Here is a 63,491-nt window from a genome sequence, read left to right on the forward strand (position 1 = left end):
ATGTTTTTTCTAGTCCGACAAGCCGTGGAGCAACTCCAACACTACCCTAAACTTCATTTGGCAAATCTTGGATTTTGCCAAGTGTAAAGCTCAAATGCTAAGTGAAAAAAGAGGCTTCTCCAACAGTTAGCTATTTTTTTTGGCAAATTTGGACTATCTTGTGATTCCTAAAAAAATCAGAGGGACTTTTATGCAAAAGTTGCAATCTATTTAAGGCATGCGTGCACGCTGAATGTGTGGGTCCCACCGCGTAGGCAGGATGCCAAGCGCTCCCAACGCTCCTAAATTTGAGCCAGTTGGCCCTCTTTTTGCCAAGCATCCTATTTTGCCAAGTGCATATAGGGTAGTGTTGGAGGAGCTTTTTCTATGTTTTGCCAAAAATTAGAATTTGCCAAGTGCATATAGGGTAGTGTTGGAGTTGCTCTTAATATGCACTAAAAGATTATATTATTTTTTGAGCATTTTAACAACCTAAAATGAAAAGAAAAATCAAAACTAGAAAGTTATAGATCTAGTCATGCATACAATTTTCATATAAAGATAATTTTACTAAACATCTGATGCATACAATTTTCATATAAAGATGATTTTATTAAAGATCATAGACTAACTAGGCTCAAAAGATCCGTCTCGCAAATTACAGGTGGATTGTGTAATTAGTTTTTATTTTCATCTATATTTAATATTTTATACGTGAGTCTAAAGATTTGATGTGACAGAATATCTAAAAATTTTATAATTTTTTTGGAAAAAAGGCCCTGATGTAAAGGGTTTTTCTGAGTCTTGTCACGTCCATATCCAGATGTCATGGGGCCATCAGGGATTCTGCCTTTTTTGAGGTGGATGCGACATACGCACCAGTGTACCACGAGACAGCAAAATGCGGCCAGCTTTGTCGTTTCAACCAAATATAGTAATGATCTGCCGTGCCAGCAAAAACGATTTAAGGTCTCGTTTGAATCCGCGAGAAAGCAACTCTTGGTCTACCAACACACGAGAATGAGACGTACTCGCCTTCGCCTTGTTTAGTTACCGTCCGAAATTTTTTCACGACACTGTAGCACTTTCGTTTGTTTGTAGTAATTATTGTCCAATCATGGACTAACTAGGTTCAAAAGATTCGTCTCGTAAATTTCGACCAAACTGTGTAATTAGTTTTTATTTTCATTTATATTTAATACTCCATGCATGCGTCTCAAGATTCGATGTGACGGGAAATCTTGAAAAATTTTTGGATTTTGGGTGGAAGTAAGGCCTTGTTTAGTTCCAACAGTTTTTGGAAAATTAATATTGTAGCACTTTCGTTTGTATTTGGCAAATATTGTCCAATCATGGACTAACTAGACTCAAAAGATTCGTCTCGTTCGACCAAACTGTGCAATTAGTTTTTATTTTCGCCTATATTTAATACACTATACATACGTCTAAAGATTCGATGTGACGGGGAATCTGAAAAATTTTATAATTTTTTTTGGAACTAAACAAGGCCCGCCAAAAGGTTTACCTCTTCTCTTCTAAATTATAAGACTTTTTAGCTTTCTTAAATATATAATTTTTATTCATTATATCTAGATATGTATATACTAAAAGTTATGTATCTAAAAAAACTAGAATGTTGTATAATTTAGAACATATGTGTTCATGTCAAATTGGGAGGTCTAGCATATCCAAGGTTAAATCCAAGATCACCATGACCAAGCAATAGATCGGTGAGGCTGATTTAAAGCCCCGTTCTTCGCCGATAGAACTCGAGAGCACCTTTTGGGAAGACCTGTCGAGGAGACGCACGTCGAGATTGTCCTAGCATTTGTAAGGTCATCTAGAACGCCACCAAATCATGTCGAGAGATACCCTAAACAACAGGTGATTGAAAAAGTAGAATAAAAGGGGTAATAGATGTAAAAAAGATCGATTAGATTTGGATACTTCAATTAGTCATGATTATCTAATCTAACATATATATAGAGAGGGGGTAGTCTTATCCTAAGAAACCTTTTTAGGATGTTCTCATGAGCTCGGAGCAGTTTAGATAGGAATTCAAAAGACTATATTCAGTGTGGGAGGAACCTCAGCACCCATGCATTACTACAAAAACGATTTGTAGCAACGTCCTCCTACTTTGTAGGGGCGGTTCTATATTGAGCCGCCTCTACAAATGGTGGGCAACCTGCAAATGCGTTTTAGGGGCGGCTGGCCTGATTTATAAAGGCGACTTAATATCTAGTCGCCCCTACAAATCCGAGTTATATAAATGGATGTCAAATATTTAAAATTAAGTATTGAAATATGAATTTTTAAATGATCTTGGATGGAGAATGGCCAAAATAAAAGTTTTAGACTTCAAAAAGTTATGAAACTTTGTTGTTTACAACTTTTTCATTTGAAATCATTTACTACTTGAAAATACTATTTGAAAATAAATTTTGAAATTGTTGAATTTCTTTTTTTAATCTTCGGCTAAAACTTGTAACTAGTTTTTCTCTCTCATACTAACTTCAAATTTGATGTTTCTTTAAAATCATACTCTATTAATTTATTGTATTATTACAACTATTATTACGTTCATCTATTGGTGTTTTATCTATTTGAATTTTGAATTTGAAAAACAAATGACAACTTCAAATGCGATTTTGAAACATTAAATGACTTTCATCTTGAAAATTCATAAACATAAAAGTTATAGAACTCATGAAGATCTATAACTTTTATTTTGGTCATTTGTTCATCTACGATTTTGATAGTAAGATTATTCACAAATCATACATATGTAATTTATAGTTATGAAACTACAAGAGAGATATGTAAGATTTGCGAATAATGTTAGTATCACAATCTCAGATGAATAAATAGCTAAAATAAAAGTTATATCTTAAAAATTTATGAATTTTGCAGTTGACAACTTTTTAAATTTAGAATCATCTTGTCAATGAAAACTATGTTTGAATTTCTTAAATTTGAAATTTAAATTTTGAAAATGACCATGGACGGAGAAACTACCAAAACAAAAGTTAAAGATCTAAAAAAGTAAACTTTTGTAGTTGACAACTTTTTTATTTAAAATCGTCTTGTCATGAAAAACTACATTTGAATTTTCAAAAATTTAAATTTAAATTTTTAAACGATCTCGGATAGACAAACAACAAATACAAAAAGTTATAGGTCTCAAAAAATTATGAAACTTTATAGTTGACAACTTTTTCATTTGAGTCATTTGTCATGAAAAACTATATTGGAATTTATCAAATTTGAAATTCAAATTTTGTAAATGACCTCGGATGTTGAAACTACCAAAATGAAAGTTGTAGATCTCAAAAAGTTAAAAACTTTGTAGTTGGCAACTTTTTTATTTGAAAATTTTTAGGACCTCAAACAATCAATTTGTGCTCGGATTAGTATAATATATGAGGAACCAAAATCCAATATAGACATATGTGAGTATTGGGTAGAGTGGCTAGAGGAGTGAACATAATGTGTGATTTTAGGCAAAAAATGAGTGACTTATGGCTGACCGGTGGGGCCTCCTCAGATTGAAAAAAGTTTTGCTAATTTTTGCCTGAATTCACGAATTTTCAGAAAAACAATTTGTAGAGGCAGCTCAACATCAAGCCGCCCCAACAAATAGTGAGCCATCCCTAAAAAACTGATTTGTAGAGATGGCTGGCCAACCGCCCCTACAAATCGTGCATTTGTAGCCACCCTTCATTAGGGGCGGCTAGCAAAACCGTCCTTACAAAGGTTCACTAGCCGCACTAAAAACCATGTTATAGTAGCGATGCCAATAGGCTTTGTGAGCTACGAATACGACCAATAATATGAGCTAGTTCCTATGTTTGCACAACGATACATATATGTAATTTATTGCTAGGTAAACCATGGGTTGATAGAAATAATTTGATGCATAATAAGTCAACAAATACTCAGTGCAAATACAGCCATAACAAAGTTACTCTTAAGCCTATGATTGTTGCTGAAATTTTAGAAGCTGATCGCATAATGGTAGATAGAAGAAAGAATTGACCTTTAGAAGCTGATCGCATAATGGTAGATAGAAGAAAGAATTGACCTTTTAGAAAAGAATGAGTTGCATGTGATACAATACCTTCATCTAAATCTGATTTTTTACCAAAAAAAATAAATTTGCTTTGACTCTTGTTAGAACTAATAATTTGCAACATGTAGACAATATAGAGGATAATATGGTATATTTATTGATATATCTTATTCTGTTGATGGTTCAAAAAAATTGTTGTAGTTGCGTTGATGTATTTATATTATCCCACTTAGATCAAAGAAGCAACAAAATGGTGTATGGAGATCTTATTTGTGCTTTATGATGGATGGATCCATGTATTAAATAGTTTTGCGGATAGACAAATAGACAACCCACTATACAAGTTGTCTATTTAGTTCTCTCTGTCTGATATGGCAAGGCTTATTATATACAATACTGATCTGTAGGTTCTATTAGCCCCTAAGTTTTTTGCCTCTTAGTTTGGGACAATGTGTAGTTACTCCCTCAGTTCCAAACTATAATAAATCGTTCTAGCTTTTCTATACATAGTTTTTGCTACATATCTTAATGTACAATGTCTATATACACATTAAAAGCTATGTAAAAAAAGTCAGAACGATTTACATCTTAGAATAGAGTGAATACTTAATGAAAATGACCTAGTAATTAATATTACATAGCATAGAATTGGTTGGGGGAAAATGATGTGATATGATGGGGATCAACTGCTCCTAGCACATGGTCCTATATCTATATGTATATATAAGAGCTAATCCTCATACCTCATGGGCTCATCACTTGGTGTAGCAAGTAGTGCTAGTTTGTTTGCAGAACATTTTAATTTCCTCTGGAATAATGGATTCCGACGCGATCCCTCTTATCGGTAAGTTGTTAATAATCTTGCATATGGGCTGGGTTGTGTTTTTCGTATTTCTCTTTCTTGCTTTTCATTGGTATAAGCTGTTAACCTTCTCCCATTGCTTGCTACTCCATATGTCCCTTACATATGGGTCGGGTTATATTCTTTATATTTATCTTTCTAGCTTGCTTTTCTTTTTTATATAAATACTAGTAAATATGTTCAATTCGTGTATTATAATGGGGACACACACATATCTGCATACCCTATTGAGCACCTTGCGTTTGTCTAAGATGATTTTTTTAGAACTACACAATACAACGCACGCACACTCACCCTAATAAACACACATAGGCAAAACCCTACTTCTATGAGCACCTCATATGGACTGAGCCAGTATATTACAAGATTGACCACAGATATCTTGTTGTCAAAGGGGTCGACGTCGCCTACCACTGGAAGCATAGCGCCGATAAATCATGCAATAAATATAGGAAAATGCGAGCACTTGTGCCAAGTTGAGGACTTGAACCTGGATAGACAGGTTCCACTATAAGGAACTCAACCAGCTGATCTATGACTAGTTTGCTGTCTAAGTTGATTGGCTTGCTTAAAATCCAGGTTCCGTCGATTTTATTAGATTTAATTTAACTTGGCCCACCTTTATTGTAACTAAATCCTAAAGCACATATTAATTAAAAGCTAGTTGAAAATACTCAGCCTAAATGGGTGGTTATTGCCTATATCTGTTATAAGGTCAAATAAAAAGATAGAAGGTTAGCCACACGTGTATACATATTGCGACACACATGAGCTTGGACTCACCTATCTAGGCCTAGTGGGATGCTAGTGAGGTCTTGCAACTCGAAACTAAATGAGAGCAAGAACGATCGAATCGAAGTGAGTAACGTAAAAAAAAGTGGTGAGAGTGACGGTCAATTAATGGACCAATGGACGATGGAGAAAGAAATTTTCATGCTTTAATATTAAGTAATATAATATTTTTCTTTTTGAAATTATAAGTCATTCTTTTTTTAGATACATTGCTCTTAATATGTATCTAGACATAATATATATATCCTCATATATAGTAAAAAATAAATGCTATACACTGCAAGAATGAAAACTTAGATGTACAAAGTTTTATTTATTTATTTTCAAAATTAACGTCACAGCAAGAATGAAAATAGGTTGGGCTGTTGTGGATGTATCGCAGACGGCGGTGCCGCTTCTGCCATAACCGTGTGCACAAGCTCGTGCCGAGAGCCGACATCTTTGCCGAGAGCTGTCGAGTAGACTCTCGGCAAAGAGCTTCCTTTGCCGAGGGCCACGTCACGCGCTCGGCAAAGCTCTCTTTGCCGAGAGCCGAATGCAGGCTTTCGGCAAAGAGGCTCTTTGCCGAGAGCAGTTCACTCGGCAAAGGCGGGCTCTCGCAAAGTCCCTGTCCACCAAACGCCGACTGCCGGCGTCCCCTTTGCCGAGAGCCTTCCGTTTGACTCTCGGCAAAGGAAGGCTCTTTGCCGAGCGCTAGCTGGAAAGGCCCTCGGCAAAGCAATCTTTGCCGAGTGTCTTGGCTGGCTCTCGGCAAAGTATTTTTATTTTTTTTGTTTTTTGTGCTGAGTTTTTTTTGGTGCTTTGTGTCACTATTGCAAACTATATTTTAAAGTTTGGAACAAATTTGAGTTTTTGTAGTATATTTAACTGATTTATTTTATTTTTTTTATGTTTTGGGATAACTCAAATGTGAACTACAGGTACATGAAATAACGTAACCCAGTGCTTTAAAAAATGATATTCATGGTATTAGGTGTATTTTGAGTCCGTATCCAAGACCTCACATGAAATCTCGACCATCTCGCTGAGGTAACATGTCGAGTTACGTGCGCGAAAAGAGGATTAAAATTATATAAAATTCATACGAAGTCCGAAAATCGTGAAACTTGGTGATGCGTCGTGTCATCGCATGTGGAAGCTATGGTTAAAATTTGAGAAGATTTGGAGCAAGATGCAACGTCGGATGTCTAAAATCCAGACATCTCCACATGTGATCACGGCGTGGCCCTCGGCAAAGACTGTCTTTGCCGATTAAGACTATGCCGAGCGGTCTTTGCCGAGCGGGCTCTCGGCAAAGGCTTTGCCGAGAGCTTAGTGACCCTTTGCCGAGCGCTCGGGCTCTCGGCAAAGTACCAGAATCCTGTAGTGTGAGTAAATAGGCGGGTGAACTGCAGTAAATCCACTGAGCGTGGGAAAATTTCAGTTTCAATTAGGGAACTATGTCTTGTTTAGATGCGAAAAGATTTTGGATTTCGCTACTGTAGCATTTTCGTTTGTTTGTGACAAATATTATCCGATCAAAAGATTCGTCTCGTGATTTACAGGTAAACTGTGTAATTAGTTTTTATTTTTGTCTATATTTAATGTTTCATACATGTGCCGAAAGATTCGATGTGACGGGAAATCTTGAAAACTTTTTGGTTTTCGGGGTGAACTAAACAAGTCCTAAGTGATATAATCCTGTGAGATTAGTAAGTAGTTCTCATGGGAGTTTTCTTCTAACTTTAAAGAGGTGGGCCATATTTCTCCAAGTAATTTTTCTTTGCTTCTTGAGAGGAGATGCACCTGACTCTCACTTTAATGAGATTGGATACATATGACACACGTCTTGTTTGCTAAAATACATATATATTTACAATGTTATTTTTCCCGCTGTTAGATATCGCCCCACTTGTCGAGAGGATTGATGATCCAAATATGGCCAATGACAAGGATTTACTACAAGTTGTCCAAATGTTGGATGGTGCTTGCAAGAACGCTGGGTTCTTTTATGTGGTACGTGCTAATGAACTTTGGTTATATTGAAGCAGGACAACCTGCTTGAGACCTTTTAAGTAAATTGCCTTAGATGCACATGTTTAGTTTAACTTGCAACGCTTTGATATCTGGATGGAGGATAGAAACAATCAAAATTCCGTGATAGGAGATTTGAATGGAGAATAGAAACAATTATAGAAGCTTTGTGATGTCAAGAAATATTTTAAGCTCTTAACCAAATAATTTCAACTGAATTAGTCACGATATCCTTTTTTGTTTCCTAAACCTGGTTTGTACTTTTGGTTAATCTAATAAAAAAACTTTCTGTAGGGGCCTCGACCCCTCCAGTTTCCTCAAAAAAAATTACTCACGATATATTTTTGAACTCATGCTGTTAGAAATAAAAATAAGAACATATATCCACGGTAATGCAAAGGAACATGCTAAAACAATTTTTGTGACCCAATGTACTGCACTAATGTTTATATTGAATGAATTATGATGCTTAGTTCAGCAAATACAGTTGATTATATTTATTTGTTATGAATGGACTAAAAAGACATATATTTAAAGTCAAGTTATATATGCTCCTTGCTAACTAGGAGTTTATCAAAATCTAAGCAAGGTGGCTAAATTCTATTTACAACTTTGTTAACAGAAAGGCCATGGGATCTGTGATTTGTTGATGAGGGAAGTTAGGGACGTGGCAAAGCAAATCTTTCAGCTTCCTTATGAGGAAAAAATGAAGATTAAGATGACGCCTGATAGTGGATATAGGTGTGTGGCGGCTAAAAGATGCCTATTATGTCCTTATAAGATTTATTTGATGGGGACTTTATAATGGTTCATCTTTTGTAGAGGATATCAAAGACTAGGTCAGCATATCACCTCAGGAAAACGCGATATGCACGAAGCAATTAATGTGAGTTATCAAATAATGTGTTTTGTTTTTTTAAAGTTATACAATTATGATCTAATAAACTAATCAAGATCACAACAATGGCAGTACTTGGCTCCAGTTATACCTGGTAAATATGGTGATCTTGGTAAAATACTTGAAGGATCTAACGTGTGGTATGTTCCAAACTCCAACTCTCCTATTTGATATTTGACACAAATACATATCTAGAAGTGCCATATGCTTTTGCATCAATATAGAAAATGGTTAGTTTAAAACAATTTTGATATGAAAGGGTATTACAATAGGTTAATACTCCCTTTGTTTCAATTATAGTTCACTCTAACTTTATCCTAAAGTTAAACTTATTTAACTTGAGCAAGCTTGTAGAAATTTGTATTAACATATGCAATACCATAGTTATGTGAGTAAACATAGGACACTATCTTTTTATCAATAATTTGTAATCGAAAGTTCTAGCCGATTTCAAATGAAGAATATTTCAACTACAAGTTTTAGATTTTATTGATATATAAAATTTTGATACAGGGTGTCTGTCCATCTGAGATAGCTTAAAATTATAAAAAATCTTAAATCTGAGAATTTTGAAACTAATTATGTAAAGTTGTAGATTGCACTAACAGCTACAACTTTGGTATAGATCATATCAGCATCCGATGTCGCTTGAAATTTCTAAATTTTAAATTTCAAAATCTTAGAACGTAAAATGAATATTTAGGAATCTAAAGGACTTTAAACAGAGAACTTGTTAACTACAAAGTTATAGATCATATTGAGTACTACAACTTTGTGCGGATAATGCAACATCCACGGTAGTTTGAAAATTATAACACTGAAATTTCACAATCTAAGAGTTTGAAACATTTTTTAAAAACTATAAACAAGTTTCAAATAAAAAATTTATCAGTACAAAGTTGTAGATCGCACTCTATAATTATGGTATAAAGTTTGACTTCATCTAAGTTCATATGAATAAGTTATAATTTTTTACATTTATTTTTAAAGGTGGATATTTCAAGAAGTCCTGCTCTATTAATCAATTAACAGAGACAACCGTATTAAGATGTACAACTTTGTTAATAGTAAATTGACAGAGACAGTCACGTTATAGGATATCTGCCTCTGTAAATGATTAACAGAGATGGCTTCACAAAATGCCCGCCTCTATTAAATTAGGGAGCCTATCTCCTAAAATACGTTATGTGGTAGTGAGGCCTAGAACTCAAGATGTTAACTCAAGGAAATAGAACATTTGGATCATGTAACCTTTGTGTGTTAATTACTACGTTATGGTAGTGAGGCCTAGAACTCAAGATGTTAACTCAAGGAAATAGAACATTGTATCATGTAACGTTTGTGTGTTAATTACTTCAACCCATGCATGGTCAGGTGCAATGAAAACATGAATTTGCTTATTTCTAGCAAACAATCTATAATCAATTAGCTTTCTTGCAGGCCTGAATATCTCTCGAATTCTAAGTTAATTCTGGAAAACTATAGCAGCCTCCTTAAAGGTTCACATTTTGAGACTGTACTCAAATCGCTCTCTTGTTCTCATCAGTAGACACATTAGACACTACTACTGGTGTTTATCACGCTCTTTCTCAATACAGATCTTTCGAGGAAGATCATGCGGGGTATAGCATTAGCATTGGGAGGGCCAGTTGATGCATTCGAAGGGACAGTAGCAGGAGACCCTTATTGTCCAATGAGGTTGATTAGCTATCCTGTCTCAACCGATGTTCCAGAAGAGAAACGCACTGAAACTGGAATGTAAGAAAAAACATGTTGGCCGTTTTCTCTTACTTTTATATGTCCCAAAATTTGTGCTTTCTAGGTGGACATCTCACAGTGTTTTTTTGGTGCTTTCATGCATCCGAATACAAATTCATCAGGGGAGCTCACACTGATTACGGTCAGTACATCTTTCTAAATGTTGAGTTTTTTGTTCTGTTGCTTACTTTGAAAATTATTGGAGATCATGCATTCCCTTAACTTGATTAGATTGAAAACAACAGGGCTTCTGGCACTAGTTAACCAGGCTGATGATATATGTGCCCTTGAGGTACTTGTTTCCTTTCGCCCTTGTATAACCTTTTATTTGTAGTACAATGTATTATCAATTAATTGTTCCTCCCTTTGGCTCTCTTGTAGATTTGTTGACCTGAATCTTTGTATAACAAGTATATACTATGCTATATACTTTTGTAAAGCCCACTGTCCTTACCTTTGTTCCTGAGAAAAGTTGAGATAAAGCCGGTCTGCATAAAGTCTTTGATAATGCAATTTCAGGTTCAAAACCACTCTGGCAAGTGGATACATGCCATGCCTATTCCTGGAACCTTTGTTTGCAACATTGGTGACATGCTCGAGGTTTTTTTTTGCCAATTAATTTACTTTCCTACCTTCTTTGGTCGCCGATTATTTTCTGAACATACAAATGACTAGTAGGTTGCATAATTAGTTACTGATCATTATGTGTTCCATTTAGGTCTACTCGAATGGGATTTATAAGCCCAAGCTTCATAGAGTCATCAACAATTCCCTTGGTTGCCGTGTATCTGCCGTGTTTTTTTACGAGGTAATACATGTACTCCTGTATTAATATCCCCTCACTCTGTCATTCTGTCTGAAAGCTGTAACCAATTGTGCAGACAAATTTCGATGCTGCCATAGAGCCTGCGGAGTTCTGCAAGGAGAAAACTGGTGGCACTGCCAAATACGAGAAGGTCGTGTATGGGGAACGTTTGGTTCGGAAGGCTAGATGCATGTGCTGAAAGCCTGAAATAAACTATCCATGTACTGAAATAAATCGCTAATTAAACTGAAATAAAGGAATTACTAAATATAAACATATATAAATAATATGAAGAACTATCGGCTACGATATGTTATGTAACGTTATGTTATGTGTAATTACTTGAAATTCAAAATAATCTATTTTTAATTACTGTAAACACATGATTGATATGTGTCCATGTATGAGTGATGAATGATTGTAAAGAGGTGATCGAAGCTTTGGTTAAGTGCCCATGAGACTATGGCGTGAGTTGTGGGTGCAACATATCTCTCTTGTCTTTGTCATGTGTGCAGGTGTTGAGCATGAGGTAATCGACAGTAATGGAGAGGGTCAAGCGGGATTCCGTGCACGATGGACCAGAAGCGGTGAAGGATAAATGTGAAGGCTTGGACTAAGAGACCAAAGGCCAGCGCGGATGGACCATGGACGGCTAGCACTTGGACACTTTGACAAGCGAGTGTACATGCAAGGATGATGGTGATGAAGATGGTGTTGATAAAGTCAATATGGTGATCGGACCAAGTCAAGGTAGACCTACGAGCCTTGCCGAGGACAAGCGCAGGACACACGTTGAGGTGCGAGCAAGGCAGGGGTCGAGAAGGAGGTCGATGTGGCGGAGGCGAGGTGGACAGTGGTGCCTAGGGCATCGTCCGACGGGGCAGAGGGGAGCTAGATGATAAAGAGAAAGAGGTGAATGGAATATTTGATGGGGCGGCCGTTCCCTGCGTTTCCACTAAGCCTGGCTAAAGGGCTCTGCTTGCTCATCATCAAAGGACAGAGCAGCACCACCGCGACGGAGCACCACAGAGTGGCATATATAATCATTAACATATATAATGTTGAGTACACATATGTCGTATTTGTGGTGGCTCTTTGACTTTAAATGATTATAAATCTGGCTATCACTTGACTAATACCCTTGCACAAGTATTAAAACATGATACTGTAATAAGAAGGGAACAAGATATAACTTGGTAGTTGCACATTCCAGTACAAATGAATATTTTGATTCCACGACAATAGTAATCTCCAACAAATTAAGCCTGGGTAGAACATTATTCCGAAATAACATATTTAGAACGGTAGAACATAGAAAAGGGCACTCAAATGCCTTGTTCACTTAACAGTCGAACTAAATAAAGCAAATACTATGATCATCATGGTTGGTCCATTGGTTTATGAGAGCAAGCCTACTCAAAGTTGCTGGCTGCTGTTGTCAAAAAAGAAAAGTTGCTGGCTGCTGTTGTCAAAAAAGAAAAGTTGCTGGCTGCAGGCCGGGTAGTTCACTTCACTTGTCTTCATCAGCAGCAGCACGTGGCGGCATAGGCTCCAGCGTGGGTGCTCCTCTGCCCAGCTCTGTGACGTCTGGCACGGATGGCATGCCCAACTGCAGCATGAGATTTGGAGACGGTGGTGGCGGTGGCGCGGCACTGCTGTCTCTTCCTGCACCGTCGGGACCATAGGTGCCGGCGATGTCGGTGGTGCTGGGGGTGCTACAGCCTGCTGGTTAACATTCACATGGTACAGACGTAAGTACACGGACATGGGCTCCACATAATCAGCAAGTCCGAGGTTCGCTAAGCTGACGGTGGTGATAGTAAAGCGCCCGTCTCATCGGCATTCCTGCCTGGCTGCCCGTGTGAGGACCATAGAGAATTGCACGACGATGCACTGGTCTAAGGTCTCTTCGGCGCCACTGGTGACTATACGCCTTATGGTGGCTTTCGGGATGGTGTACTCTTCAAGTGGTTTTGATCCTGCACATATTAAAAAATTATTACGTGCCTCAGATCATATTAACTAAGTATATGAAGAGCTCCATCAAAATTGTACCCAATTTTTTTATTGAAACAGCACAACCTCCGTGAAAACCTGTGCAAACCATGACAAAAAAGTCATCTAAATTCACCAAAAAAATCACACATGTAGATGATATGATGATACACAACCCTGTAAAATATTTTATCCAAACTCGAATTCATTTGTGAGATATAAAAATAACAAATTTCTAGCAAATTTTGTGGACACCTTTCTGGCTTGAAATTTGTTATTTTTATATCTCACAAACAAAGTTGAGTTTGGACAAGATATTTTACAATGTTGTGTATTATCAAATCATCTACATGTGTGTTTTTTTTTATAAATTTAGACAACTTTTTTACCATGGTTTGCACAGGTTTTCACGGAGGTTGTGGTTTGCACTAGATATGTTCCCTATATGTTTTAGAATAATTTTATATCCAATAAAATTCTTAAAACCTAAGTTCTTACTGCTCGGTGATCCTTTGCATGCTTACATGAGCTGTCACACCAAAACCTTGGTCTTGGCATGCCATGGTGTGACTATAGGAGACCGTCACACCTGCACCATTCAGACTTTTCTAATATACTGAGGAAAAACAAGGCACTTTAAAAAAAAAAACTGGACTAATATATACATCACTTGGACAAAGGACAGATTGGCGACGTGCAAACGACCCTCTTTGTAGCTTGGTGCATCAAGTAAATTTGGTAAACAATAAGGCTACAGACATTGGGCAGCCCATCGGACGCTGATTATGGTGCTATATACTAATTAAAGAAGAGGCAAGAACTTGATTTTGGCATGAGCCAAAGGTTTGAGAGAAATCATCCCTGGAGACCAAATTGCTGTACCATTGTAGTGGTCTTTTGACCTCACTATTTTACAACCTCCTACTGTATTAATTTAGAACTCGGCTAACATGCATTTGGCTTGAAGCCTGCAATGAGGCCATGTACATTAAAATTAAGAAAGAGACAAGAACTTGATATATGTTGGGCATGAGCCAAAGGATGAAGAGAAATAATCCTTGAGACTAACACTGTAATGGTGTGACTTATTTGCAACCTCCTCATTGATGAAATATTTTGTTTGCACATTGATATGTGAATATTGTAGGTCTAGCTTTGTTAAGATGTAGCAGTATTATTATGTCACACGGTTACTTTTGCCACAACTGATCTTCCTTGTTTGTAGTGCATGTAGGTGCTAATTAAATTTTATTCTCTATGGAAACTGTTATTGTAAACAATGCATTAGGATGGTTGAGTCTAAGTTACAACTCTCTCCTCTAGAAATCGCTAATACAAACTGTACTTCAGAAGTGCATTAATCGATGTGTACAAAGTCCTTCTCCCATCTCTTCATGACTCGCGTTGCACCTGAATAGAGTAAGTAGGGTTCATATGGTAAAATCTCAGTAATGAAACTCGTTGTAACATGTCAACCATACTACAATATATTCAACTACGATGGTGAGCCTAAAATAAGAGAGAACCAATTAAATCTTAAAAATGTTATAGTGATAGCCTACGACGCCGTGGTGGAGGGCTAGAGGCGGTGCCGTGTCGCATTGTCGCGGCGTCGATGGTCAAGAGCCATAGCACCAGGCTGATGCTGGATGAGGAGTGATGTGACATGCGTCGTGAGCTCTGGAAAACTGCAGAAACAAATAATCATTAACAGATATATGAACTGTGTATGCCTGGTGGCTCTTTGACTAACAATTTGTAAATAATGAGGAACAACAATAATGATCACTTGACTATATTACACAAGTATTAAAACTTGATACCCGTACTGTAACGATGAGGAACAAGATACAACTTGCTAGACAATATTCCAGTACAAGAGTAAATTTTGATTGAACAACAATATATAGCAATCTCCTGCAAAGCATGGCTGAAATATTATTCTGAAACACCATATTTAGAACCATAGAACATAAAAAGGGCACTCCAAATGCCTCGTTCACTTAATAGTCGAATTAATTAAAGCAAATACTACTTAGAGCAAGCCTACTCAAAGTTCACACTTCACTCGTCTTCATCGTCGTCGTCAACAGCAGGTGGAGGCATCAGCCAGCAAGGTGCCTGCCGCCACCAATGCTGCTCCAGGCCACAACGCATACATGTCAGTACGAGGTGCTAGCTCCATGAAATCTGGCACGGATGGCAGGCCCAACTGCAGCGTGAGATCCGGTGACGGTACGGTGGTGGTGGTGGCACTGCCGACACTTCCTGCACGGTCAGGGCCACAGGTGCCGGTGGTGTTGGCGGTGCTACAGCTTGGTGGTTAACATTCTCACGGTACAGACATATAATTCTCGGACAAGCGCTGCATGTAATCAGCAAGTTTGAGGATAACAAAGCGGTCGTCGGCAGTGACAGTGAGGCGCTGGTCTTGCCGGCACTCCTACATGGCCACCCATGTGAGGACGTAGATAATTGCACTATGCACTGGTCCATGGTCTCCTTGGCACTGTTGGTGACCCTTGGCTGCTTGGATCTTGTGGCAGTACTTGGCACAAGATACGTGTTATGGTGCCTTTGGGGATGGTGTACTCTTCAAGTGGTTTTGATCCTACAGATATTAAAAAATCATTAGGCGCCACATGTCAAGTAAACGAAGAGCTCCACTGAAATTGTACCAAAAAATATTTATTGAAACAGATGTAATATCAACAATCTGGCTATGTGTTTTCTGATCAATTGTCAAAAAATGACTAACGGCCTAATAAGTTTCGACTCGCTATTTTGTCGGTACTTCTTGCGGACTTCTTAAATCCTTTTTAGAAAGGAAAAGACATCTTAGTCTAACTGGTTCATTTGTCGGTAGCACTTTATGTAGCCCAACCTAGCTACCGACAATGAACTATTTACATACAAAATCTTGATCACACTGCTAGCGACAATACCCCTTATCCTCCTAACAAATATCATTAGTGTAGTAAAACTCACCTTTAGGATCATCATGGTACAGGCGTAGGTACTCGGTCATGAGTTGCACATAGTCGACCAATCCGAGGCTAGAAGAGCCAACGATCAGGTTGGCATCGGTGATAGTCAGGTGCCGGTCTCGTCGGCCCTCCTGCATGGCTGCAAGTGTTAGGGTCACAGAGAATTGCATGATGCAGTCCATGGTCTCCTTGGTATCACTGGTGACACTTGAATCGTCTGGCTGGACTTGGCTCATAATACGCATTATGGTGCCTCTCTGGACGATGTATTCTTGATGTGGTTTCAATCCTGCAGATATTAAACAAATATTAGGTGTCTTACTATCACATACCATATTGACCAATGGTGTGAAGAGCTCCACTAAAATTGCACAAAAAACTATTGAACCAAATGTAAATCAACAATCTAGCTATGTGGTTTCTGATTGTCTAACAATGAGCAACAACCTAATAAGTTTGAACTCGCTATTTTGTTGGTACTTCTTTTGAGCTTCTTAAATCCTTCAAGGCAGGGACGAAGCCAGAAAAAATTTAGGGGGGGCTGAACAAAAATTCTACATCGACTTAGCTCTACTATTATCCTTCGTAATAAAAAAAATATTAGTTTAAAGTAGTCTTAGATTAAAAATATAGACCAATAATAAAATTCACAAAATATATCTAAAAAATAAAGTTCTCAGCCCACCCTACTTTATAAATTTATGTCTAAAATTAAAAGAAAAACACTAGAAATTTCACTAGGCCAGCAGCGGTAGGGGGGGCTGGAGCCCCCCTAGCCCCACCGCTGGCTTCGTGCCTGCTTCAAGGTCATGATGGTAGGAAAACTCACCTTTGAGGTCATCATGTGGTGATCATTTGCTGGAGCATTGCGCATGGCTCTTGTAATATTGTATTTGTTATTCATTGAACAAAGTGCATGTATTTATACTCATCTAGTGAAGAAAGAAAGTTACACATGTCATATTTGATATTTGCATGCCTGCCACTTGTCGTTGATTGTATATGGTAACCATCTAATGAATAGACAGATGTCCTATATAAATTTTGCATGTTTGACACTTGTGAATGATATGGTAATCATCCAATACATGATTTTTGCATGTGTGCCACCTGTTGGGGCAGGCTTCGCCCTCTTCAACACCCCCCCCCCCTCTATTGACTTCCCACCATCCATTCAGTTATCACCACAAACATTTGTATCTTTGTCTCTGTATATCCATAGTGTTGATCGTAGGTGTTCGTCGCCTTCTCCATAGCAACCAAGCGGGAGGGTAAGCACCGGACGACTCTTCGGACCAAAAAAGAGAGAGGGTTGTGTGGTGAAGTAAGGGCGACACCATGGTGGCCCGTGAAGGAAGGGACGCGAGCAAAACAACCAGTCACCAGATGAGACAAATCTACAGCGGCACCAAAGAGCAATGTTAGACCCAGCGGTCCTCATGTGCTTGGGGTGGTTGAGTGCTTTTTAGGGTTTGAGTGATGGTTTGAGCAAATTGCCCTTGCACCTCGAGGATATGGTTTGAATCTGGGGCAGGTGCAAGGGTCATCGATCCCATGTAATGTCCACGGACGACTATGAATAATGCCTCCGGAGGTCACTGTAAATGAGGATGCATGGGAACCCCCAGTGGTGTAAGTGTTTGTAAGAGGCTTAAAGTGTTGACCAAACAATGGCTATCGCCCTTAGAATAAATATGTCCCATGTATACATCACCCTTAGATGCTAATTTGGGTGATGATTTGGAGATCATTGCTATTTAGTGTTTTTTCATGTTTTGGGGTTTACATATACTTGACCTAAAAACAAGGGGGCATATGTTGATAGTAAAAAAATGGTCGAGGCATGAAAAAGTCTTCATGACGATGTTCCCGGTGTCTAGAAGACCAAGACAAATATTTGGATCGTCACATTTGAAGCTCGGAGGGCAAAGAGAGCAATCCTTGTGCTCAGCCTCCCGGATTGACCTTGTCGGTTTCCCCAGCCAGCCAAGTCGGTTTGTTTTAAGGCGCCTAGTTGCCCTGCCGAACCTGGAAACCGGCCAAGCCGGTTTTCCTAGACTCCAAACTGGTTAAGTGTCTAGATCAGGTTTTGGCAATGTTTTGATGTGAGAAACTAGCAAAATCCACTTGGACCATGTCTCCTACTAGGATAAGATTAAACCCTCTACATGTATCGAAGGATCATAGGCTTTGTTTAGTTCCAAAATTTTTTAAAAAAACGACGCTGTAGCACTTTCATTTTTATTTGACAAACATTGTCCAATCATGTAATAACTAGGCTTAAAAGATTTCTCTCGCGATTTACAGGCAAACTGTGTAATTAGTTTTTATTTTCATCTTTAATGCTCCATGTATGTGCCGCAAGATTTGATGTGACGAAAAATTTTGAAAAGTTTTTGGTTTTTGGGGTGAACTAAACAAGGCCATAGCTTACTGAGAGACTCAACATCCCATTGATCAAATTTACAATTCCTCCCTTTTTAGGCTACTTTTCCAATCTGTTGTGTTTGTTACGTCGTCTCTCCATGATATCTAAGAACGTTCTAGGTAGCCTTGCTGACCCTAGGACAACCTCGACGTGCATCTCCCGAATGGATCTTCCCAAGAGGTGCTCCTGAGCTCTATTGGTGAAAGGCGGGCTCCAAATCAGCCTAACTAATTTTTTGATCGGTCTCACTGGTTTTGGAGTTGTTTGCTGCCTGTGATAGGTCATGTGCGACTTCGGACATGCTAGTCTTTACGGGTGTGTGATCCGATCTGGCATCAACAATATGTCTTGTGGACCATCATTTTTTTCATACCGTTACAAGTCACTACTGTCACTGCCGTAGTTAGGCTTTAGATTAAGTCTCGGGAATTAGTCACGGCTTCTGTAATTAGCTTTATTAGTATCCAAACACTTGATATGACACCCATTGTGATACCCGATATGACACCTCATAAACTTTAGTCCCTAGATCCAAATATCCCCTAACTCTTGCTATGCATTGTAGTGGTCTTTTGACCACACATTTTTGCTTAGTAGAACTCCTACCATTTTCTTAAAAATAACATTACCAAGGCATCATCTTTAGTCACTTATGGGTTAAAGCGGCTTCCTCATCCTAAAATAGAGTAACATCGTCTATGACATCAAATTTCCATAAATATATTATGAAAATATACTTCATGATGTATCTAGTATAATAATTTGATGTTATATGTAGCAGTATTTGTTTCTATAAATTTAGTCAACTTGAAATAGTATTATTTAGAATAACTTTAGAAATTAATTTATTTTGGGACTAAGATAGTATTTTATTATGCCACGTGTGATGCGAATGTGCAGTTGCTTTGTGTTCGACATATGTGGTGGACAAATAATTGTTAATTTTCATGAATAATTAACTCACTCCATATGTTCGACATGCCGCCATGATTGGCCTGAAAGCTCCTCGCACATAAAGCCAAATTGGTACTGCCGGACGTGTATGTCAGTTCCTCTCGTTTCGGAAGAAGCTAAGCTAATGTAACGGAATTATATTCTGCAAAACATGTGCTATCAGATTTAAGCAAGCAGGATCGCACTGTCAGTGTCAGCCATGGTTCCGCACTAAACTGAATTTGCAAACAATAAAATGGAAAACATAGTCATATCAGACCCGTTCTGCTCATATTGTGGCAAACTGGCATGCTTCACATAATCACATCAAACACCGCTGCGACTGCCATCAAGACGTTAAGGTTAAACCAAGTACAACGCCGTTGAGCTTGAACAGCCTATCAAAGCAAGCTCCAACATCAGGAGATGCTTACTGGTATCCTACCCCTGTTCCTTGTATTATCATGCAAAGGCTACTCCGGGGAAGACTAGTACGAATGGTATCAGTTTACAACAAGTACAGCTGGTACACACAGAAGACAATGCACCAGTGCTACTAGGTCTCTTTAAAACCAAAACTGTCAAATATGCCCTGAAATTGGGAAGACTAAATTTAGCCTCGACACAGAATTGTAGACTGGTGAATTCGACTGGACAGAGGTGATTCACAAGAATCATATAAAGTCAACTAACCTCGGCATCGTTGATTCCGTAGGCTACACAGTAGTGTTCCTGACAGCAGAAGTCAAAAATTTCAGATGCAGAAACACACTTAATTTAACAGAACTATGAGCAGAACAGTATTTCTCAATGGGGGCACATACCTGCATCATATACCACTCTTCAAACTCGTCAAACAGTTCTAATCGTTCAATCCTGCATCCATTGCAGACAGCCTTATCAATTGTGACATTGCTGAAACTGAGTTCTCAACCAGGATCAAATTTAAAACTCTAGAGAAATGAGAACAATGTTCAATGGGGGGTGAGCATCACATTCAATAGGTGAGATGTTTTCTCCAGTTCACATAATATTTTATTTTCAGTGATCTCTTATCACTTTCACCCTCTTCTATATTTGGAAGTCAAAACTTTTTTTTTTGGTTTCAATACTATTTACAGATATCACTAGAAACATTACCTGCGTCTTTCTTGACTGTCAATGAAGTCATTATAGATTTTCAGCATATCCCATGCAACAGCTCTCTGAAAAAATGATCATAAGAACCCCAGTCCCCAGGAACTATAGCATTTCGATATGCTAATATTTCATTCATATTATTAGTAATATACCTGCCATCCATTGCCAAGAAAAAGGTTCTCCTTGTGACTTAAGGTTGGTGTAGCATTTATACCAAGGAGGGGGCATCCTCTACTCTGCATCAGCAGGATGACAGATGGCATTAAGAGATATGTTAATGCTAAAACAAAAAAGAACACATCCATACTGAATGGTACAGACTAGAGCAGGAGCTAACCAAATACAAGCACCACCAAGGTATGCAAATTTAACCCATGTTTATTACTGAACCTTAAGCCAAAGGGTTAATGTGCCACAGTGAATTAAAGGTTACAGTGGTTCGTGGAAATACATAGAGTAAACAGATACCTCAAGATTTCTAATCATTTGCTCCCCAAATGCATCATCAGGGTGAATCTGCATCAAAACATTAGCCATCAATTCCAAAGGCTACACCTAAGAGGCAAAATATAGTACACCATGAGAATTATTTGACCTGCTCATATAAGAAAAAGACAGCAGTGGAGAACTTTTGAGATGCCCAACTCACGATAGCACCAGTGGCAGTTGGGTCCAGATAAATAAGCACACACTCTGCAATTATAAAGGTTGGCAAGCTGATGACAACAGAAAGTTATATTAAACACTTGAAAGCTTGGTTTATATTAAAAAGAGATAGAAACTACATCATGCACATATCCTACTGGACGGTGTCCCTATATTGTGTGGCATATTTTCTAGTTCAACATGTTTTCATATCAGAAGAGATAGATTAAACATAGTGGGTAGAAAAGAAGCTTACCTAGGATCCATTTCAGCCATGTGAATAACTGAATCCAGTTTTGGTATGTCACGAATATCAGCAGAAAATAGCTTGTAATGCGTACTTATCACTTCACCTTTTTCTGAAATAGATGGATAAGTTATTGCGCAGGCTGGCACAACAAGAAAAAGAAATGTCCAATTCTGTAACATGGAGTTGTCACTCCAACTTGCAATGCCGACTTGATTCTGAAAGTACTATTTTGCAAAAGTTCATTATCCAGTTTAAGTTTTGAAGTTCTCACAACGAGACAAAGAGAGTTTTCTTCCAAACAGGATGGAACGGCTACCTCTGAAACCAAACGAAAAAAGAACTTTTTCTGCTATGGTAACTAGTACTTTATGCTTCTCCTTATTTGCTACTATAAATCAGCAGATACACATTAGCTGAGAACTTGACAAAAGGTGACTTGAATTTTCTGTATGGAATATAAGACTTGACTACTACTGCTACTCAGTAAACAACACATCTGCTTGTATGTGTTTAAACACAAATGTCTGTGAGATACAACAGAAAGAGGCAGACATCTAGTCAATAATTGACAAATAGGTAGTTCTAAAAGGATATTTTAGTATACTGCATGAAATAGTTTAGAAGTTTGGGTCAATCCAATTACAAATTTGAAGGACCCAACATGCAAAAAGGGATGATACACAGAGAGTAAATGAGATTAGTACCAATCGAAATCGAAGCTTCTGAGCCTAACTTTTCCTTCATTTCAATATAATGGTTGATGATGGCGGCCTTTTTGCTGGTTACCTGCCAAACATTTGCAGTTGACAGATATTACTAGCATGCACAAGGGTGAGAAGATGCAAGTGGGAAAGATTAAATAACTACTAGTATGCTAAATCACAACACAAGAATACATTGCATCAAGGAGTAAAATCCACTTCAGTACAGAAATGAGAAATTCCAATACCTCCTTGAAATCCAGTTCTACATAAAGGTGTGGAGCAATCCTTTCATCCTTGGGGTAGGGAAAAAACAAGAACCAAAAATAAATCAACCAGTCGCATCAACACGAATTAGATCTCTGTCCTGTGAGGATAATAATGGAATTGCAGGACTAACTTGCAACTGGAAGAATGTTGTGTCAAAGCCAGCACCAAGAGATAATATTTGCTTAGGCTTCTCATTGTTACTATTCTTCCCCGCATCGAGGAATTGATGCAGAAGCTTCCTGAGAACAGACCAACGCGCATAATACCCTGCAGTGATTTGGAAAGGACAAGGTTCAGAATTCCCAAAGACTTAATGTCTACATCACCAGAGTAAAGACAATATACAGAAGCAGTACCGACCACGATTGATTATCGGAGCCCTCCTTGTTGGTCGCCTAACAAAAAACCGCACATAATCATCCTTCATGTATCCTTTGTTAACACAGGACCTGCAAAACAAGTTAATATGCCATGTTAGCAACAAATGCTGTGGCAAATACCTAGTTTGCAACCAGAATGCTATCTAAGTTTAGAACCATTCCCACATTTTGCAGGGTTCTCTTCAACCTATGACATAAATAGCAGTGACTACAGATGCAATTGAGCCTTCTGCAGAGTTCAGGGTTGACATTTTAGACACTTAATTAAAGCAATGGCTTGAACTCACTATCCGCTAATCTACACAAGAGATAGTTAAGTTGACAACAAATTGATAACTGGGCATACCCACAGAAAAATAAAATAGAACGTTTCTATAACACTGTATGTCCCCTCGCTGCAAAGAGAGGCTTTCACATGAAAATTGGACTACACCAGTTCATCTTCCTAGCACGAGAACTGCACAACGTGCTACATGCCTATGAGCTTGGCTCAAGTGCTTTGTAGTTCCTACCCCGATTCACTGCAACAGAAAGTGTAATAATTGCCGACAAAACGAGCGGCCCAACAAACCAGCCGCGCCTCTTCCATCCACCACCCAATTGCAACGGAGGGAAACAAATTAGCCGCACAACGGACACCATCGCATCGCTGGGAGAGGAAGGGGAGGGGGAAGGGAAGGGGGATTACAGCTTGCTTGCCGCGGCGTCGTCGTTGGTGGCCTGCACGGCCGCCGGGCTGCTCCGCGTGGCGGCGCTGCCTCCTCCCCCATCTCCTGCTGCTGCTGCTGCTGACGCCTCCATCCGGCTGGGGCGCGGGTCGATCGATGAGGGCGCCGGCGGCTGCACGCACGGACGGGCACGGGGACGGGGCGGTGGGAGTCTGGGAGAGGAGAGCGGCGCCTGGACCGGTGGACGCCAGCACACGGCACGGAGATGGACGGAGCAGAAGACGCAGGCCGCTGTGCCTCGGGGCCCAACCCGAGCCGTGTCTGGACCAGACAGAGGCTGCACAGCCCAAGAACACAACGCGATGCGGGCCGAGAAGATGGGCCTGCAGACGAATACAGTCCGAGCAGAGTTTTCTTTTTTTTTATAATAACAAATCAGAAAATCGGCTAAAATAGTAATGGGACCCATTAGACTCTGACTCTGATGTACTTTGGCTATTCAACAAGCATATGGTTGAATCAAGATTCATAGATTGCTTATTTCTCTGGATGATTCTGTTTTACAGGTCGCCTTACCCTACCTTAACTTTTTTTAGAAAAAAATATTATTAATATTCAGCTTCTGCATCGACTAATGCATATAGATTGTACTCTACCTTAACCTAATTTGCTGCTAGGGAATGTGTTTTTCGAACATTACCCACACCTTGGTATGTTGAAATGGCAGTCGCAATTGTAAGAGTTTTTTTTTTTGACACATTGGCCTCTTGAACGTGTCAAAAAGAAGATCGAAATCAGGCAATCTACGGTGTGAATTGGTCAATGAGGTAAGGCATCCTGATTCTACCAAATGTATATGTTTTGTGTGTGTACCAACATGATCTCAGTAATTTCCTATACGGTATCTCAGCAGTTACTGCTACTCTCATGTAAGAATTACGGTGTTTGTACTGAGGGCTTTTCTGTGTTACTGTGGTACCTTCAAATGGCTCCTATTTTACCTGAATCATACGTTATATTTAGTGAGCATGCGAAGCCATGGTCTTTCCAACTAAAGTGATTTCAAAGCATAAAGTTTCATCGTAACAAACATCAAAGCAAAGTTTCAATTTCAACGTTACAAACATCTTGCACTTTTGTTGGTTTTATTCCTAGAGAGGAGTGATGAGCTTTTCTATTTGCTTTCCCGCATGGCTGCCTTCAAAAAATGTGAAATATTTTAGAGTCATTAAAAAAAATTCCGACAAAAAAAGTAGCTAGATTACATGAGTCAGACCCACGAGAAACAGATTTCAATCTCGTTTCCACGGAGCCAGGCCGGTGAAAGAATCCTGAGAGCAACTCCAACCCACCTCCTAAACAAGCCCCTATTCTAAATAATGGGACTTGATCTAAAAAAATCAACTCCAACCCACCTCCTATTTAGACCTCTATTTTCCATGCCTTCTCAAATTATAATTTCTAAGTCCCCAAATCCAGCAGCCTCCTATCCTCCTCTCTCTCTCCCCCCCTCTCTCTCTCTCCCGTCCGCACACGCCGCCCTGCCCCGCCAGCGGCCTCGCGGGCTCCCTCCTCCGCACGCTCGCGCAGCCTGCGGGCGTGAGGCGCAGCACAATCGCTGCCATTGCCACGGCCAAGTGCGTCAGCCAGGAGAAAGGTGGGAGGCGCCTGCTGCTTCCGCTTGCTGGCCTCGCTCGTTCGATGGAGCTGCACAAGTACTGGTGCGTGGGTGGCCGGCGGTGCGGCAACTGCGAAGTGGCGCCGGCGGCGGTGTACTGCCGCACGTGCGCCAGCGGGTCGTCGTTCCTCTGCACGACGTGCGACGCGCGCCCCGCGCACACGCGCCTGGCCCACGAGCGCGTGTGGGTGTGCGAGGTCTGCGAGCTGGCCCCCGCCGCCGTCACGTGCAAGGCCGACGCCGCCGTGCTCTGCGCCGCCTGCGACGCCGACATCCACGACACCAACCCGCTGGCGCGCCGCCACGCGCGGGTCCCCGTCGCGCCCATCGGTTCCGAGGCCGCCGCCGCGGCCGTCGAGGCCATACTGTTCGGGACCGGCGACTCGGCCGCCGCCGCGTCCGAGGCCGACGACCAGCACAACGCGGCGGCGGCGGCCGAGCAGCATCAGCATCAGCACCACGCTCACCACGCACGGCGACTCGGCGGGTGTGAGGCGCAGCCGGTGCCGGAGGCCGGCCGTCGGCGTCGTTTGCGTGGCTTGCGGCCGTCGGTGTCGAAAGGATGAGAGATTTTTTTTGTGAGCGACAGTGGCTATGGCTGGAATTAGGCTTTGATTTGGGCCCTCAAATTTTGCAGGCCTCCTCTCAAATAGAAATGTAGGGGTCTGATTTAGAACCCGTGGCTGGAGATGCTCTGAGTGAACTAAAGTGTGACACAATTCGATATGCAGACATCCAAATAGCCGGATAGCCTTTCTCTATATACCACAGGTCAGGCTGATGCTTATACACCCAACCAAACAAGTTCTTTTTGTAGTTGACAGGCACGGGCGTTGGGCGCACGATGACAGCGCCGCCGGCCGGAGGAGAGGACGGCGGGGCCCGGGACCTGGACGCAAGCAGAACACGCCTATGCCACCAAGCACATAGCAGGCGACGACGAGCCCTTGTTGTGCCCAGGCATCTACTGGATGGCTGTATAGCCCATCAAGAACAAAACGGGATGCGGCCTGAAATGAGGAGCCTACAAAAACAATGCAGCAGTCCGAGCAGACTGCAGAGTGCTTCACGCTGCCTCAAATTGGAATTCTAATATTATTAGTACTAACGCTACGGTGAAGTGTTAAAAAATTATAAAACTAAAAGATTCAGTATTTTTAATGAATACAAAACAGTAGAATCCAAGAAGCACCAATTTAAGGGAAAAAAAAATGCAGCTTCTACTTGCTAGCAGCTACCAAGGAAACTACTTTCAAAGCTCATTACAACTTTGAGATGCGCCTCGTCAACCTGGTGTGAAATCTTGGCTCCCTAGGAATTGCAGGAAGCTTCACTGACCTAAATTTCTCACATAAAAAGTTTTACCTGAAAACAGTTTCAAACGAACAGTTGTAGGTAATTACATTTAATTATATATAGAAATATACATGAAACTATGGTTTGAGTTTACTTAGTCCTTCTTGTGTGCTTAGAGCCTGAGATTGTAAGACTGAATGAAGATTGTAAGACTGAATGATTGATCATGCGAAAATTGAGAAGGCAAAAGAATAGAGATTCAGTACCTTTTTGGCACAAAGGGCTTAATTAGAGAAGTCTGGCATCGGGTGCTCTTGGAACCTGCTGCTTCCTTCTTCCTTAGCTGTTTGGTCAATCTCCTCATCCACCTGCACAAGAACACATCGTACCATGCTACCATGCAATAAATTTCAGTTTCAGAAGATGCATGTAGACAGCAAACCTTTTGCTGCATTTCCTTCTCCAGTTTCACTTCCTCCATGAAGCTATTGCACTCAGCGACCTTCAGATGGAAAGACAGCCAATGCATAGCAGTTCTCAGGAATCAGCGATGGCGAGAAAGCATCGCAATGTACGACTTACTTGGCTACCAAACTTGACGCGTCTGACCACACGCACTCGGCACTTCGCTATGCAGCACGTGATCGATCGGTTGTGTGGGTTCCTCTATTGGAGGTTTTGCGGGAATCTGCTGAACAAAAGGATCAGAGAAAGGTTGAGAAGACATTACCACTTGTCGATCTCACCTGAATAACCGATAAGGAAACATGGTCCTCCTTAAAAGTTCAGAAACAGTAGTAATAACAGACTGAAAATTGTGTGCCTGTAACCAATCGTGGCAAGCTCTTCTTTTTCTTTGGCTTTGTGGGAAGCGGTCAGTAGTCTTCTGAACTTGATGCGATGAAGGTAACACACCTAGATGGCAGAGATCAGAGATGGTGCTCTGCAATGTGCATATACACCATACGAGCGATGGTACGTCACTCACCTTGTGACCGTCCCGCAAGGCCGCCATGAGTCGATGAGCGGTGCATCGTACTCATCGAATGACCGGACGTCGTCTGGGTCGACGAGGCTTTTACCACTGATAGGCTGCCACGGGGTACCTGGAACAGTTGTTCAGACTTGGACGTATTCTAGAACTCGACAGTTAACGCAAGAGACAGTCGATTTATTCTGCTTCGAACCCTCAAGATCAAACTCGAGTAAAAGCCTTTACATCCAGTCGGCGTTAACCTTTGCCTTAGATAGATTGTATTGTCTTGTTCCTAGTACAAGAGGTGCCAAAGTGCTATCGGTGTTCCCGTGTCGTGTTCAAGAGTTCCCAACCATGTTGTGCTGGGAGCAGGAGCAGCGCTTCGTCGACTCCATCGGCCGCTAGAATACTTGTCCACGTTGCTTACGACAGCGCGGAGGGCGGCGCTCACCCAAACGCCCCTCTCGGCTATACCTGTCCACGTTGCGATCTGCTGCAGCTTGTCAGCCTAGGCCGTTAAAGAGATTGACAAGCGCCATCGTGCTTTCCTTTGGGCAGCACTGAAGAAGTGACAGGCGGAAAATGCAAAGTGGCATGGCCACTGGTATGCTCACCCAAGGAGCTCGGCGGCCTGGGGATGCCAGACCTCAGGTTCATGGGGTACGCCCTTCGTCTACGCTGGGAATGGATGCGCCGCGTTCAGCCGGACGCAGTCTGGGCGCGCCTACCGTCGAAGCCGGAGAAGAATGTTGAAAGCATGTTCCATGCATCTGTTTCAGTGATCATTGGCGAAGGGGCATCCGCATGATTCTGGAAGGACTCTTGGCTCCAGGACGGACCCCAATGCCGTTCTGCGCTGAACCTGTTCGTGATCGTGGCCGTCCGGCGGAGAAACCACACTGTCCATGACGCTTAATGAAGAACGTGCAGCGCATGCTTTCGAAAAAAGTACTCGCAAAGACATCAATAGTTGAATCGAAAGGTTAACGCAAGCAAATCCAAAATGATCCATCATCTTCACTCGTAGGGCCATAAAGTAGAACAATTCATACTCACACAGAATAGTAGAGTTTGCACAGTTACATATATAGGAAATGACACGTTTTTATACATGCTTGGTGGATTCTTCCCTGGGTAATCGTTCTCGTCGACGATGGATAGACATACTTCATTAGAGGTTTCTGACCAGAACTCAAACTCATTTCAACAACAATACAAATTGCCATTTGAAATACTATTAATACCATATTGATCATTTTTAGTCACCAGGGGCTGGGGATCCAAATTCCAACACGTAGCAAGTGATGGAGTCCTGGTTGGAAACACGCCTAGCCTCCATGGATCGGCATCTTCCTGCCTTGAACCGATTGAGCTTAATCTCAACTACAGTTCGCAACTCCTCCAGTTTACTGTCAGTGAACTGAAAGTATGCCTTTCTTGCTGTTGCACTGAACAAGAGGATCGCAGGCACAACAGATAATCCATATGCAAACCCAAGCATTGCACATAAGTATGCCCCTCCATCAATATTGTACCAATGCTTCCTATTGTTTTCATGCTTGATGTTGTGTTGCAAACATATTCTGGACAGTGGAGGCCCACAAAGATTTGCATTACCCAAAAAACTACTATCTGAGAAAGTAACAAATTGACGTTCAGCTGGTATCCTTCCTGATAGGTAGTTGTATGATAAATTTAGCACCTCAAGATAACCTAAATTTGCAAGGCTCCAAGGAATTGGACCTGACAAACCATTCTGCGAGAGATCAAGTGCCTCTAAACTCCGTAGGTTGCCAATTTCGTCAGGAATAATACCACTTATATGATTTCCTGAGAGATTCAAGTATACCAGACAAGATAGAGCTCCTATTTCTTTGGGAATTTCTCCTGTGAGTTGATTTCCAGACAGATCGATAAAGTTTGTATTAAATAGGAGGAGTAAACCACCATCAAAATCTGAACTACCAGTGGCTATGTGCACAGCCACCTGTGGAAGAGGGCCATCATAAACAGTAGTGAATTTGAATTGTGGAAATTTGAAAGCATATTCCTTAAAACCCTCCTGATATACACTCATAGCCGTTAAACTTCCTAGAGAAAGTGGTACAGGACCAGATAAGTTGTTGTCAGCAAGATCCAATAAACGTAGGTCGTGAAGTTGGAACAGTTGCTCAGGTATTTCTCCAGAAAATTGATTTGACCGTAGAAGCAGCACAAGCAGAGATTGTTGGCTATCACCCATCCAAGTGGGTATCTCACCTGATAAATTATTATGTGCAAGGTCCAGAATGATCAATCTATTGCATGATTTCAAGGAGGTGGGCAAATTACCAGTTAAACCGTTGTCGCTTAGGTATAATACAGCAAGGGAGGTTATAGAAACCATAGTTGAAGGTATTTCTCCATGGAACTTGTTCCTTGAGAAGTCTATGGTTTGCAATTGTGAAGCCTTATGCCAACAATCTGGGAGAACACCTGAAAATGAGTTGCTTGAGAGAAGAATTGATTCCATCAAAGCCATCCTACAAAGATATGTTGGAATTCTTCCAGACAAGCGGTTCCCCGATAGATCCAGCATTTGAACACTATCTGGTAACCTAGGAATCCCACCCACAAGATTGTTTGATCTCATATTGAATACTTTCAATGCTTTCATTTGCTCCAAACTCGTTGGCAATCGACCAGTGATGCTGTTCTTTGATAAATCCAAGCTAGTGATGGATGAAGAGAAGTTCCAGAGCCAATCAGGTAATGTGCCCGCGATATCTGTGCTGCCTAGATCAACCATCTCAATTTTAGTTTGTGAACGCAGCCAGTAAGGGAAGTACGGCCCTACTTGACAAGCACGCAATCCTAGAACTCTGAGTTGAAAAGGTGGCATCCATTTTGGTTCAATAGCAATCTTCAGATTGTTTGATGCTAAACTTAGGAATTCCAAACTGGATACACTGCCAAAGTGGATCTCAGATATAATGCCATCAAATGCATTGAAGGAAAGATCCAAATAAGTCAAGTTTGGTAACTTGCCGATACTTTCTGGTACTTTCCCATAAAATAAGTTATTACTTATGTCAAGATAGCTTACACTTGTTAAGTCCTCAAGCCAACCAGATAGACTTCCATTTACATTATTATTGCCAACATTGAGAAAATGTAGTTGCTTCATGCAGAAGAACAAGTTCTTCATTGCTGCAGTATGTCCATATAAACTGTTCATAGACAAGTCAATGTATTTTAAGCTGCACAACCTACGCGTAGCCTGTGGTATTTCTCCATTCAAGTGGTTATTCCGCAACTGAAGCAATTCAAGGGAGGTCAGATTTTCTATCTTGTAAGGAATTAAGCCCGAAAGTTGACAGCCTGACAAGTCCAAATATGACAGAGAATTCAGCCCCCAAATCCAATTTGGCAGACAAGAATTGAGCTCATTGTTTGTAAGATTCAGTACCGTAAGGTCCGTGAAGTTGACATGAGAAACAGAATTCAAGTCGGTGGCAGGAAGAAATGCATCATTCAAGTGAAGAACTTTAAGAGAAGGAAGCTTACTAAGAGCTTGCAGCCAGTCTGAGGATGTAGCGAGATACACCCAACCAAGATCTAGATATGTAAGTAATGTAAGGCGAGAAACCCAAAGGAAGCTGTCCAGTCGGATTGTAGGTGATGAACCGAAGGAATTGAGATCAATATGCTCCAAGGTTGACAAATTACCGAGCTGGGGAGGGACCTTCCCACCAAAGTAAGCACGTGAAAGATCAAGATATCTCAACTTCTTGAAGCTGCCTACAAATTCTGGAATGGCCAGCCCACCAAAATTGTTGTCGCTCAGATCAAGGTATGCAAGCCTCGTCAGAGCAGCCAAGGATGAGTTGATTTCCCCTTCCCCTTTGAGACCATACTGGCTGACATCCAGCCTGATGACATGTAGGGTCTTGTTGCTGCAGGCCACCCCATTCCAATTGCAGCAATCTTGGTGTTGCCAGGAACGCAGCTTATCACCTGGATCGGCAACACCTGCCTTGAAGGCAAGCAACGCATCTCGCTCCTCGGGGATGCATGAACTTGCCTGCCCAACTATGTTGGAAATGGTGAAGTAACAAAGGACCAGAGCTGTGAGCAATCCGTTCGTCCTTCCACTCATGGAATGAACTAACAAAAACAAAGCATGTGGCTGAAACCTGTCAGGAACGGCTTGAAATAGAGACTTCCTGAGACAAATTACGACGACTTGAGCTCAAAGTCGACAAGTATGCTCATCTAGTCCTTAGTGGATTTACCCCCGCAAAGAGAAAGAGAGAGGATTAATGAAGTTATCATGTCGCTTTCCAATCTTATTGGTATATTTGTCCTTTATAGCACTTGGTTAGCAGACGTACCAAGCCACTGCAGTGTTGCTAACTAGTAGCCTCAATGAATTCCCAGTCATCCCCTAACCCTCAAAGAACAAAGATCAGTGCCCCCTCTTCATTATCAGTACGAGCAAGGCCTTCAGCTCTCCAAAGTTTGTAGGGTGCTAGCTTGTGGTGCCACTATATATATATATGCGTGCTACTATATTTCTGGATCTGAGATTATTTGTACAGCTAACATTCTGCTGTACTATGATCAATTATATAGCAAAGATCTACTGGTAATCTGCTGTATTAATGATCTCAAATCACAGGTAGCATGGGGGAGACTTGAAAGTGGCCCGGAAAAGAGAAAACATTGCCGGCTACGAGACGTCAATCGCGTGGTGCGGAAAAGAGAGAACATTGCCGGCTACTTGACAACAGTAAGGTTGAAGAGATGTGGATGTGCGGATTCCGGGAAAGGAGGGGGCAGAGTGAGGGAGACTTTACAGCTTGCTAGACGCGGTGTCGTCGCTGGCAGCCTTCACGTACGGCTGCGCCTCGACCGCGCAGCAGCAGCAGCACGCGACGCCGGCGCCTCCCCCACCTCCGACTTCTCCCGCCGCCGTGGTCTGCTCGGCCAGTGCAAGGTGGTGAGAGGCGGAATGAATAATGGGCCTTGGGCCATGACCCATCAAGTGCTGGTGGGAACTATTTTGGGCCTCCGTCGGCTGCAGCTGCACATCAACATGGGCCGAGATGCAATTGTTGACTCGTACTGCAGAGTGGCCCAAGACTGCCGTGCTGCAGACGTAAAAATATATATATATATATATATATAGCCACGGCGCTCCAGAGGCAACAAGGCCTTAAAGCACCTTTACCTTTACTTGTGAATGAAAACGTAAAAAAATCACTTTGAAAACACCACGGCGCTGCATGAGATGTTCCTTGTCATAAAATTTTTATATTTTTTCGATTATTTTTTTTTTAAAAAAAAGAAACGTTGATCTTTTTTTAGGGGAAAAAGAAACGTTGATAGCTTTTTTTTTCGGTGCCGTAAAGTGATATTTCATAGCCAGCAACTTATTTTCACGGTGGCTCGCTGCATTGTTTATTTTGGGTTACGGCAAAGCAGAGGCCCACGAGAAATTTAGAAGCCCAATTGCAGATTTGCTTAACAATCAATCAGACTAGCTAGCACACAAATGGACAACGGTGCAGCTAGCCGAGCAGCAAGATCAATGAGAGAGACTCCGGAGCCAATGCGTGCGGCAATGCCAACAAGCCATACTACTACTACTACTACTACTACTGTACTAGATCCCACGCTGAAACTGCTGGGAAAAGTCGATCGAGTTCGACGATCTCGGGGAGGTCAGGACGAAACTTCTCGACGCATGCATGTGATCGACTCAGAGTCCCGTCGTCCTCGGCGACACTATCACCCTTTTTTTTTTATTTTTGCATATAAGGCCCACGAAAAATTGCATGCAAGGTACGGCAGTATGGGTATGGCCGATGAAGGGCTGGATGAAGAAGTAAAGCTAGAGAGATGGATGAGCGGAGTGACCAACTTAGGCTTTGTTGTAGTATTTTCGTTTTTTATTTGACAAACATTGTCCAATCACGAATTAACTATGCTCAAAAGATTAATCTCACAAATTATAGATAAACTGTACAATTAGTTTTTATTTTTATCTACATTTAATACTTCATGCATGCGACCAAAGATTCGATGTGACGGAGAATCTTGAAAATGTTTGCGAACTAAACAAGGCCTTATAACAATCTCCAGATCTCCCATGATTCGGAGATCAAGCGCAAATCCTCGGGAAAGCATTACATTAATTACGCGGATCGAGAACCCTAACTTTCCGCGGGCAGCAAGCTAAATCATCGGCCAGTCAGCCTGCCACTGCCAGTAGAGAAAGCCACTACCAAAATAAAAAAAAAGTGACAGAGTAGAGATGGATCATGGTCGCATCGCTCTGACCGCACGCACACAGCAGGGGAGGATCGAGGAAAGTTGCGATGGGAGAGATGCATGCATGGGTACGACGACCACGGAGCACCCACCTGGCATGTCGGGCGATGTCGCCGCGGCCCGCCCACACATGCCTGCCTGTCACGGAGCCGCCGCCGATGCATGGGCCGCCACTGTTCCAATCGCCGTCGCGGCCGGCAGCGACCACTGCAGCACCATCACCGCCGCTGCAGGCTGCAGCAGCCCCCACATGAACCAATCATTGGGGGAACCGCGTGCTGCTCTGCTCCGTGGCCACCCTGCCTGCCTTTTAATTTATCTATCGCATTGCAGAGCTCGCTCATCCATCGCTTGGGGGAAGGGAGCCACAGCATGTACGAGTACGACTAGATCTAGGAGTTAGTATTACTTGATGGTACTATTATTAGCTCTTACTAGCTACCCTCTCATATTAGCACCATCTTCTTCCTTTTTTTTTTTTTTGAAAACCTCAGTTTTCCAAGTAGTCAAACAATTCTAAATTTGACTAGAAATACTACTAGTAACTTTTTTTATGCGTCCCAGCTAGATTAATTATGGAATCTATTTTTATAATAAACTTAAAAAGATATACAAGTGCCGATACTCTATAATCATAGTTAAATTTAAGATTGATTGACTCCTCAATCAAGAAACGAGATTTACATTATTCTTTCAATGATGGAGGAAGTATATGCTCAACCATGCATAATGTGTCAACATTACGCTGCTACTCATATGTACTCCCTCCATTTCTTTTTGTGGAAAAAAAAGTGTATTAGCATTTGAGAAGAAATAGAGTATTTTCACCTACGCATTGACCATTAGCTTCTCTAACAATTTGTCATCTGTTGCTACAAAACCTATATATTATCATAGTATTTAGCCAACAGAATAATTAAGGTTAACTATCACGACATAGAAATTACTATGTGTTAACTAGAGGAAAATTAATTAATAATAAAAAACCTCCTCTTCATGTCAATAAACTACTTACCATTGTCGTTACAGAAAAATATTGCCCTTATGCATATATTCTCTAGTGCTGCTCATACCATTCTTAACTTGATCCTATCTTTCTCCCCAAACAATGTAATGATACAAAATTGCAAAAATGATTCTCAAAGACAACCTCTTTCATTTACAAAGGCGGTTCAAAATCATTTGTGTCTCCCAAAATACCAAGTGACATTAAGAGGTGGTCGCCCAATTACGAAGAGAGTCCATTTACAGAGAGAATCCAATAAACATTGCCTCTATAAATTGACTATACAGGCAAAATCCTTAAGAGTCCCATCTTAGCTAATAAATTCAAGGTCTAGCCTACAAAATCCCAATACAAACCCTAAGCGACTAAGCCTCACACAACCCTCCACTCTCATCTACCACATAGCCATGTAACCACCCCCATAACTACAAATCACTAGCCCTCTCTCTCTCCATAACCCCTTCTCTCCTTCTTCGAGAGAGCATCGCCACACAACCATGGTCGAGGTGGCCTCAGCTGGGTTATTAGCTCATGTAGATCTTTGTCACCCTGAATCCAGTGAGGGGAGCTCATCTCTAAGCTACACCTCGCCTCCCAACCCAATCGACTCCACCCCCTTTTCTCCATTGGCGTCAAGATCCATGCTACCGGTGAGGTGGATGGACATAGACATAGCCTTTTGTATCATCCTCTTGGATTTCCAAACTTGGAGAGTGGGAGGACAAGAGGGTAGGGGGTTGCGGATCTAATGCTAGAGGAGGTGGCAAAGGCGAGGGAGACATTGGTGGCCTAATATGCCCTACATTTTCAATGGAGCAAAAAAAGTAGTAGTATATATACCTTCGATACCCCCACTCATCTTCTGTCATTTAGTCCATCATCCCTCAGTCGTCTTACCTTTCTGGTTTTTACGGATGGCATATCACTCATGTTGTGGCTAAAAACAGTATAATTCTAGGAACTATTGAGTGTTTGAATCATCTATCTCCTTTTATATATTGAATACATTTGTTCAGGCTTCAACCCCCTTATATCATTCTTTCATAAAAAGCATTAATGCCTCAACTAAATGGAATAACCAAGTCAGAACATAAAAGGTAGAACAAGTATACATAAAAAAAATAATCAGGAGATGCCACGTTAAGAAAGAGGTTCCAACTCATGATCAATTCTTCTTTTCAAAGCCTGCGGCTGCAGCAGCTCGATCGGGCGAGCCAAAATTAAAACACCTGAAAAGAATATAGGTCAAGTTGCTAAGGCAGGAACCTTTGCAAGAATATGGCGTGTGCTGCTGGTACTGTATATATATGGCCGGTGAGCGTGTTTCCGGAAATTGTTCATAGATCATGTGCAAGCAGAAATATGCAATACATATGCAGCAGCAGAAATGCACACAATATGATGGCAAGCATGCGGCACCAGCCACGCACAGCCGGCCGGTCATGTGCAGCCGCAATGCATGATTCCGCAGTTAGCTCGCGCGATCGTGAGAAGCAGATCGATCGATCTCCCTCTCATATGGTCATGGGATCATCAGCTGGTAAAGCCAGCCAGCCAGCTCCTGTTGCAGGTCATAGTTAGTTAGTCATAGCATGCATGTCATGAGCAAAACTGTAGTATTTGTTGCCCGCCATGATTTGGATAACATGGCCTTGTCGGACCAAAGTACGTAGATTCACAGAGCATATAGTATATAATATACAGCTAATTAAGAGTAGGGTTGCATGCATCGATCTATCTGATCAAGCTAATTATTTGGCCTAATCAACTGACTCGTAGTATTATGACGTGTGTTGGTTGCCACTTTGCATGCAACGATGATGATCATCGAACCTACTTTCAGGTATATATGCAGTTAGCGACTGCTCGATCGCCTCTTACAGGGTACAAGCAGTTTACAGGTAGGCTAGGACGCTAGGTAGCTGCACGAGATCGAGGCACAATCACCTCTAATCAGTAGAGATAATGCAAGGTGGGTTGCTTGCAAATCCGAAAGAAGACTTAATTTTATGAACCCACATATAAAATTAAGCCCATTTGTAGATTTTTGGACAATCCAATCTTGCATTTGTAATAATTAGTCATAAACAATCACGTAGGACGACATACTTTTTTAGAAAAAGGAATATATTAATATCTTAACTTCTACATTGACTAATGCATATGATTATTCATTATTACAAACGAGCAACACAGATCTAAGGAATCTCAAAAATGAAGTTTTGAGCCATCAAGACAGAAAAGTTTTCAAAAAGAAACAACTAAAGACCAATTCTGTTGCTAAAATGTCAGCCGTGTCTTACAAACACCTCTATTGCGGCTGTTTCGGTGGTCCTACAGCTTGCCTTCATAAACTGACGATCCTCCTCCTTGTGAAGCAAGAGCCAAAACCTAATTCGATGCGAGCCCTTGTAGATAACTTGCATATAAGAAGGTGATGTGTTCTTGTCAGACACGATATGATCATTTTTTGTTAACCAAAGTGTCCAACAAATAGCACTTTCACCTTAAGATTTAACTCTTCCAACCAACCTGTAAACAAATAGTGTACACCAGTTAGAGGTTTTAAGTTTGTTAGGTATAATAACGATACCCTCCTCTGTTTCAAAAAAAACCAAATCATTATTTTCTTAAGTTTAACTAAATTTATAGAAATATTTATTAATATAAATGTTTAAGTCTCCAATTAGGTTTATTATACTACAGAAATATATCCGGTGACAAACCTATACTCATATTACTACAACCTTTTTGTGGATATGGTTTAAAAAATTGGTTGATATATTAAAAAATAACAATTTTATTTTTTTAAAATAGACTGGGAATATTGTTGTTATAGTGCTAAGGCCAGCCTTAATAGGGAGTTCCATGTGCCAGTTTTCAACACATCTGATTTTAGAAACAGTGCAGAAGAGTTTCATGGGTATAACTAGCGATTCTTTCTAGAGAACTAATAACATTCTTTCTAGAGATTAAATAACTAGCGATTTGAACACTGTTGCGGACGCTCTTAGTATTGTAAGGTCACTCACAATGCAAGACTCTATCACAGAGTCTAAGACAATTAATTACATATTATTTATGGTATTTTGCTGATGTGGCAGCATATTTATTGAAGAAAGAAGTAGAAAAAATAAGACTCCAAGTCTTATTTAGACTCTAAGTCCACATTATTCGACGTAATAAATAACTTTAGACTCTATGATAGAGTCTGTATTGCTAGTGCCCTAAGGCCAGTCTCAGTGGAAGTTTCATTTGAGTTTCATTCACATTAAATAAGCTGCCACATATGTATTTTGGATGACATGGCACTGTATTTAAGAAGAGAGAGAAGAAATGAGTTTCATCTAGATGAAACTCTCTTGGCACGATTACCAACTCTCTATGAGTCTTGAAATTAAATGCCTACGAAACCATGGAATGAAACTCTTCATTGAGAGTGGATGTTTCATCCAAGTTTTATTTTATTGCACATGACATGGCGACTTTGGAAACAACACTATGAAACTCTTCACTAGGACCAGTCTCAATGCATAGTTTCATGACACAGTTACCAAGATTATAAACTAAGTAATCGAGCCATAGGAGTTTCATGGGGATGAAACTCCTCTCTCATCTGATGAAACTCCTTCATTTAATGACCCTGCCAAGTCAGCAATATTGCTTATGTGGCACCATATTTAATGTGCATGACAATGTCATGAAACATACATCGAGACTGGGCTAAGATTGGCCTAATGCGGAGCCGCCGCTCCTGCTGTCTGGACGCAGATTCAGTAACTTTGCTCTGGTAAGTCACGTTGTAACTTTCGCACCTCTATCCATCGTTCAATCTAGATTCAACGGTTCACAAGCAATCTGGCATAAAGTATGAGTACATATTTTATTTAGGCAACGACCTAAGAGACAGCAAGTACAAATGGGGCTCCTCTGCGTCGCCCCCTGTGCGGCTTGCCCGCTCCGGCATCACACGCCGTCGTGATCTCACCAACGGGGCTCCTCAGAATCTTCGCGTGTTGCTTCCAGCACTAGGAGGATGCGCAGCGAGCTCGCGAAAGGTGCAGAGAGTTCAGGGCCAGCGCTGTAAGCGTGCACCGTCAGCCGCTACCAGAACAGAAGTGGCCAATGTGCTCGCTCATGGACTCGGCGATGATTGTCGTCAAGATCGCCTCATTGGTCCTCGTCTCCGCGAGGACATGCCACCACCGCCGCGCGAACTCGCCCCTGTCGCGTGACGCCGCCATGGGGACACGCCCGGCCGAGCGTTGCAACCACGCGAGCTCGCCCCTGCCTCATGACACCGCGCGCCACCGTAGGGATGTGCTCGGCCGAGCGCTGTCGCCACGCGAGCTCGCCCCTATCGAGCGCAGCCGCCGCGGGGACGCACCCTAGCCATGCGAGCGCGCCTGCACCGCCATCGCCGCCCACGGCCTTAGCGCATGAGCCCAGCGTATCCGCAAGAACACGCTGCCGCCGCGTGACGCCGCCGTGGGGACGCGCCTGGGCGAGCGCTGCTGCCGCGTGAGCTCGCCCCTACCGAGCGCTGCCGCCTCCGCCGCCGTGGGGACGTGGCCTGGCCGAGTGCCGCCGCCGTGTATACGCACCCATGGCCGCGCGAGCGCGCTTGCGCCGCCATCACCGTCGCGGCGTTGGCACGTGAGCCCGACGCGACGCGCGCAAGGTACTCCTCAACGTCCTCCCGCGAGTTGAACACCATCGCATCCCTGACGGTAGGGAACTCCCAACGCTCTATCATCGATCCTCGGCCACCATGGAGAAGACGGGGAAGGACGGAGGAAGAAGATGACTAGTGGGGTCCATACGTCATTGACACAAGAGAGATGAGACTATATCACTGTAGAGGCCTTAGATACGGAGACGCTGAGAACGCTTCGATCACAGTTGGACGGTGGATATGTAGGCTAAAGTTACATCGTGACTTGCTTGAGTAAAGTTACTGACGCCTTGTTTACTTCCAAATTTTTTTACAAAATAGGAATAGTAACACTTTCGTTTGTATTTAACAAATATTGTTCAATTATAGACTAACTAGGCTCAAAAGATTCTTCTCGTCAATTCCGACCAAACTGTGCAATTAGTTTTTATTTTCATCTATATTTAATACTTTATATATACGTCTAAAGATTCGATGTGACAGGGAATCTGAAAAAATTTTGCAAAATTTTTGGAAACTAAAAAGACCTGAATCCCAGTCCCTGCTGTCTATGGTCGACCGGGTCCCGTGGAGGGAGGTATGGGACCCGCTGCGCAGCCGGAGGCCGGAGCCGAGCCGCCATGGCGCACGTGCGCGCGACGCGGCCGTACACCCGTCCAAGCTGGCGTGCCTCGGGATTCCCCGGCGCCCGCATGTGCACGCCACGCCGGCGCCCATCGACCCGCCTGCGTGCTTGCAACCACGTACATGTGTGCCCAAGTTGCCCACTGCGTGCTGCTACAAACCTTATTACTCGCAGGTTTCTTCGTTCCATTGTTCCCGTTGTCCGCCCCATAAAATATTATTGTTATTGTCATAAATTTGTTGGTGAATTGCGAAAGAATAATGTATAGCTTATTGTGTGCTCACCTAGCTAGATGATTGGCAGTTCCAAGTTAATCAACGGTCACAACATGCGGGCATTTGAATTCATCTAGAATAATATATAGGACTCTATATTTTGCCTGCATGTCTGTTTTTCTAATGCGTACGAGAAAGAAGAGGATGGCGGATCATAAAAACGCTCTTTCAGTTCATTTTGGAATCGAACGTACGGTACATCATGCATGGACATTTGTCATTCTAATTAATTCATACAGTTGTTTGGTGATATCAGCAAAAGAAAACTTCTTCCATTATGCTATGTTTAATTTGTTTGAGCTTATTTATATTAGCTAAAATCAACGCTATTTTTTTTATAAAACAATATTTTTATCTTACAACAAATCATTATCAGCATTAACATCAGTTAGAAAAACAGCCACAGATATATAAATATTATTATTGTTGTTAACGTTGTTGTTATTGCTATTATTATTATTATTATTATTATTATTATTGTTATTATTCGCCAATAATCATCAGAGGTCGAGCAATCATTAATAGAGGAATGGAAATATATACAAATAATACTCGAGCTAGCTAGCGTGTCCTTGGCTGTCGTCGCTGGAGCCTTGAATAATACCCTGTACTCTGTACTACCCCTGTCCTCTCCAGATCTGGACTACACATGTGGATTAATGGATCGGAGGCTGGCCGGTCCAATGATGGTATGGTCCGGCCGTAGACCACATATTTCCTTCAGATTCCTAGATAATTGAGTTATCAAATTGCTTGCTGGAAAGAATCATTGCGTACTAAATTCATCACCTATATACAAATAGACTGTTTGTATTGGCAGTATATACTAATATCATATTTAGCCGCACGTACGCTCCGCAATGACGACTATCAACACCACACAACTATTAGGTTCATTTTCCTAATTATGTATATGCCCTTCTATTTATAATATAGCCTTATGAGCATCTCCAAAGGCTTTGGCAAATTAACTTGGCATTTGTTGCTATTTGCAAACTCCCATAACAAAATGCAAAGAATAAAAATAGGTCATCTCTAAGGGAATTGGCATTTGAACTTGGCAAAGGATAAAAATAGAAGGTCTCCAGACGCGCGCGTTTTCCTCACGCGTGACTTTGCTCGCGCGATCGGATTTGCAAAGTCGTCCACAGCTTGACATTTTTGCCAAGTTTGCTCTCTCATTTGCCAAGTTGCCCAAATTGCAAACTCCAAATGCAAAACCGTTGGATACCTCTTTTGGAGCTTTTTGGCAAATTACTCAAATACAAACCTCAAATGCAAAACCCTTGGAGATGCTCTTGTTTTGTTGGTTCCTTGTGGTGCAATCATCCTACTTGGATTTTAAGTCATCATTTAATTTCTTACAAGAGTTTTTGCTTTGTTTTTAGATTTATTTATCATGAATATTAGTTTATCCATTTTTTTCAAAAAAACATTAGTTTATAATCCGGTAGTAGACCATGATGTCCACTGTTAATAATCTGCAAAGTCATCGGTTTCTCTAAAGTGCTTATAAGGATAAAATGGATGTGCATCCGTATATGTATATATGGATGTCTACGTCTATAATTTGTACCCTGCTATAAAATAAAAAGAAAAATTTGCACCTAGTTGCATTGTAATATGATTAATCTATTACGGTTAACCGTCACAGTACAAGTAGGCGTTTGATTATTGGCATAATAATTAACGAAATGAAAGTACGCTTATGAAACAACACACAGTGGCCGGCCAGTCTTGCATGTCAGGCAGCCCCGGAACCGTGCATGTGATGTGAGCCCTCTGCTGAGAGAGAGCTATAGCAGGTCGCCCCCCTTGCAATGATTCCATCGTTAGGGCTACTGACAGTTAGTCATCGTGGACCCACCACTGACTGATTAATCAGCACCATACATACCAGCTTTCCTGATCTATCTGAGCTGGTGGTTAACTACCCATAGAATCGATGCTATACATACAAAGCGAGATCCATCATCCCATCGTCGTCAAAATATAATGCATTTGCATGCGTGCCCACGCACGCACGTACGTGATGGTGTGCTAGTGTGTGTGTGTTTGCCTTTAGTCGTTGCATCATCATCTCCACAGCATGGCTTTGTCGGGCACTGATTGTACACTGTAGCAGTGCTCATTAGCTACTAATAGGGCCATCATTAAGCTACTAAGTACTACGTACTGATTATTAATCGGCATCTAGTAGGGCGCGCATGATTAGTTCACCATTATATGTTGCTTACGATGCACTATTGCTGAATGCTGCTGCTGATGATGCTCTTTTAGTTTAGTTTGGGACGAAGCACTACTCTTTGTCTGCCTCATCATCATCTCAGTACGTACTACAGCAAATGTGCGCACAATTAACGACTAACGGAAGAATAAGAATATGGAATCTCTACGATTATATTCCATTAATGGTAAGATTATTGAAGTTTATTATTAAAGGGCTAATAATGGACCACCACTTCATTATATTGTCATGATTTCGTATATATATGGAGTATAATGATAAGCTCCATTTCGTTCTGATGATGCTTATATATATAAGCTACGGCCATCAAATTAAAAGTAAAGATGATGGTCAAAATTAAAAAGATATTTTAGATATTGTCAATCCATGTTTATGATCGGAAAAGTGTAAATTATCGTTACAGTCACAGAATTCAAAAACTTGGGAAATTAAATCTACTGGTGTGTAATTTGTATTTTGACCTTTAAAAATAAAATGTTCACTCTATTTGTGCACATACGAAAAGGAAACATAGGAGGATTTCTGCAAATGCAAATGTATAAAGAACAAGGGGGTATGGACCTCCGGTACGTGAATCGCTTAAAATTAAAGTTGACAGGTCCAAAAATACAATTTGAGAGTTGATGGTCCTAGATCAGGGGCGGATCTGAAGGGGGGGTTGGCGGGCTCCAGCCCCCAACACCTGATGCATCAATGGAAATATAGGAGGGTGAGGGAAAAGAAGAGGTGGAGGAAAAAAGAAAAATGAATAAGAGAAATAGAGGAAGAAGAAGAGATCATCACCCCCCCCCCCTCAATCCTATACTACATCCGCCACTGTCCTAGATGACACTTTTTTAAAAGTTAATGGACTTCTAGTGCAATTTACTCTTTAAAAATAAAATATGCATTCTATTTGTGCACATACAAAGTGAGCTTTACTTGGAGAATTTGAAATTTTTTACATTCATTAACGAAAGCAACTTTTTATAATACATGACTATTTTGATTTAAGAGAATATGTTTTCTATAGATATTGCTAGTTCAAGTTTGAAAAACATTGGGAATTGAGTTATTGTGGTGGAACCTAGCTATCCACCTTGATTCGAGTCTCTAACTTATGACATATCATCCACGTCTATATCCCCAAACTTGTCCTATAGTGTCATCTGGGTTCTAAACATTCAAAATACTACTTTTAGATCTGCAAACGTATCGAGTGTTATCTAGGTTCATATATACAGATCATGACCCTACTCCATTCTTCGATGGGCAAACCTTGTGGAAGATCCATTGTGGCTTATAGGTCTTGAATCTGAGTTCCTCTCAAACAATGATAAGGCCCACAAGTCGGTCTTTGGTGCTCCATCTCTCTCTCTCTCTCTTTCTCTCTCTCTGTGCGCGCGCCACCAAGCACATCTTGTGGGTTCAAGGACCCTAACAAAGTAAGGCACGGATCACTATGTTCATGATTTGTAGAGGACATCCCCCTGACTACCCTACTCAAGGGTTTCTAGATACATGATGCCATCCCATGATAAGTTTGTGAACCTATTTTGAGATTCTATCGTCCCGCGTGATAAGTTTAGATCTCATGTATTTTACTCTTGCGATCAGATGACAAAGTAACATTGTTACATATATCATGCAAAAATGAGGTATACATTGTTTTATTTTTTCAAAAGGATAGTAAGAGTTTTGCCACGAACTTCATTTGACAAAGACAATGCAAAAAATGGGAGATACAAACATCTAGCTCAAAGGTTTAGTAGCCAGCAGCCACCTCAACGGCCACGAAAAAGGGCGGCAAGACAACGCATTCTTGAACAGAGGTGTACCGCAAACCGGCACTCCTGCTGTCCATTGCAATCACGCAACCGCATTATCACGCAGATCGAATGATCTGCCCCGCCACCGCTGCAAGCCTGCAACTGCTGCAATATATATCGATCGTACTACTAGTACTGTAACCTGCATCTGCATTGCAGAAAAATATTCTCTCTCGCCCAGTCGCCCGGTAGACGCGCCACACGTAGACGACCTAGCACACATCACATGGAGTCTATCTAGCGTAATCTCACCTGGGGACCTGGATTAGCCAGCGAATTAACCCTGTTGATTAGTAGTACATAATACTCCTCCGGCGACGAAGCTAGCTGATGCGGCCCCGGTGCGGCCTCAAGGGTCAAAGTCTGCCACCCAGCACCAGCAGCCCGCTAATCAAAGAAATCTCCCCCATGGAGGAGATCCACCCCACGAGCGCCCAGCTCATCATTGTCGACCACTTGCATCATCCTACACTTCGTCTCTTTCCTCCCACTGATCTCCATCCATCCCTCTATTTATACCCCGCCTCCCGCACATTCCTTCTTCACCAACTCCGGCGGCCGGCCAGTGCAGTGCAGCAGCACACGTACGTCTTCCCGGCCAGCTAGCTAGCTTTGTTGCTGGTGATTGGTATAAACTAAACAGTTAGCATGGCGCCTCAAAGCTTGGATCTTGGGCTGAGTCTCGGCCTGGGCGTGGCGGCGTTTCAGCCCAGCTTGAGCTTCTGCCACCCGGCCGCCGGCAATGCCGCCGCTGTCGCCGGGGCGGCGGAGCGGGATGCCAGCCCGGCCACGGCGGAGGAGAGGGAGCGGAGGTGCTCGCCCGCCGGCAGCCCGGTGTCGAGCGGCAGCGGCAGCGGCAGCGGGAAGCGCGCCGCGGCGGAGAGGTCGGCCGGCAGCGGTGACGAGGATGACGACGGGGCCGCTCGCAAGAAGCTGCGGCTGTCCAAGGACCAGGCCGCCGTGCTCGAGGAGTGCTTCAAGACGCACCACACCCTCACTCCGGTAAGCTTTCATTCTTCGATTCCGATGTCACCGTTCGTTCCTCGATCGGGATGGATGTAGTATATAACAGCAGAACGGCCATGGCTGATGATCTGATCGTGTCCCGTGCGTGCAGAAGCAGAAGGTGGCACTGGCCAGCAGCCTGGGCCTCCGGCCGCGACAGGTGGAGGTGTGGTTCCAGAACCGCCGCGCCCGGACCAAGCTCAAGCAGACGGAGGTGGACTGCGAGTACCTCAAGCGCTGGTGCGAGCAGCTGGCCGAGGAGAACCGCCGCCTGGGCAAGGAGGTCGCCGAGCTCAGGGCGCTCAGCGCTGCGCCGGCGCCGGCGGCCCCGCTCACCACTCTCACCATGTGCCTCTCCTGCCGGCGCGTCGCCTCCTCCTCATCACCGTCGTCCGCCAACACGTCGTCGCCCAACAACATCCCCGCCGCGCACCCGCACGCGCACGCCGCAGCAGCTGCTTCCAATGGCGGGAGCATGGCGTCGTCTCCGGCGGCGGCGGCGACGTTGCCCGCCCACCGGCAGTTCTTCTGTGGGTTCAGAGACGCCGGGGCGGCCGCCGCCGCGGTATACGGGGTCTCGTCTGGGCTCGCAAAGGCGGTCAGGGCGGCCAGATAGGCAGGCTTAATTAATTAGACGTTGTTGTCCTGGCGACGCCATGGAAATGCATGGCCAAGTTGCAGTTGCAAAGCAAGTGTGGTAGCTGAAACTTAAAGCTTAAACTTTTTTCTGTATTTTTATAGAGGGGAAGGAACGAATGCATTCAAATGTTTTTAACAAGGTTAGGATCGGCTGATGAGCTCCCCTGAGGATGCATGTCATGTGTATCCATGCATGTGAAAATTGTTGAAATTAATAACAGTAGATGAGCTAACCCTCTGTACCAGAGTTGATTATTATTACAGTCCGTGTTCAGCTTATGGTATTCAGCTTATGGTTTTTCGGCTGATACTATTTTGTTATGAGAGAAAAAACACTATAACATGGTTGATAATCCAATAATGCCCCATTTTGCATTCGTTGTCTTGTTTATATGGGAACTTTCGCAAGTCTAGTTGCTGAGTCATTTTGATTCAAGTGGTAGCAGAAAAGTTTAAACAATGAATCACTGTCTGTAGCTACAGGGATTCAAACTATTGCTTTCTGAACCGCTAGCTAGATCAACTTCATTTTGAGATAATCGACATTGGAAGTTGTTTTAGAAGTAAGTAAAGGTGGACAGATGGTGTATCATCATCATCATCTGATGAGTCCATTTTCAGATGGCGAACAACGCAAGTCGAGAGTATCTAAATGTGACTTATGACAGTACTAGTAACTAGTTTTATCATCTGACCGCACAAGAACTATATACATACACTCAACATACACATAGTATCTATCTAGGTTGATTCCAAGAAATGAGCGTGGCAGCAGGTTAATATAACTAGAAGTAATATTGCATTGATTCCTCCGATTTTTTTTTGACACAGCGATAAATAGAAATAGGAGTTTCCCTATCAGTGTCAGCATATACACACACATATTTACCCCAGGCACTATCCACTGCCGGTTGTTATGACCGAAAGTCTGAAACTTGCTTTCCGGTGCTGATGATTGCGTTCGGACAGTAGAGTTGTGCTGTTTGATGTGATGATTTGATCGAGGCTAGGAACGCAGAGCATGCAGGCATGGCATAACTGATGGATCATGCATGCAGGCAACAAACATGCATGCACAGGGAACTTGCCATGCCGATTTGCCGACGTCTTTTCCCGTGACATCAAATGGCATATACATAAAACATTAGGTATAGACGAAAACAAAAACTAATTGCACAGTTTGCCTATAAATCACGAGATGAATATTTTAAATTTAGATAGTCCATAAATAGATAATATTTATCAAATAAAAACGAAAATACTAGAGAGCGGCATCACTGCACTGCACGCCTCACTCGCCCATCAACCACTGCACAGCATATCATCATGGGCCGGCCGTAGTAGCGCTGCACTGCTGCGGCGGGCATGCAGACGTGGACGTCGTGCGTGGCCACGACGCAGCAGGAGGCCGGTAACATGCCATGCCATGCCATGCCACTGGCATTGCCAGAGCTGCCCGCGTGCAGCCGCAGCGCGGCGCGGCACTAGTCTGGTATTGGTATATGTACGACCGACCGTTGTAAATTCCGTTGCACGTGGATGCCGGCCGCCGTTCCCAGCTCCAGCCATGGCGACGGTCATGGATCTAATAATATAGCCAGACAGGCAGACATGACCGGCCGGTGAACACACATGCATGAGCTGACGATCGAGCGGGATGATGGAGAGGGAGGACGACGGAATCAGATGCCGGCGGTGGCGCACGAGCGCGCATGCGACGACGACGACGACGACGAAGGCGCCCCGAAACTGACCGGCCGGGTTCAAGGTCGTTCAAGCAAAGCAAATCCAGAGCTAGCTAGCTCGGCAAGACTGCTTTATTTTATTTTTGTTTTCATGTTAGGTCATGTTTGGTTCCACCTATTTTTTTAAAACATTCATCACATCGAATGTTTAGACACATGCATGGTGTACTAAATATAGACTATTTATAAAATTAAAAATAAAGTTAGATAATAATTTACGAACAAATCTTTTAAGTCTAATTAGTTCATGATCGGACAATGGTTACCAGATAAAACAAAAATATTATAATACATGTTATTAAACTTTAACACTCCCAAGCAAACATCACTTTATTCATCGAATATAAAACACGGCAACGGCAAGTTGGTCACATTATAAACTGCTAGCTACGAACGCGCTATTGATGTCTCCTGCTTGTCGTTTAGAGGCGACCTTATATATGTATATTATTGTACTAGTCTTCATCAATAAACATATATATAGTGTTCATTCCGTTGGGACATTTTCTTCTTCGCTACAGTATATATGTATACCAGTTTCTAATTCATATTGATAAAAAAATAGATCTTTATTACTACGTTGTATAGAGAGAGCTCCATCAAACAAGACCATATATGTGGTTTTTAGATTGTTTCGAAGGGCGGGGTTTTGCTATTAGTCCCCAAAGCACTTGCACAGCGGCACATTTCTTGTTTTTTATTTGTTTGTTTTTATTATGGTCTCTGTGTTTTCGTTTCTAACTATATATAACTCAGCAACTCTGCTGTTGCCGAGTTTCGATATACGTATAGAGAGAGAACAAGGAAAACTATATATAACAAATTATAAAAATGAACGTATATATGCTAAATTTGTTTTTTTCTTTGTGGAATATAAACGCTCTTACATGTGCTAGCTACTGTGCTAAGGTCTAAAAAAACAAGAAAAGGTATACTAGTACTACTCTATCTGTGCTAAAGTATAAGCAAAAATATAAGTATATGTGCTAAAACTGTTTCTTTGTGGATATATATATATATATATATATATATATATATATATATATATATATATATATATATATATATATATATATATATATATATATATATATATATATATGTGCAACTGGTACCTAGTACGTCTTAAAAAACAAGAGCAGATTATATAGTGCTCCTACTCTATTATAGGGACGATCGAGGTCTATAGTACTATACTCTATTATTATTATTATTAAAAGAAAAAAAAGGCAAAAAGAAAAAGGAGAGAAAAGCCCGGGAAATAGAATATAGTGGCGTGGTGACAGGGCCGAATGTTGACTGGCACTAGACAAAAGATAAAAAGCTGGGCTGGGCGGTGCGGGGCCCACCGCTGACCGGCGTTGCACGTGTGGGCGACATGCCCGTACGCCGGGCCTCGCTGGCGCCCTCCCCGCCTTGGGATTCCACGACGCAATGGCAACGCCCACGTGGTACGCCACCACCCCGTCGTCCCTTCCTCCGTTCCTCCTCCGCTTCGTCGTCGTCTCCCCGGCCGGCCGGCCGGCCGGCCAGACGACGTCCATGGATCGCCGTCGTACGTCTTGGCGTGTTAGTTTAATAATACTCTGTACTGTACTCCTAATTAAACTAGGGTTTTGTTTTGATTACGGCCGGCCATGTTGTCCCGATCCGATCCGTCCATACATGCACTGGCCGCCTACGCAACACTCCTAGCCTAGCTAGCTAGTAGTACAGTAGTAGTACCTGCTGCTTGCCGGTGTTTTGCTTCCATTCGCGGCGACGACGACGACGACCACCCGGCCGGCCATGCATTGGCCACGCATTATTGCTCGCCCTCGTGATTCGTGCACCGTGACGACCCGGCGGATTTGCCGGCCGGGGGCTGTCGGAGAGATCTCGGGCGCCTTGTTGTGTGGCTGGCTGGCTGGCTGCTAGGGCATGCCGCCCATGGTCATGCGATGGCCGATCGATGGCGGCTGGCGACGTGCGCGGCAGCCGGCACGAACGCAACTGGCGGGGCGCTGTTTCGTTTGGACGCTAGCGGTAGCTAGCACGCAGGACCTCACCCCAGTTCCTCTGCGGCTCAGCGCATGCATATGCAAGCATACAGCACATGGCGCCAATTGTTTCTGATGTGATGTGGGCCTTGTTTAGGTCCAAAAAATTTTAGATTCTCCGTCATATCTAATCTTGCGGCACATGCATGAAGTATATTAAATATAGACGAAAACAAAAACTAATTACACAGTTACCTGTAATTTATGTGACGAATCTTTTGAGCTTAGTTAGTCCATGATTGAATAATATTTGTCAAATACAAAAGAAAAAGTACTATGACGGTACCCGAAATTCTAAAATTTGCCAACTGAACAAGGCCTAAAGACTATATGCAATGTAGGGAAATGGAAATTAAATATAGGCACAGGGAAGAAATTGAAAGCGAAACAAGAAAAAAAAAAGAAAAGGACAGGAAATGGAATGACGATATTTCTGCCAGAGCGTGCACATTATATTGCTATTCAGTCGCCGTCTCAAATGATAGCCATTTGAGTCGTACACAAGTTCATTCTCCATGTTCAAGCACCATTAGTATAATTATAATTAATGCCTTAAAGATCGAGTTACTAGTACTACATGAGCTAACTATATATAGCATTCAAACTATTCGGTCCAACAGGCGCCAGAGCAGTGTGGTACTTTACTAAACAATCAAACAAACAAAGGATTAAACAAGAAGCTGATCGAAGGCAGAGGCAGAGGCATGTAACCTCCCACGTACACAATTATTGGGATACGCATACCGCACATGCATATATGTACACTAGTGCACTGTTCTCCAGGCCAGCATACATACATACATACCCATCGACGATTATGATGAATGATGGATCTATCGATCTGCACTCTGCAGGAGGATGGCCGAAAACCAAATGAAATGATTACCACCAGAGGCCCAGGTGGCCATGTGCCCCCCCTGGAACATGCAATTATTTAGGCAGCAGTTACCGACCGATCCATCGGTCCAGCTGCTCTAATTACATGCTCTCCAATTATTAATAACTAATCATCATCATCAACTTGCATTCATCTCTCCCGCCCACACGGCTCAACCCCACCCTGCAGTGGTTTTCACAACACGCCTATGTCGGCCTGCCAACATATACTAACATCAATGGTATACTATATATTTAGTATAAGTACATGTGTGCTCCCCCAGCTAGCTCCCTCCTCAACCATCCTAAGTTTGAGAAGTCTATAGGAAAAAAACATAATGTAAAAAACAATAATATTTATGATGCGAAATGAACTTCATTAGATACATTAAATGTAATATCATATATAATTTATTACCTCTTAGTTGGGGTAGACACACTCACACTTTTTTCCATACAAACTTGGTCAAATTCATCAGAGATGGATTTACTTAGGACAACTGACTAGAACAGAGGGAGTACAAAGCCACGAGTACTATACCTACACTATATGTAAGAAAAAATTGTAATTGTTATAAACATCATGGCACCATACACTTAGTTTTCATAGGAGATCAACACCTTCCAATGTAATGCATGCGCTCGGTGTAAAAAGAAAACTTTTTTTTACTAGCATATCAGATAATTAAACATCTCGAGATATATGTATTAAGCGGACATCTTGCGTACATTGACATTGCCTACTCCATCGATTTTGAAACATATATAATGGAGTTTTAGACGCTCTAAGTCAACCATATATCCTAAGTTTGAAAAGTCCATATAAAAAGCCATAATGCAGAAAAAACAATAATATTTACGATGCCAAATGCACAAATGAACTTTATTAGATACATTATAAAATGTAATTTCATATATAACTTACCTCTTAGTTGGGGTAGATACTAACATTTTTTCCTACGAACTTGGTCAAAATCAAAGATGGATTGACTTGGGACGACTGAGAACGAATGGAATACAAAGCTACAAGTACTATACATACACTAAATGTAAATAAAATTTTAAATAGTTTTTATAAACATCGTGAGCACCGTACCGTGAGTTTTCATAAAAGATCAACACCTTCCAATGTAATGCATGCTCTCGTTGTAAAAAGGAAAAAAAACTAATATCTCAGATAATTAGTATGGCGTTCGTACTATATATGTAGTGTAGGAGTATAATGTATTCATTATTATTGGCAAGAACAAGTGGAACATATCGCGCAATGTGTTGCAACATCACACACCCAATGTATGGTTATATATATATATATATATATTAAACGGCCGGTACTAACATCATTGTACTATGGCAGTGTAGCAGCCCTCTAATCCACACACATGTATGACGAAATGCAGTACTAGAAGACGGCAGGCATGCAATAATTCGGAGGTGTGGTTTCAATTCGATCGTTCCAATTATTATTATTGGGATCGGATCGGATCGGATCAGATGGCGATGAGATAAATACCGATGGATGGATGGATGGATGGATGGATGGATCGGTCAGGTCTGGCTGATGCTGTGTGGTGTCCCAACTAAACAACGACCCCAGACGTCCCAGAGCATGGTTGGTTCCATCCCCATGTCCATCCATGCATCTGGTAGCTACCTCTCGTTACTGCTGCTGCTGCTGCTGCTGTGCCGGATGAATGGATGGATGGACCGGCCAGCCGGTTGGTCGGAGGTCGGTCACTCATTCATGGTGGCAGGCAACTGAAAGCTAACGACGGACGCCCAGCTGGCCCTCACGTTGCGCTGCTGCCGGTGCCGGCCCTGCTGCTGCACCTCTCTCTGCATCATACAGATACAGTATACTCGATCCTGTGCATGCTGCTGGATCGAACGAATACTCTACCACCGGCCACGCACTAGCTACCTATTAGCACGCAGCATGTAGAGAGTAGCCTAGTAGGTCATACCACAGCTACCTAGCATTGGGGGTCAAGTTTACTACTCCTACTATAGTATTGTTTGTGTAGAGTCAGCCTTATTCGTTTGATCGTTTCTATGATAAGCTATATGACTGAAAGTACTATTTATTCATTTGTTGTGAGAGAAAAAAAATACTACTGAATGACTGACAGATACGTATTGTCTTCTGAAATGAATTGAAAATGGCAATAGCAATGTGTTTCACATCTCGGTTTACAAGAGAGATAGAGGAGTTGCTTGGTCGATTGATCGTCGATCACGATGGTATAGGCTACCGTACACATTGCACAATGTTGCAGTGACCGTGATAAAAAGATACAAAAGAAGCATTCTCCGGTGAACATAGGGTACACTATATCTAGACCGATATTAATTTATCTAACATTGGCGGACCTGGCATTAGAGCCACTAGGGCTACGGCCCTAGTCTTGAGCCATTAAGGATGGTTTTTTTTACGTGTTTGCCTCTTGCTTTGCATAAGCTGTTAGAGACAGCCTTAAAAAGCATATTCAAGGTGCACCCAATAAAAATTACATTTATTTTCTCTAGCAAAAATACGTTGTTTTAGTTTACAAGCAAATATAGTTAAATAAGATCAGCCGCTGCAAACTGAATCGGCATCCACACATCAATGTTGGGTGTGGAGGCCTGACAGGTATAATTCGTTAGATATGTCTGTGCTGCACATGCATGTCTGAAAACGCATGAATAATTCGTTACCCAAAAAAAAACCATGAACAACCGAATGAATATCAACCAACCAATAATCAAAAAAGCCAGATAGATATACGGAGTATAGATCATCATCATCATCATCATCGTCGTCGTCAGGACTCATCAGGAGCAACAAACAACAGCAGCAACAAGATTATGCATGGATCAGCCGGTGGATGTGTGAGTCCAAATGATTTGGCAGGCAGATGCAGCATGCAGGAGGGATCCATTGCCCATATGATTGGTGGGGATCTGGGTCCTTCCTGTGCCTCTGCTAATCATAAGCTCGCTGCAGCCTGTTCGCCTTCGCCAGGAGATATATATATTTCCGAGACTGCCCCTGGGTCCAGGCGAGTCGAGTCCACGAGGGCGGCACATGGGGAGTCGGGTTCCCCGGGGGCTTCGTACAGGTGGGCCCACGACCCGGTCGACACACACCCACCACCTCCATCGGGGGATCCAGAGGACGAGGACCAGACCGTCGCATGATTGGGCCGCACGTGACCCCCCAGCTGGAGCCTTGCCAGTGGGCCCCCACCCTCCTCCCTGTTGCTTCGCTTTGCCCGTGTGCCGGATCTCAGCCGCTGCGCCTAGCTACGTCCACCCAACAATGCACTCCTACATTCCCCTCGAGAAAACAATGTACGTACTACTGGTAGTGTACTCCTACAATGGTATACGGTGTACTACTGCTACTATACACGAACACGACTGAGGCCATGCCACCATAAATGGATTGGGAAAATGGAATTCTCTTTCGTGGCAAAGACAACGGCATGAGCCAACTGTGCATATAGGAAGGAAGAGAAAAAAAAAAAAAGGTGATGATGACAGCAGGTGGAGTTTAGTTGTTTACTGGTATGTACGAATCCTCTATTCCCATCATTTTTCGCCGATGTGGACATTACCCGCTGAATCACATACCAATTATTGGTTCTACTTCATACTAATCCACCACACAACTTTTGCGGTAATAAACATAGGCCTTGTTTAGTTCACCTCAAAAACCAAAAAGTTTTCAAGATTTTCTATCACATCAAATCTTGCGGCACATGCATGAAACACTAAAAATAGACGAAAACAAAAACTAATTACACAGTTTTGTCTGTAAATCACGAGACGAATCTTTTGACCCTAGTTAGTTTATAATTGGATAATATTTGTCACAAACAAACAAAAATACTACAATAGCGAAATCTAAAAAAAATTACATCTAAACAAGGCCATAGTAGGCGTACATACGTGCGGTGCTCAATTTTTTCACAAAACCTTTCTCGCGCGCTCTCCCTCGTGTCGCTTGCTAACAGTCATTTCGTCATCATGAAAATGAGTGCACCTCGGCTTAGCACGGATGTTTGCATTACACTCTAGGATTTGATGTGATTGTATAGATACTTTGCGTGCATGTATTTGTTAATAGAGAGGTCGGTGTACACACGAGTTATATACGGGCGTCTATATATGCCTGTACTACAATATAATTCGTAGAAAAAAAAAATACGTACTACATTCTCAAATTGAAATATCATTCCATAAAACGGAAAAGAAAAAAAATCATAGGTACGGTAGGGTCAGCTCTACCGTTGTTGCTTAATTCTTCGCTAGCTTAATTAGCGTGTGTGACAAGTGCCGATTAAAAAACTAATCTTGCCGAGCGAGGAAGGGGGAAACTAGCTAAAAGGAAGAGCCACTTGACCCGACAACAACATCTAGGGGACTTGAATGCCACCCTAAGTGGACATGCTACGGCGATTATTCAAACACACCCCACACGCATCCACTCCTGCTGCTAGCTTAATGCAGCTTTCAGCATAAGGTTGGTCCTGTGTCCTCTCTGTCATTGTCAAGATACATAAAACACATGGGACCAATATCATTGTGCAAATGATAGCTACATATATCATCATGCACCACTAGCACCCCCTGTAGCACAAAGGAAAAGGCCTAACTAGCTAGGAGAAAATAATCATACGCGTACAAGAGAATAAAAATTAGCTAATCAAAACCTGCTTGCGCAACTTCACCTTTACTCTGAAAGAAAAAGTTTGGCACAAAAACTGGTCAATATCCTTACATATGAAAGCTCTAATGGAAAACTTAATCAAATAGACCCCTTAAATAATTACGAAGATTACGTACTACATATCACCGAAAGTTCTTGATTGACGATGATTAACTCACTCCTACAGCAAGACCAATTAACCTCAATGATGTCGCGCGTAACTCGAAGTCTTGTTGGCTTACTCCAAATTAATCTCATTCTAATTAGTAATGTCTAGTTAGATTCCGCGGTCATGCATGTTTTCCTATTGAACACTCCCATGTTTTTAGTCTCTAATAATCTAACTGAACCTGACGACGAAACCTGATCAGGGCATGCATGCAGCACCTTAAATAGAACAAAGTTTAGCACATAATATAATACGTTATCTGCAAAAGCTCCTGATTCATGCATGATTAAATTCTCTGATCCTCCTCTCTTGCCGGACCACTTTGCATTGCCTTTAATGATAGATGCCGTGTGGTTTAATTACAATCAATAGACCAACTTGTAACATGAAAGTTTGTTAGTTTTCCTTCTCTAATTCCGAATCTGATGTTTGGTTAGACTGTCCAGGATGTGTCAAGATTTCTTTTGCATTCCTGGACGGAGTAAATAATGCAAGAAAGGTAGAGGTGAGAACCAAGTTTATTATTGAGAGGGGAAAAATAAATGAAAAGGAGGGAAAGCTCAGATCAGAGTGCAATCATTGAGTGCATCAAGGAGAAAGTGCAAGGGCCCCACGATGCAGAGAATGGAGGAACAAGTGAACCACCACTGATGGATCGAGCTAGGAGGCAGGGTATGGCCCACCCAATAATTTCCTCCAACCTGGGTGAGAGGTGAGTAGGTTGGACTGATAGATCAGTTGGGAGGGACATAGAGGAACATGGGAAAGGCTGGAATGAGAATAATGTTTTTTTTTCATGGATATTTATTTATTTAACGAAAGTTTTATAAACAACTAGCTAGTCCCTCCGTTTTTCTAGTAGGATGATAAACTATTTTGCGTGCATATAAGAGTTAAATTTTATAAACTCTGACCAACAATAACTAGTAGACGTCTAGGACATAAAACTTGCATCTAAGATATAAACCGTATAAGATATCGATGCTTTAGCAAATGGAAATATTATAATAGAGAATTAAGAGTTGAAATGTACATTATTTTGGATTCAAAGTATGCACTTATTACTTGGGGGATGAAGAGAGCAGCATATATGCATGTCACTTTTTCAGAATTAGGACAACAAGCTGCTCTCTTCATGGTGGTGGCAGGCATTAGCATTACCTATCTCGTATAGTACCGGTCACTACACCGCAAGTGTGTACCATTCCTAGAAATCTTTGGTCGGTGCTACGTGCCATGATGCTTTCTCCACTCATCACCAAGCTGCTACAGTATTATTGATCCAATGAAATGAATACAATACTGATTCTGATTGATTGGCTCAACAAAAGAACAAAATTAAATAAACAATTTCTTTTCTGCTTTACCAAAACAACAAAAATAAATACTCCCTTCGTATAGGATTTAGAAGTTGTTTTGAACAAGGTTTCGGTCAAACATTAGGAATATAAATCATCAATAACTTTTAAATTAATGAGTTTGCAAATGTGAAAATTATATAAATAGATTTGTCTTGAAACTTACTTTCATAAAAGTATACATATATAATTTTTTCTAAATATTTTTTCAAAAAATAAAAGATCAAAGTTATGTTTTGGAGACCATATCGTTGTCCTAAACAACTTCTAAATCCTATGCGGAGGGAGTATTTTTTTTTCTGATTTAGTTTCTAGGACAAATATATTGTATTGAGAAGAGTGGGGAAGGGAAAGAATGATGAGGGGAAATATTTGTGGAATATCGGGAGGAGAGAAATGAAATGATGAGGAAAAGAATAGGAACATTTTTTTATAGGGAACGAGAGGGAATAGAATACTGGGAGCAGTAGAGTGCAGTAGTTTAAGGGCGTCCGCAGTGGTGTTCAAATCGCTAGCTATTTGATCTTAGGAAGAATGTTATTGGCTCTCAATGGTAATTTGTAAATAGCTAGCTTAAGAAGTCGCTAGCTATTAGAAAGTCACTAGCTATTGTGGAGAGTATTGTGAGAGAGTTATTTCTAGAAGATTGTGCTAGATTAGCAATTTATGAGTCGCTAGCTATTAGTAAGTCGCTAGCTATTTGATCTCTCTCCTCGATAGCCAATGAGAGTGCTACTTTTTTATTATTTTTATACATCATCTCGTTAGCTATTTGTAAAGTGCTATTGAGAGTCAATAGAATTTCTCCTAGCTAGCTAGCTATTTGATAACAACTGCGGATGACCTAAGGAGTGCGGCAGGGGGCAGGAGCTGGATTGGACAGGGTTGGGTTGGGGAGCCCCAATGATTGCGGGGGGTTTGTGGGGGTGTCAGGAAAAGTGGCGGCAAAGCGAGGCGCACGGCCGGGCCGGTGGGCCACCCCCTGTCTCCCTCTCCCTCCAACTCGCGTGGGCCCCGCCCCAGGGGGGCCGCAGGCAGCCCGCAGCCGTGGGCCCCTTCCGGCCGTGCTCTTTGTTCGGTTCCGAGCGACTCCGTCGGCTCGGTCGGGAAGGGCGAGCCGTCGACGAGCCGGCTCCACGCCAGCCTTGCTCGATCTTGCCTGCGTTGGTCGGTGAAAAGGAAACCTTGCCTGCAACTGGAAATGTGTGGCTGTGCCTGCAACTGTCATGAAGGTGAACACACGTACAACTGGAGAGAAAGACAAACACTAGGTACTAGCTTGCAGCGTGAAGATTCACGCAGCTAAGCTGTCGATCGGCTCGATCGGCTTTAATTTCCTTATTAAATAAATTTGGAATAGAATCATAGCGCATGGTTATTAGTAGCTCTAATCCAAATCATTAGCATTTCACAGCTGTTAGCGCCTTGCTTATAGTACAACGTAGTACTGGCTAGTAATCCAGGCTAATAACAATAATATATTTACATATCTGAGTATCGCATGATTCATACAAAAATAAATCACTACTGATATTATGTATAATCATTGCATCCACGAGATATGGTCGACACTCTGTACATTGATTAGTTACCACGAGCACAAAATGTAGTGGTGGTTATTATTCGTACTTGATTGATACTCAATAATCATATCATTGCCTACTCATCTGGGGCTAGCTTCGTTTGATTTGGTAAACGATTAATCACGGCTCGCGGACCGTTTTCAATTCAGAAATAGATACGCACGAAACCTGATGTTGTTCAGCGCCTGGAAATGGGGATTGTGTTTGTGCAATGGTACGCACCTGGCCTTTCTTCGCCCTCCAGTAGAAGCAACTACTAATCCAAAAGTTTATATTCACAATAATATTATTATATATCTTTGAGTATTGCATGTGATTCATAAAAAAAAATCAACTAGTATATATTAACTGTTTGCATCCACAAAGATATGCTGGACTCATCAATCTCTACATTGATTAGTTACCACACTAGTCGTACAAAGTTTAATGGTGCTTATTCAAAACTCATAATCATTATATTTGCCCACACCCAGGGATTAGTATATTGATATATATCGCACGCGGCATTAGGTAAACAATGAAATCCCAGCTCAAGAAAAAAAATCCCAGCTCGTTTTTCAATTTCGTACGTACTCAGATACGCACACGCGTGAAATTAATATTTTTAATTTTTAAAAAGGAGAGATATGCTCTACCTATATATTTCCATTTCACAACGGAAAAAAAATTTACCAGAGTTAGGTTCATGAGGGGAGATCTGAGATATATACAACAACTCAGATGCGTACGTACGTACGCACGCACGAAATATGACGTTGTTGTTGATCTGTCGCCTGGAAACGGGGAGTGTGTTTATTTCTACAATGCTACGCACAGCTGGCCTGCACCCCCTTCATCATCAGTACCAGTGCAACCATATACTCGTATACTAGTATAACCTGCTAGCTATTGCAAAAATAATTAAAACAGAGTTTGCTGCTACTCCAGAACGCATGCGACCTCGGCCTGTGATTGTTTTTTTTTAAAAAAAAATACACGGTACAACCTCGGCTAATGAAAAACCATGAGTATAGTATTAGCGATGGGGGCCGGAACACCGGCAACGGCAACTAAGGCCTTGTTTAGTTACACCGTAGCATTTTTCTTTTGTTTGTGGTAATTATTGTTTAATTATGGACTAACTAGGTTCAAAAGATTTGTCTCCTCAACTCCGACCAAACTGTGCAATTAGCTTTTATTTTTGTCTATGTTTAATACTATATGCATGCGTCTAAAGATTCGATGTGACGAAAAATCTTGAAAAATTTTGATGCATACGTTTAAAGATTCGATGTGACGAAAAACCCAGCTGCATTTGGCGCCCGCCCGCCCCAGGAATTCGGAGCGAAGCACAAGCAACCATGCATGCATTGCACGCACAGCAGCGACCGACCGATGCAATTGAAATTAAAAACGCCCCACGATCCTCCTCGCGCGCGCGTTGACCTCTTCGTCTCTCTGCTCATCCCTGTCCGACGCACGCGATCGAGAGATTTTTGGCGCGGCGCGCACGGCGCACGTACGCGCGCATGGATCCATGCGATCCTTGTCGTCGCGACCGCCGATCCGTGTCTGGCTCGCCGCTGCTCTGCCTGTGCGTGTGCGTGCGTACACGCGCTACAGGCCGCGCTTGCAGGGCTGTGGTGCCTAGGGATCAGCTCCCCCCCACCGGACGGAGGATCGAAGACAACCGCGGAAGCGGAAGCATGGACGCACTAGCTAGCTTACAGCTTCCCGGCCGCGCTGTGAGGCATGATATATATATATATATATATATATATATATATATATATGGAAATTCCTTTGTACACGTACGTGTAGTTACTCTCATCTTCATAAACTACATTGTGTATGTATTCATACTTGTTTATCAGTTTGAGTATGTTTATATACTCATATTAAGATACTCAGGATCTTACCACGCGAAAATTTTTCAAAAAAAATTATATTTTAAATATATTACTAAAATGCCACTACTATATTATATACAATAAGTATAACCATATACTCTATGTATGTATGCATACTTAAAAAAAATTATAACCATATACTCTAGATGGTCTAGTATGATCATATACTTTGTCTATATATATTTCGTCCGGTCATATACACCTTAAATCTAGAGATACATAGATGAGAGTAACTACACGCGCGTGTAAAAGAAACGCTATATATATATATATATATATATAAAATAGTATGATGGGGGTGTGATGTGTGTGTGGACTACTGGCCGCCGGGGGCCGAATTGATGAATTGGTCAGCAGGCTAGCTAGCGTGCAATTATGCAGCTAGCAAGATCCAATATTCTCGTAGAGGATTCCAAGGCAGCTACTAGCAGCTACTACGTACGTACTACTAGGTAGCTGCAGCAGCGCAGAGGGGAAGTGGACGATCGATCGAGCTCGTTCTGGCTGATAGATGTTGTTGCGTTCGTTCGTGGCGGACAGCGGCACCCTGATGAGATGATGATTAATTTGATTCCCCTCCTAGCTAGTTTATTATCGCTGATTACTACTACTTTTCGAAACCAAGTATAGGCTCGACGGTGATCACAAACATTATGCTGGCACAACAATACAACCAGGCCAGTCCTACGGACTCGAGGTAATGAATGAACTTTCAACCCATATGAAAATCTATAGTAAGGGCATGTTTGTAATAACTAAGGGATACAAAACAGAGAAATATAAAAAAAAGCACATAAGATAAAGTGAATAGTGAAAAGCTATAGGATTTCAAAACACAAGAATGCATACTTATTGAGCTATTTGGAATCAACGCAAATAAAAAAAGTATAGGAACATATGAGCAAGCATAGCAAGAGATCGAGGAAGAGCAATAAAGATTCTTTATTTCCATTGGGTTGAAGTGGATGCTTTATTTCCTATGTTTTGAACTACTATGATTCCAAACATTATGTACGTATTAGGGGGTTACATTATGTAAATATACGAGATGCAGCATATTTCCTTTTTCTTTCAGTGGGCAAAGATATAGCTTTATAGATTAAGGAATGTTTGTGCAATGCTATGCACCTGGTCAGCATGCATGCAGCAAGATCCAATATTCTCGTAGAGGATTCCAAGGCATGCAGGTATAGGTAGCAGCAGCACAGAGGGAAGTGGACGATCGATGGAGCTCGAGCTCCTCGTTCTGGCGGCCGTTGTTGTGTTCGTTCATGGCCAACATGCATGCGGCGACAGCGGCACCCTGATGATTAATTTGATTCCCTTCTAGTTTATTACCGCTGATTACTACTACTTTTCGAAACGTAGCACAGGCTCGACGATGATCACAAACATATGTAGGCACAACAATACAACCAAGTCCTATGGACTCAGGCCATGAACGTTTCAACCCATATGACAACCTATAATGGGTTTGTTTGTAACAAAGAAATACAAAACATAAGAACTAAAAAACATAGAAATAAGATGAAGTGAATAGTGAAAAACTGTAGGATTTCAAAACACAGGAATAGATACTTTGAGTTATTTAGAATAAAAGAAAAAAAAAGTACAGGAACATGAGCAAGCATAGCAAGTGAGGAAGAGCAAAGATTCTTTGCCTTAGGTTGAAGTGGAAGGTTTATTTCCTATGTTTGGAACTATTGTGGTTTCCTTTCCTTTGAAAAGGAACTCAACATTTTTTTTGTTCCAAACACAAAAGAATCATCATGTGTATCTCATTATCAATGGCCATGTACATTTTAGCTTACATCCAAAACAAGTAATTTGTTGAGAATGCACATAACATCCTATCGATGCTCAGCTAGATACTCGAACTTATCACGTGGCCATGCACCATAAGGAAGTTGATCATCAGAGCTAAAATATTAAACATAGTCAATTTTTCATATGTTCGTTGTAGTTGATCTTCAAAGCATTACATACTTATTAGGGTTACATCTTGTAAACATATGAGACACAACATATTTCTCTTTCTTCCAATGGGCAAATATAAAGCTTTATTGATTAAGGAATGTGATTATTATTAATTACAACCACAAAAGAGTAGGTTATTTTTATGTTAACACTAGCCAGTGTGCTTATCAAAACAAAACATGTTTTCTTATCGAGAGGGCTCTTGATTTTACTTTTGAGAGTCCTCCCTACTAGTAGGAGCATACGAGGAAGGGGACATGATGTCCAAAGCCAAATAGGAAAGAAAAAATAAGTAAGTTGCGAGCTCCTCTTTTTCAGCTCCGACAAGTTCCAATTCCGATGACATTCTCGATGAGCCCTGTTTGCATATGGTCCATGTAATACTAAAGCCCTAACAGTTGCATTGTATGTTGCTCGAATAGAGTACTAACTCTCATCACTTAAGCCATGCTTGCCTATGTTCCATGCAATCTAATATGTGAGCGTTTGACATGGAATGGCAGGACCAACAATTCTCTACCAATGAATCAATCATCTGATCCTCATCGGACCTAGCAGGTGAATTAAGAAAGAACTAGGTAGACATCCAATCAAACACAAGCATGCACGCACCAAGTTCCAAGGTGAAGAGGTTATGGCCTGTGGCTATCCTACCTACCCATATGGACGGACAAGCCAAGCCAAACACCCTCAAGGACTCAATCAAACTTGAGGGATGCACACATCTGACTAGGCTAAGGGAGCACCTCGTCTTAAACTCAAGTGCGCTCCAACGTTAACAAATTCCTATTCTTTTGTGGCAATAATAACTTCACCTTCACTTTGCTCCACATCTAGGGTTAGGGTTTGGTGTTTTTAGTTAGAGAGAAGGTTTGATGCATGGTTGTAGAATCTGGATGACTATTTGGAAAGGTTGTCATATTGCAAGGGAGCGGGAGGAAGTGTGGGAGTTTAGATCTAGACGAGGGTAGGGTGTGGAAGGAAGGAAGGGGAGCGACTAGGCAATATAGGATGAAGGAAGTCAAGAGAGGTGAGGTGTC

At 41.9% G+C, this 63,491-nt stretch overlaps 4 protein-coding genes across 7 annotated transcripts; 2 read left to right on the top strand and 2 right to left on the bottom strand.

Annotated features, from left to right (window-relative positions):
* Nucleotides 4,868–11,115, top strand: LOC8068425 (probable 2-oxoglutarate-dependent dioxygenase At3g50210). Its single transcript, XM_021448578.1, has 11 exons — nucleotides 4,868–4,895; nucleotides 7,585–7,700; nucleotides 8,341–8,459; nucleotides 8,541–8,604; nucleotides 8,689–8,756; nucleotides 10,057–10,115; nucleotides 10,215–10,374; nucleotides 10,497–10,516; nucleotides 10,620–10,666; nucleotides 10,894–10,909; nucleotides 11,093–11,115. The coding sequence occupies exons 1-11, from the start codon at nucleotides 4,868–4,870 to the stop codon at nucleotides 11,113–11,115; spliced, it is 720 nt and encodes a 239-aa protein (XP_021304253.1).
* LOC8070707 (leucine carboxyl methyltransferase 1) lies at nucleotides 19,735–23,834 on the bottom strand. Its single transcript, XM_002437750.2, has 13 exons — nucleotides 23,597–23,834; nucleotides 22,889–22,977; nucleotides 22,659–22,795; nucleotides 22,507–22,554; nucleotides 22,262–22,343; nucleotides 21,564–21,666; nucleotides 21,258–21,378; nucleotides 21,131–21,178; nucleotides 20,815–20,898; nucleotides 20,663–20,727; nucleotides 20,347–20,398; nucleotides 20,216–20,254; nucleotides 19,735–20,114 (listed from the first exon to the last, which is right to left on the bottom strand). The coding sequence occupies exons 1-13, from the start codon at nucleotides 23,707–23,709 to the stop codon at nucleotides 20,079–20,081; spliced, it is 1,017 nt and encodes a 338-aa protein (XP_002437795.1). The 5' UTR covers nucleotides 23,710–23,834; the 3' UTR covers nucleotides 19,735–20,078.
* Nucleotides 26,371–32,507, bottom strand: LOC8070709 (probable leucine-rich repeat receptor-like protein kinase At1g35710). 4 transcript variants are annotated; one of them, XR_002448153.1, is made up of 5 exons: nucleotides 32,365–32,507; nucleotides 27,133–27,238; nucleotides 26,993–27,052; nucleotides 26,817–26,918; nucleotides 26,371–26,619 (listed from the first exon to the last, which is right to left on the bottom strand). XR_002448153.1 is itself a non-coding variant. In XM_002437751.2 (5 exons), the coding sequence occupies exon 1, from the start codon at nucleotides 31,662–31,664 to the stop codon at nucleotides 28,785–28,787; it is 2,880 nt and encodes a 959-aa protein (XP_002437796.2). In that variant the 5' UTR covers nucleotides 31,665–32,507; the 3' UTR covers nucleotides 26,371–26,619; nucleotides 26,817–26,918; nucleotides 26,993–27,052; nucleotides 27,133–27,465; nucleotides 27,539–28,784. The 4 variants fall into 4 exon arrangements, 2 of the variants coding, with proteins under 2 accessions (XP_002437796.2, XP_021304448.1); XR_002448154.1 differs by having other exon boundaries at nucleotides 27,133–27,241; XM_002437751.2 differs by having other exon boundaries at nucleotides 27,133–27,465; nucleotides 27,539–32,507.
* Nucleotides 44,885–46,499, top strand: LOC8068427 (homeobox-leucine zipper protein HOX28). Its single transcript, XM_002436400.2, has 2 exons — nucleotides 44,885–45,480; nucleotides 45,596–46,499. The coding sequence occupies exons 1-2, from the start codon at nucleotides 45,127–45,129 to the stop codon at nucleotides 46,097–46,099; spliced, it is 858 nt and encodes a 285-aa protein (XP_002436445.1). The 5' UTR covers nucleotides 44,885–45,126; the 3' UTR covers nucleotides 46,100–46,499.

The sequence above is a fragment of the Sorghum bicolor genome, chromosome 10 (genome assembly GCF_000003195.3).
Source record: "Sorghum bicolor cultivar BTx623 chromosome 10, Sorghum_bicolor_NCBIv3, whole genome shotgun sequence".
In the NCBI taxonomy this organism is placed as follows: Eukaryota; Viridiplantae; Streptophyta; class Magnoliopsida; order Poales; family Poaceae; genus Sorghum; species Sorghum bicolor.

What these genes read in the sequence shown, in the direction of transcription:
- LOC8070709 (XM_002437751.2), bottom strand. Translation starts at nt 31,664, where the DNA reads ATGAGTGGAAGGACGAACGGATTGCTCACAGCTCTGGTCCTTTGTTAC.
- LOC8068425 (XM_021448578.1), top strand. Translation starts at nt 4,868, where the DNA reads ATGGATTCCGACGCGATCCCTCTTATCG. An exon ending in ATATGCACGAAGCAATTAAT is followed by an intron (nt 8,605 to 8,688) that starts GTGAGTTATCAA and finishes CAACAATGGCAG; the next exon opens with TACTTGGCTCCAGTTATACC. An exon ending in CTTGAAGGATCTAACGTGTG is followed by an intron (nt 8,757 to 10,056) that starts GTATGTTCCAAA and finishes GCTTTCTTGCAG; the next exon opens with GCCTGAATATCTCTCGAATT.
- LOC8068427 (XM_002436400.2), top strand. Translation starts at nt 45,127, where the DNA reads ATGGCGCCTCAAAGCTTGGATCTTGGGCTGAGTCTCGGCCTGGGCGTG. An exon ending in CGCACCACACCCTCACTCCG is followed by an intron (nt 45,481 to 45,595) that starts GTAAGCTTTCAT and finishes CCGTGCGTGCAG; the next exon opens with AAGCAGAAGGTGGCACTGGC.
- LOC8070707 (XM_002437750.2), bottom strand. Translation starts at nt 23,709, where the DNA reads ATGGAGGCGTCAGCAGCAGCAGCAGCAGGAGATGGGGGAGGAGGCAGC. An exon ending in GACGCCGCGGCAAGCAAGCT is followed by an intron (nt 22,978 to 23,596) that starts GTAATCCCCCTT and finishes CTTGTTTTGCAG; the next exon opens with GTCCTGTGTTAACAAAGGAT. An exon ending in TCTTTTTCTTATATGAGCAG is followed by an intron (nt 21,179 to 21,257) that starts GTCAAATAATTC and finishes GTTTTGATGCAG; the next exon opens with ATTCACCCTGATGATGCATT.